Genomic DNA, 72,089 nt, shown 5'->3' on the forward strand with positions numbered 1-72,089 from the left:
ATGTATCTGTTTCGAGAAATGTTTGGAAATGTATATGTTTGCGAAAAGATGAATACTTCGTGAATCTAGGTAAGGGGTGTAGAACTACGCGGTTAGGTGTCGAGCCTTCCAGTTTACTGGTAAAAATGATTGTGGTAGTGCATTAGGGCCTACTTGCAGACACTCACCTAGAGATTCACAGAGCTTGTATTCATGTAACAGATATGGTTTAAAATGGAAATGGTTTTATATCTGTTGTTGAATTTCAGCGTTGCTTGCTTTATAAAAGGAGAGATAAATTGTTTTATCATGAGCATGGCATGAGCATGCTCCTCTTTAGTCTTGTCATAGTTCATATGTTGTGTAGTATATCTTTACTGGGTTGTGGCTCACTCCATAAGGGAAACCATTTCAGGTACAAGTGCTATGCCTCCGCCAAGGCATTGACTTGGAAGGACTCGGAGCTGAGGCTTCATTTTTGTTTTATTGTTGTTTGTTGAATGTAAGCCCAGGGCTGCATTTGCGTTGAGTTGAAACTCCATTTTGTGTAACCAAGAATGTTCTTGGATAAATTTGTAAGCTTGTAGGGCACTTATTATCTGTTTGGCTTCCATTTCATACTTGTAATAAAATATATGCTTGGGATTGGAACTGGGACATTGGGATGTGAATAACATGTATTTGGCATTTGTGATTTAATGAAAATAGATGTATAGAATAGTCAGCTATACATCTGTGTTTGTTTATTAGGTGAATTTTGTAGCATAAATAGATATATCCTGCCCAATTTTCGAGACGTTACATGAGCCCAAGCCCTCACATTTTAATATAATTATATTTTGATCTCAAATAATTCTTTATACATATAAAAGTATAACTCTTTATTTTAATCTTTTTCTACCAAAATATCTCCAATATATATATATACATGATTTTGTTCACAAAGTAAATTGAAAAATCCCTTAAATTTCCCCCCACATGGCTGGCCATATGCTGCCGGATTCATTGATGTGTACTTTTGAGAACATCTTCCTTGAATTAAGGAAGAAAATTTGACTAAATCCTAGAATTGGAGTCCGGATCCTCTCCAATTTTCCTCTCCTGCCTTCCTACCGGGCAACAGTTAGATTGGACCACAACATTCCATTCAAAATGTGCACCAATTTTCCTCTCCTGCCTTCCTACCGGGCAACAGTTAGATTGGACCACAACATTCCATTCAAAATGTGCAGCTAAGATTAGTTTAAAAAAATAAAATAAAAACAAATTAACTCATTGACAACACGTCCCACCATTCGCTCACACTCACTCACACACACACACACCCTCTCTCTCTTATTTCTAATAAAAAATTAAAAAAACTATTTTAATCTTTTTCATTTTTTATTATTTCAAAATATTAATTCATTTTCAAAAATTACGGACAAAAATAATATAAATTTTCTATTTTGCCATTCTCTTAAATTCATTAATAATATTAAAAGTACAATTATGACAAGTGATATTCTCCAAAAAATATACTATCAAAGAGTAATTTTTAAAATTCTCAAAAACAATCTTCATTCTAAAACGAATCATATAAAAATAATGACTTTCAATTTAATTTTATTAACCAAATGAGTTTATAATTTTTTTTAAAGGAAATAAAAAAACACACAAATTCAATCTGTGCATAGGTGCAAATAAAATATATTTTTATTTTCTTTAAAACACAAATTTAATCTATGTATAGGTGCAAACCAAATACACTTTTTCTTTATTTAAAATTTTTATTAAATATATTTAATATTAATCTTATTTCAAAGGTATATTTTCAATGATACTTATTTTATATTAAAATATATATATATATATATATATATTTTATGAAAATAAAATGAAAAAGATTAAAACAGTTTTTTGAATTTTTTATTAGAAATGATAAAATTAAAATTTTATATTAAAAATTATATATATACTCTCTTTGTCCCAAAATAATAGTCTTTTTTGAAAAATTTTAACTTTTTTTTGATAGTACAATTATTGCACTTTAAAAAAATTGATTTTTCAAAATTATCCTTTGATAGTATATTTTTTAGAGAATATTAATTGTCATAATTGTAATTTTTATATTATTAATGAATTTAAAAGAAGGGCAAAATAGAAAATTTATATTATTTTTGTCCTTAATTTTTGAAAATGGACTAATATTTTGAGATAATAAAAAATAGAATAAGGGACTAAATTTTGGGACGAAGGAAGTATATCTTATGAAAATAAAATGAAAAAAAAAAATTAAATTTTCTTTTAATTTTTTATTAGAAATAAGAGAGAGAGAGAGAGAGAGAGTGAGTGGTGAGACGTGTTGTCAGTGAGTTAATTTTTTTATTTTTTTATTTTAAACTAATCTCGGCTGCACATTTTGAATGGGATGTTGTGGCCCAATCTGGACCGTTGCCTAGTGGGGTGGCAGAAGAGGAACGCCGGAGAGGATTCGGACTCCTAGAATCATAGAACCTTGTATGTACTAGAACCAATCTAGTTCCAATCATGTTGACCTACGACCAAATCATGTCCAAAATCCTACTTAGACCTTCTAATCATATTACATTCCATTCCATTACAATTCAACTAAATACAAGCTCATTCCATTCAATTCCATCCAAGGGACCTTTTACGACATTTCACCATTTTTTTCCTATAAATACACCACCCCATCTTGCATGTTCTTCAAACTTTAACACACACACACCACACTCTCATATAAGGCTGAGGAGAGGGAGAGAGGAGGGAAAGTGAGAACTTTGGAGGAGGAGGAAGAAAAGTGAGCAATTCTTGCACAACCACTTCCTCAGGTAAACAAGTAAGTCACAACAACCCATTCCTTTCTTTTCTCTTCCAAATACATGATATTAGATGTTTAGAATATTCCTTTTTTAGATGTGCATGTATGCTGTTCTTGTGTTCAAATAAAAGAAGTTGAGTTTTGATTTATTCTTTGCTTGTATTAGCTCTTTGGTGGAGCAAAGCCATCTGTTTCTACCTGTATCTTACATTATTTTTAAAGGCACACCATCAATCTAAAAGTCTGGGTTATTAGTATATTATTTAGTATGCTTTTCATCACAATAGAAGTATAAAATTACACATGGTTATTTCGTTTTCTTACAACTCTTTCTCTTTCAAGTTTTGTGTACCAAAGATTGATATTTTTAGCCAACTTTTAAAAATTCTATAAAAATAGGAAAAAAAATCCTTTTGAGCTCATTTTATATCAACGCCTTCCTTAAAGTATTATATTTTAATAAAAAATGGTTTTATTGAAAATGAGTGAATGTTTTGAGAGAAAACCCGATTTTCATAACAGCCGACGAATCTGGATAGCACTGGAGTATTTCTTAAATAATTAAAAAACTAGGAAAGCTATCCCACTTTCGAAAAATGATCTAGAAACTAGATAAAATTCTTTACAAACTCTAGGAAGGTCAAGTTTGGGAAAAACCTAAAAAATATCTCTTATGAAAATTCTAGAAATCCCCTAGATGTTGATTTGTTATGTATCAATTTTAAGCAGTAAACAACAATCCCAATCAAACAATCAAGACAAATTGACACAACAATTTTACGTGAAAAAACCACAATTGGACACCTCCAATTGTAATAAAAAAAAACACGGGTAACAGCCACAAAACAATCCACTAAGAAGATATAAAGGAATTACACAGGTATACTCTCAATTACCTAGTGAATCCACGCCCGAATTGAACCAACGTCTATGTGTTTCTTCCAACCCCGTCTTCACCTCGGAATTGTCTTGACAATGAGCCACTCCAGAATCCATCAAAGCTTCAGGCTCGTATTCTTCAGAATCTACCGAAGAACAACTCTCGCTTTTGTATAGAATTAAACAAACAATTCTTTGATGTAAACTTCTAAAATCATGAGTTGAATACTCAATCAAAACATCAAAGAAAACTAGCAAAATATCTCCAGAGATAAACCTTAATATCCAAAAAGAAGATCTGGAGAAGTAATCCTAAAATTTGACAGAAACCTGTACTTATAGAAATCTGGAACTGCAAAGCTCGCTTGAGCGAAGACTCTCTTGCTCGAGCGAGGAACCAAAAACGCGTATTTTCCATAAGTGGCTTCGCTTGAGCCAAACAACCTGCGCTCGAGCGTAAAATCATCCTTTTCAGGTTTTTTGCTAGACGCAACCTTCGCTTGAGCGAGCAAGGGCGGACATGCAACTTCGAATGCAAAATTGCATTTTGCTTCGTGGGCGCTGCCCCTCGACCCCGCCTAGGCGCTACCCCTTGGACCCCCGCGAGCTGACTGGGTAGCTCGATTCTCGTCATAATCAGCGAAGTGGCAATCTTGAAAGCATTAATATCACAAACTTCTCTGCAAGGCACAATTCGGGTTGGATTCACATCTAAACACTCATAGCCTCACTGAAATAAAAAGTGCGAAATTAAGTACAACTGAAAGGAGTTTTGTTCAAACGGGATTGCCAAGAAAAAACCTAACATCTTAGATTGTGATATCTTTAAAGTACACCGAATTTCAAATTTTTTTTTTTTTGGTTAATGATTCATGTTCTTTATTTCTTGAATGAGCCTTTTTGTTACTTGTTTGAGCCTTAGTATCACATTTATATATGGTTATGAATATATTTTCTTTACAATGGAGCTTTGATGATGCTCATACTTGTGTAGGAATTATTGTCTCCATAGCTTGTTCTAACAGTAACTCAAAACATTTAACTCAACGGAAAACTTTATTGGGGTGGAAATTGGTTTTCAATCACTTGAGTAACTTCATAAGATAATGTTTGTGTTACATTTGAATTGGTTGGCAGGACATGTTCCCTATTGAAAGTAAAGTCTTACACAGGTGGTTATTTCGGAGCCCTTGAATGGATCGGTTGTATTTGGATCCTAGGTGGTTTCGGTGTGATAAGGCTAGAGGAGGTTATGGGTAAGACCCTTATTTTTACCATCTCACATTTGCCGCTATATGGTATGTAACCGTTGCGGGCATCTGGGGTAATGTTTGCAAAGCAGTAAAAGAGCGGGCATACCGAATAATTCAAGTTCAATTTTTGCGATTAGGAGGATAAAATCTCGTTAGGGGATTTCTAGATTACTAATATCTAACTTTATAACTCATTGCTTGTTTACTTGAATGTCATACATCATTGCTTGTTGTAAATGTGATTGTGTATTGGATTGGGAAAAAAAGACGGAGTGTGTGTACAGTTACTGAGTATTCAAAACTCATAGTGTTTCACGTCAGGTATTGAAGATTATTTTCCAATCAAAGACGAAGAGCTGAAACATTTGAAAATGTATGGCTATCCTAAAAGAATTAGAAACTACTTTTGTTAAATCTCATTATATAATCTTGCTTTGGAATTATAATGTTTAAACTCTTGATGTAATTCAGATAAGACCTTGTAATTATTATTTTACTTATATCTTTTTTAACTTATCATTGTTTTCCGTCAACTTATGTAAACCTTCTGTTAATACCTTATTAAGATATGCCAAAAAAGTAGTTTTGCTATTTAAGGAGATTGGATTTAGAAGGGAGGTTATTTTGAGTAATCTGATATTTTCTGGGATCTTACATAATTATTGGCCAAAGGATTCATGAGTGACATTTCCCGAACTTCAACATTAGATTAGATTTTAGGGCATTACACTTGTAACCTTAGAAAAACTTTGTATTTATTTGTTAATATATTTTCTTGATGTTCCCAATTTTTTGGGTGTCACAACTTAGTATCAGAGCATAGATTCAACTTTTACTCACGTGTTTTGACCTACGGTTAGGGACAACCTTGCCCCACTATAATATATTATTATAACACTACCTATTCTATTAACTAAAAGTCATTGAAAAACTTAAATTTTCTTGACCAATTTTAAGACATTTCTTCGGATTCCGGGCATAACAACATCAACTCGTGAGAACATACTTCGTATTCTGAATCGTCGCGTGTTTTGACTCCAAATGATTTAGCAATCACCTACAATGGGAAGTGGTTTACCTCTGAATGGTACATCATTTGCGCATTAGATACAATATAAAATAGGGGTATTGTTATTTCTTGATGTTCTCAGTTTTTGGGACGTCACAAACTATTTCACAAAGGGTGGACTTTTCACCAATAAAAAATATCCATTGGACTTAACGCTTCACACAATTATTAGATTGGACTTTTCAACAATTTTCTCTAAATATAAACATTAAGAAGCCAAGTCAATGGAGTTATTTGTCTGATACCATGGAGATTTATTAAGAAATCCATTTTTAAGTACTTGTATCTTAATTAGTTCATAACAAATTTTATATTTCAATAAGCCTTATTATTTGGACATTTAATTCACTAAATCCTAATTCTCATATTTAAGGGTTTTTTTGGACAATTTTACCCTTACAAATATTTTTTGAATGATTAGCAACTTGGTGATGTGAACATTTATATTATTTTTACAGTATAAATATTCACATTGACATGTGAATGTTTATATTGATGGTGTGAATGTTCACATCACAAAACATTCACACTGTTAATGTAAATATTATTATTAAAGGTATTTTGGTAACTATCTCACCTTTAGAATTTATTGGGACATAAGAAAATAATTTGGACTAAATAAAGCATAAGTAGATGAAGACAGATTTATAAATAAATATCTCTTATATTTATAATTTTTTTTGTTGATTAAATTATACTAATTTGATGTTTGAAAAAAAATATAATAAATTTTATTGTTTAAGTATAAATATCACTTAAAATAAATAAATAAATAAGGTTAAAGAAATCATAACTAAATTAATATAATTTATTCAATTAAAAAAACTATAAATATTAGGGAAATTCTAATATATACACGTTTCAAGGTGTTATACCATATGCACCTCTAGTTATGATATTTTCTTCTTTAATTATGACCAATTTTTTTCTTCAGTTATGACTTATGAGATTTTTGCATGTCTCATATTGTGTTTAATTATGACATTTTTTTTTTCTTTTTAAGTTATAATTCAAAAAATACAAAATTATATTATTTTTTCTTTGTTTATAAGATATATATCTACCATAATATTTCCCTAGATATAAACATTAAGAAAGTCAATCATGTTATCCTTCGCATACCATGTATATTGACAACCTAATTGGTCTTGGTCTTCATCTTCATCTTTGTTCTTTCTCGTCATTGTCACACTCTTCCTTCGTGAATAGGCACGTTGTGTGAGTAAATTAAATCATTTTTATACATAGAGAATTAAATTAATATTTAAATATTAGAGATTAAAGTAACACATTTTTTTTCATTAGAAATCAAATTAACATAATTTAAACGTTGAGATTGAAATAACACAAAACTCATATTTTATAGATAAAAAATGTAATTAAATCAAAACAATAAACATAAATGTTGGTGAACAAGCCAAGTCAATTCAACAATACTAACACTCTGTTTGTTTGGATGGAAAATATTTTTTTAAAAATATTTTCCATATTTTTGGGTATTTGGTACAATAAAAAAATGAAAGTTAACAGAAAATGTTTTTCATGATCAATGGAAAACTAGCCTAATTTGGACAGAAAATGTTTCTACTTTTAAAAGGCAAAAAAGTTTTTTGAACTAAAATTTTACAAATATCACCACACTACCAACACTTTCACCTCTACCACCACACCACCATCATCATGGCCACCGCCACCATCATCGCCGCCATTGCCCCACCAACACCACCTCCTCCATCTCCACCTCCACCTCCACCTCCACCTTCACCTTCGTTCCACCACTACCACCATCACCAAACATAGAAAAATATTTTCTTGAAAAAGTATTTTTTAGAAACTTTTTTTTATAGAAAATATTTTTTACCCAAACAAACGGAACGTAAGAGCTCATAAAATGTACTCAAAAAATTATCCACAACAGTGCATCTATGGACTATAATGATTCATATCCCACCAACTTTGAATCTACGCCATCTACTTTATTTTTGAAATAAAATTCAAAGCACAATTGCACGATCATGTTAGTTTTCTCCTTCTTAACTTGTATATCAAAAATGCCATAGACAATTAAATTTACACAGAATTTTTTCTCAAAAGTTTCTGTGTAGTATAAATTTAAAATGGAGAAATACCAAATAAGCAGTATTTTAAAAAAATAATTATCAAGTCATGATAAATTTTATAAATATTAATAATTAAACTCATAAAAAAATTTATTTGTGTAATTATTATTTTTAAAAAAAAAATTACACTAGTGTGTAATTGTTCCATTTAAAATTAATGAGATATGAGCCAAACTCACAATAAATATAAACTGTTGATTAATTTTTTGGTTAATTTTCTAAATAAATTTTTTTCTTGAATTTATAGTATTGCGTGGTGTTGGTGTAAATACCACCAGAAAAAAATAAGGGCAAAAGTAAGTATTGAGCCAAAAACAATCACAATGAGAAAATGTCAAATTTAACGGGGTAATTTATTTTCACACACCAAATTTTCTTATTCCACATACTAAATGAATTTTTTAAGAATCACAATTTTATTCTTTAACAAAATTACCATCTCACCCATTACCATCTCACCCATACATTTCACAATTTCTCCATACACATCTCACCCACTATCATCTCACCAGCCACTTCATCTCACAAATTACCAGTAAACTCGGTTATTGAACCATGGAGCTTGTTTTGAAACAGATTGAAAAGGGTCAAGTTCTTGAGTTGGGCAAATGACGTCGGTATTTTGTTGGAAAACATGTCGTTTCACAGATCCATAGATTTCAAGCCACATATGAAACTTTTTTCTTGCACGGGATTATTCAATAGGTGATTCAGATGCTTTCACAACCATGGCTGTAGAAGAACTATAATAACTATGACAATAACTATTTCAGTAAGTACAAAAAACTTTTTTCTTTTTTTAACTCGCAAATCATTGCATTTCTAGCAAACCCATCTCTGGATCTAATATGTCTTTGTAGCCATTCTTCAATTAACAAATTCATCCAAATTCCGTAAGATACCTACATTCCAAAAAAATTTCTTCATAAAAACTTGATTATCAATTCGAGCAAAGAGCAAGACAATACCTGTTTCCTTGATAACTATTTCATTGATGTTGCATGCAAAGAAATTCCAGCTATTCCATCTGCCTCAAACATACACAATCAAATCAAATAATCTTCAACTCTAACGTAAGTAGTAACCTGCTAAAGAAATCCAAAATCCAAAACTAAAGCCCATATGCAAAACCCAATTCCTAAGTATCGTACAATCAACAAATAGATACATGCATACAAAAATATTAAGCGCACACACACACACAGAGAGTTAAACACACACATCTGAATCACTTGAAGAAACAAAGTGTCCAAGTTCTGAAGGGAGGGCTATTTTGGGAATTTGTGTGGGCTAATATGAGGGTGTGCACACATTTTTATTTAAATGGGTATATTTGGAATGTGTGGTGTGTGGACTGAGATAAATACCTAAGAATCAAATTACTAAGTGTGTGGAGTGAGAAAAGATGTATACAGAAATAATGTGGTGTGTAAAAATAGAAATTTCTCAATTTAACGTGAGTTGCCTAAGTGAACCTATGTACACGAATATTTCCTTTTTACCAATATATAAAATCATGTAATTACACATTATTCACTATTACTAAAATAATAGTGGTTACACAAAATGTATCTAAGTAAATGATTTATACAAAGCGAAGGCTCCACAAAAACTCCAAGGAATTAGTCAAATTTATAGGAAACGAGAGCAACTCTAAGGCACTCGGACCCCACACCATGAATTTACTACATGAAGTGAAATGCAGCTAGCCCGTTACAATGCTCTGGTTGAGTTGACGTTGATCCTTGTATTGTGTACTTGATGTCAATAAAGTTTTTATTTTTGCTTTAGATAAAAAAAAAAAAAATCCGTTTATTTGGTTCCAATTTTCAATAAACAGCTTTCAAAAAATTTTATTTTTTTATTTTTCATATTTTAATATTTTCAATGAATTTTTTAATATTTTAAATAATTCTTTTTTTAATTTTTAGACACACCTAACAAAAACACACTTAAAAAGTATAATATTTATGAAAAAAATCTTTAAAAAATATACGAAATACCAAAAAATGCAAAAAAATACAAAAAATACAAAAAATTAGTACATTTTCATATTTTTGTGTATTTACTAATTTTTTAAAATATTTTTTTATAAATATTTTACTATTTAAATATATCTAAGTAAAGTGCATCTAAAAAAGTATAAAAATTATTTAAATTTTAAAAAATATTTACTAAAAATAAAAAAATATAAAAAATAAAAAATTCAATTTTAAAAAAATTAAATTCAAAAAATTAAAGCCAAACACACTAAATGCTTTGGTTGACTCTCTCTCTCTCTCTCTCACTCGGAGACTTCTTCCTTGATCATACACTGCCTTGTCTTGGGCTCCACAAAAACTCCAAGGAAAGCGTCAAATTTGTAGAAAATCATACTCCAAAGAAAGAGTCAAATTTGTAGAAAATGAGAGCTACTCTAACTGTTATTTTGAGATGATGGTTAAAAGTTATTTTTAAACTTTTAACTCATTTTGTATCATATTATCTCTTATATATTTTTTATGTTTTTTTATTATAAAAAAAGTTAAAAAATTAGCTTTTAATCATATTTCTAAAACAACCCTAAGGCACTCTGACCTTACACAATGAATCATATTTTTATCGTCGTGAGAATAGTGGCTAAAAGGTCGTCCTGAAAAGTCAAAATAAGATTTTTAGTGACAAAATTTTAAAAATATCACTAATAAATATACTTTCAAGGACAAAATAATTTAGTCCCAATAAAATAAAAATTTATCACTAATATCCAATTTTCGTTGCTAAAAATATAATAATAACACTTTTTGTGATAAAAATATTTAGTCTCTAAAAAATAATTTTATCTCTAAATTTTAGCCTCTGAACATTATTATTATTTTTTTGGTTGGTAGTGATCCTAAAGGCCACTAATCTTCTTCCTTGATCATACATTGCCTTGTCTTGGGCTCCACAAAAACTCCAACGGAAGAGTCAAATTTGTAGAAAACGAGAGCAACTCGAATTGCTATTTTGGAAAGATAGTTAAAAGCTATAGTTTACATGTTTTTTTTTTTTTAAAAAAAAAGGACTAAAGAATCAATTTTTAATTATCTTTGTTAGGTTTTATTATTGACAATCTCGTTTGACAATGATTTCTTTAAGTAGTTGATTTTATTCCAAAACTAGGATTACTTTTGGATTTCTATAAATAATTGGATTTCTTCCAAAACTAGGATTACTTTTGGATTTTCTATAAATAGTTGGTTTTCTCCCAAAACTATTGAATTCCTCTAGATCTTCTTTTTGGTTCTTAAGATTTATATCTGGGGATATTTTGTTAGTTTTCTTTGATATTTTATTGAGTATTCAACACATGGTTTAAAGAGAGTACATCAAAGGTTTTGTTTGTTATACACATGAGAGAGCGAGAAAGTTGTTCTTCGGTGGATTCTGAAGAATTCGAGCCTAAAGCTTCGGTGGATTCTGGAATGGCTCATCGTAAAGACAATTCCGAGGTGAAGACGGGGTTGGAAGAGGCACATAAAGGTTGGTTCAATTAGGCGTGGATTCGCTAGGTAATTGAGAGTATATCTATGTAATTCCTTTAAATCTTCTTAGTGGATTGTTTTGTGGCTGTTGCTCGTGGTTTTTTAATCACAGTTGGAGGTGTCCAATTGTGGTTTTTCCACGTTAAAATCGTTGTGTTGATTTGTCTTGATTGTTTGATTGGGATTGTTATATACTGTTTAAAATTGTTACATAATCACAAATCAATATCTAGAGGATTTCTAGATTTTTCAATTGGTATCAGAGCAGGTCGTTCTATTTTTTTAAAAAAAAATTCTTTTAGAACGAGATCTTATTTGATTTGTGATAATGGATTCAATTCGTGAGGGAAATTCTATGGTTCGATCACCCCTACTTGACGAATCCTCGGAGAGTGATGTTGAAGAGCTTGAGCAAGCTTATGAAAAGTTGTATAAGGAGTCTCTTAACTTATTCAAATTAAATAACAAACCCACAAAGAAACTCAAAGCATGTGAAAGTGAAAATGTCAAACTTAAGGAGGAGATTTCCGAGGCTAGGATTGATGCCATCAAGATAGCTAATGATCGACAAGCTCTTTGTGCAAAACTCTTGACTTGTGAGACAGAGAGGAACGAGCTACAACAGATCTATGTTTTTCACATAATGCATCACTTTCTTTCATGAGGAATCTTCTACAGACTGCGCACATTGTGTTTTCTTGTAATGGTGCTTCTTTGATAGTCTTGTGTGTTTTAAGGTACTAATCTAAAATTTCTAGATTGCTCCACCATATTATTTTTGTCGTTTTCTTCTTGTTCATTGTTTTCAGTGTTTGTGGTTGCTTTTAGTGAGGGGGAGTTTGGTTCATCTTGACTTGGGTTGGTTTATGATCTTGCTTTTGTTGTTAGTTTATGATCTTGCTTTTGTTGTTGGTTTATGATCTTGCTTTTGTTGTTTCAGAGTTGTTTTTCATGAGTCTTAGTTTTCATTTATTCATGTTTTCCATCTCATGTTTCAAGATAATCTTGTCCTATGTTTATTGTTTTTTCTTATACTTTTGTGGGACTAATAGTTGTTTTGGAGATTGTGGCACTAATAGCTGTTTTGCAGATCATGACCTTGAGAAAGAAGTTGGTTTTTGTTGACTGTAATGGGTTGGAGTGTTTAGGATTTTATTTGTTAGATGTGTTTTGTCACGACATTGCCAAAGGGGGAGATTGTTAGGTTTTATTATTGGTAATCCCGTTTGACAAGGATTTCTTTAAGAAGTTGATTTTCTTCCAAAACTAGGATTACTTTTGGATTTCTATAAATAATTGGATTTCTTCCAAAACTAGGATTACTTTTGGATTTTTTATAAATAGTTGGTTTTCTCCCAAAACTATTGAATTCCTCTAGATCTTCTTTTTGGTTCTTAAGGTTTATATCTGGGGATATTTTGCTAGTTTTCTTTGATGTTTTATTGAGTATTCAACTCATGGTTTAAAGAGAGTACATCAAAGGTTTTGTTTGTTATACACAAGAGAGAGAGAGAGAGAGAGAAAGTTGTTCTTCGGTGGATTCTGAAGAATTCGAGCCTGAAGCTTCGGCGGATTCTGGAATGGCTCATCGTAAAGACAATTCCGAGGTGAAGACGGGGTTGGAAGAGGCACATAAAGGTTGGTTCAATTAGGCGTGGATTCGCTAGGTAATTGAGAGTATACCTGTGTAATTCCTTTAAATCTTCTTAGTAGATTGTTTTGTGGCTGCTGCCCGTGATTTTTTAATCATAGTTGGAGGTGTCCAATTGTGGTTTTTCCACGTTAAAATCGTTGTGTTGATTTGTCTTGATTGTTTGATTGGGATTGTTATATACTGTTTAAAATTGTTACATAATCACAAATCAATATCTAGAGGATTTCTAAATTTTTCAATCTTCTCAAAACAACCCTAAGGCACTCTAACCCTACCCAATGAATTTACTACATGATATGAAATGCAACTAACCCATTAGAATGCACCAGCTGAGTTGATGTTCATCTTTATATTTTGTACTTAGATTATCATCAATAAAATTTCTTATTTTTTGATTAAAAAAAGAAGAAGAAAACAATGCTCTATTTCACTCTCTGTCTCTTTCCGAGATATACATAGGTAAGAGCATCCTCAGCAAACCCCCTAAATCATTTCCTTACCTATTTTAGGGGGTTGGAGCTCCCTTATACCACCACATCAGTTCCTTTATAAGCCACTCTAAACTAATATTTATTACAGTGACTTCCTATTTGTAGAAAGTCACTGTAACTCCCTCATAACTGATAGTGGTCATCCACTCAGATATCCTAAATGAGTGATTTGGGAAAAACTTGCTTCGTCGGTCGTTCATTGGGACGTCTGTTCGGCCGACCTCCCAGACGTCCGACCGGTTGACCGACTAGTCGACTGCCCCCTTAGTCACTGCTTTACTCTATCCATTCTCAAACCTTGAATGTCTTCTGCAAAAGTGCTTTTGTATACATACAAAGGTGAAGTGCTTAAATCTCCATAAACAACGCCCAAGCTTTGATAAGCCAGATAACTGAAGCTTATATATAATATGTATTATATATATATACACACAAGAAGGGATAGAGAGATAGAGAGAGAGAGAACCTGGGTATATATATATGTATATATATATAAAATTGTCAAAGACTTGATAATTCTATCCAGAGTGAGTGTGAAGAAAAGAACAATTAATATCATTGTGATAATCGTTCCATCCATTAGCTCGCGCTTGTTTGGTAAGTTCCATAAAGGTTTGTTTGTTTTTTTTTCATTATAGGGCTATCTCAAAAGAAAAGTGGAAATGGAAAGCCCATTTTTGCATTAATTTAGAGAGAAAATGAAGAGGACCTAGATGGGTGAACACCATCCCCAATTCAAAAAATTCAAAAAGAAGATGAAAAGTGAAAGAATAGGAAAGGAATATTTTAATAATATTTCAGAGAAAGAATAGGAAGTTTCTTGGAAGAAGTAAATAAAAAAATGATTACTAAAATAGGAAATAGATTTTTTAATAATATTTTAAAGTAAAATTTAAGTAAACTAATAAGAATGCTCAAGTGAAAACTATCATGGTTTATGAAAAATCTAGAAATCCCCTAGATGTTGATTTGTGATTATGTATCAATTTTAAGCAGAATATAACAATCCCAATCAAACAATCAAACAATCAAGACAAAGAGACACAACAATTTAACGTGGAAAAAACCACAATTGGACACCTCCAACTGTGATCAAAAAATCACGGGCAACAGCCACAAGACAATCCACTAAGAAGAATTAAAGGAATTACACAGGTATACTCTCAATTACCTAGCGAATCCACAACGCCTAATTGAACCAACCTTTATGTGCCTCTTCCAACCCCATCTTCACCACGGAATTGTCTTTCTGATGAGCCACTCCGGATTCCACCAAAGCTTCAGGCTCGAATTCTTCAGAATCCACAACTGAAGAATAACTCTCTCTTTTGTGAATAACAAACAAACCTTTGATGTACTCTCTTTAGATCATGAGTTGAATACTCAATAAAAACATCAAAGAAAACTCCCAAAGTATCCCCAGATATAAACCCTAGAAACCAAAAAGAAGATCTGGAGCAGTTCTCCTAAAATCTGACCCAACACGCGAATTTATAGAATCTGTCCCGCGATCTCCGCTCGAGCTCAACACAGCCCGCTCGAGCGGACTGACCAAAAACTGCGTGCGAACAAACTGAGATGCGCTCGAGCGTAGGAGAATACGCTCGAGCGTAAAATCACACCTTCCAGTATTTTTACAGGCGACTGCAGAGATGCTGAGAGCTTCCAATCCCCGCTCGAGCGTCACTTTCCCCGCTCGAGCGGGAAGGCCAAAAATGGAAAAACTAGAAAAATATAACATGATCGGACAGGCAACTTTTAATGCATTTTTGCATTTTGCTTCGGGGGCGTTGCCCCTCGACCCCGCCGTGGCGCTGCCCCGGACCCGCCAAGGGGCGCTGCCCCCTGGACCCCCGCGAGCTGACCGGGCAGCTCGATCCCCGTCTTAATCAGCGAAGTGGCAATCTTGAACGCTTTATCATCACAAACTTCTCTGAAAAGCACAATTCGGGTTGGATTCGCATCTAAACACTCATAGTCTTACTGAAATAAAAAGAGCGAAAAAAAATACAACTGAAAGGAGTTTTGTCAAACGGGATTGCCAAGAAATAAAACCTAACAGTTTATTTACTTCAAAACAATGATGCATGACCTTACAATCATGGTTTTGAAAACCGAACCGGACTGGCTGGTTTGACTGGTTGAACCATTGATAGGTCGGGGTTTTGGTCCAGATATACTCTTTAAACCGTTTAAATCCAAAAATCAGCCTATTTAGAGTGAATCAGGAAAATCAACGGTTGAACTTCCAAATCGATCGACTTGGGAACGGTTGGCTAGGTGGATGAAATTGAAAATTTTGAACCCTTTTTGTTGATATTTTCTAACGTTTTTGTTATTCTTTATTTCTTTTCTTTCTTTCTTTTTTGTTTATATATATATATAGATAATATAAAATTTTAATTGAAAATTCTCTTTCAAGGGTTTTCTCTTATGAGAAATCTCATTAAGAGTTTGAAATTATGAAAGTTTCTACCTATTTATAAGGAAAAAATTCTTCCAAAAAAACTTAAGAAATTTATGTGAGATTTAATTAAATTTATTGGAGGGAGACTTGAAATTTTGATATCCCTCCAAAATTTTTGCTCTTCTTTCAATCAAATTATTTGAATTAAAACCATATAGAAGGAATATTGAATATTTGATTTCCTCTTCTAAAATTAAAATTAATAATATTTTAAAATATATTATTATATTTTTGGTAAAAAAAATGTTAGGAGAAATATTTTAGAAAATTTAATATTTTTAATTTATAATTTTATTACTTATATTTTTATTTAAATATAATTTTAATATATTTATTACGTCACGATTCGATTTTAATTCAATCCGACAGTTGAATCGATGACCTATCCACCCGATCTCATTTCTAGTTCACTTACCGGTCCGATTTTTAAAACGTCGTTTACAATCATATTATTTTAATATTAAAATACACTAACACCCAACACTTTCGTTACTCATATATTGACAACCGACTTCATCCCCATCTCCATCTTCCTCTTCCTTCTTGGTCTTCATCTTGGTCTTCCTGTTTTAACACAGACGATTGAAGGAAGAGAAAAGGTTAAAGATGGAGGAGCATCACAGCATAAGTATGCTTGAGATAGCTCGAATCTATTACGAGACGAGCACTCCGTCAACGAACCTCAAGCAACTGGCACGAGACTTTTTCAATTCAATCGATTACGACAAAGACGGAGAAGTGAGTCTGTGTGAATTCTTGAACTACATGAAGGAGAAAGGGCTCATAAACATGGGAAATCGATACGTTTTCAACGCGCTCGACGTGAACGGTAATGGAAGGCTGGATTTCATGGAGGTGATGGCTCTGTACTACATCATTAAGAGTGGAAGACCTTTCTGTGGAGGATGTGGTAACTTCATACCAGGGATGTTCTTCAGTTGTTCGATATGTTTCGACAATGAGGACGACACCTTCAGCGTTTGCCCCATGTGTTTTAGCAATGGAAATAAAAGTTACATCCATCAGCACAAGCCTATCCATTTCTTGGATAACTTTGCTTTGCTTGAAGCTAAGAGAAAGATGGCTATGGCCACTAGAAAGGCACCTCCCCCAAAAGATCATAAGGTAACCCCCCTTCTTCCTCTCAAGTAAATTACACTGTTGTACCTGAGAGAATTTCATTTTAGTTCTCGTATTTTCAATTTGAACAATTTAAATCTCATATTTTCATTTTTGATAGAATTTTGAACGGAAAATACCACATGTAAAATTACACGGACCAAAGTGAAACTCAAAAGCAATTATATCGATAATTCGAATTAATTTTTTTTAATTCCACTTTGTTCTATAAAATTTTGCAGTGTTGTTATAACATCTAAAATGTTAACACAACATGACAAAGGGCAAATTTACAACAAAATAGAGAGTATAACGTTCAAATTAAAATTATAGGGACTGAATTTACACTTTACTTAAATTACATGGACTAATAGTGTAATTTATCTCTTATTTTTTATTAATTTTTTTTTTATTTTTTTTTTCCAATTTATATCTTGGGTAAATTACACTAACCTCCCATGAGGTTTGGGGAAAATATTTTACAATTTTGATATAATTACATCAACTTCCCTCCAGGTTTTAATTCGCATAATTCTTAGCCCCCTTTTCATGACTAATTGGCTATTCATTTTGACGTAAAAGTAGTATTGTTACCACTTTTATATTGAAATATATACTTTTCCTTGATTATTTTTGTATTTTCATAACATGTAGATTATTTTCAATCAGTTTAACCCTACTCAAAAGCAAGTCGAGTAATTACGTGAAAATTTTAAGACTAGTTCTTTTTTTTTTTTTTTTTTCAAATTTCATGAAAGGTTAGAGTAAATCTATCATTATATTAAAAAAAATGTCTATTTGAATATCATAGAATTTGTTTCTCTGTGTTTTGTGTTTTTTGTTTAGTTTATGTTTGGTTTTACTTTACAAATTGACTTGATTTTCAGAATTTATTTTTAGAATTTTTTTTTAAAAAAATTAAAAGTTAAATTGTTGAAAAAATGAAAAAAAATATTTGTTATTTTTATATAATCTTATTCTTTGGGAAGCTAGAAATAATTCTTAAAACTTTAAAAATATTGTTTTAATATTTATTTTCATCAGACTAATTTCTATTTTTTCAAAAAAAAAAATTCTGAAAATGTTTTAAAAATGAAAACCAAACATGGCCTTTTTATGATTTTTTTTTTTTTGGTTTTCAAAAACGAATTAAAACTAATTTTATAAAAAAAAAACTAATAAATTTCATATGAGTTTCTCTTTTTGAGGTCAAATTGTCTTGTTAATACATATTTTGAATTTAAAAAAAAAAAACTAAATACTAGATTGAAAAACTTTTCATACGATTTTCTCTTTTTTGTGCCAACTTAAATATAATGAGATTTTGCAATTTACAATTTCTTTTATGGGGTTTTTGAAACACCGCTATATGACATTTTTCCTGGAGTGCTTGTTGATGCATTTGTTTTATACTATTTGCATTACATCAATAAATTTTACTTTGCTAATAAAAAATAATAATTAAAAAAAAAAAAACGTTTTGGTAAAATGAAGGTTTTCCTCTGTAGGTCGTCTATTCGTCTTCAGTTTGTTTTTGCTTTCGTATTATATGGATTTGATATCCCCAACTTCAAGTGCATCCTTTTGCTTAAAAAATAAAAAAATAAAGAGTAAATTACAAATATATTTCTTAAGATTTAAAAATTACAATTACAAATATCCATTTGCAGAAATTTTGATTTAATAAAATTAATAGAAAAAATAAAATTTGTAACTATTCGTTTATACAATAATAAAATTACTGAAATTATTAATTAAAATATATTTATGATATAATTAAAAACTGTTAATTGACATCAGGGTTTATTAATAAAATGGGTAATTTGTTATGCGATTAGAAATTTGAAGGGGTGTGATTAAATTTTTAGAACAATAAGAAGCAATTTATATTTTAAGAAAATCTCAATAGATGTATTTGTAATTTACCCATAAATAAATAAATAAATAAAATTATATTTCATATATGCCATATGCCCCCAAAAATTTTCTTTCTTGGCTTTATATAATTTTAGCTTTGCTACCCAAGAGATTGGCTTGGTAATCAACACTTGGAATTTAGGAGTGTACTCTCTTCAAGGTTTCAGATTCGAAACCTCTTAAGTGCAAACAATTTGAGACCAGTCCATACAGAACTTTTGCTCTGACTTTAATTAGGACTCCTGCAAGTGGACGGTGTGGATGGTTAGATTAGTCTCTTAGATTTAGTCAATTCAATAAGCCAAATACCGAGTTATCAAACAATAATAATAATAATTTTAGCTTTGCTGTCATGGAGTTGGGATTTAATTTCCCTTTCATTCTTTTTCTTTTGTTAAGTTGTTTGCATCTTTGTCTCTACCTTTGCACTCTTTGTCTCACGATCGAATCTTCTAGAGTGTTTTCGTGAAGTGAATTGGTGGAGTGGTTTCACTGTGGCGTGACACCTGTCCCATTTTTTTTAAAAAAGAAAAAAAGAAAAAAAAATATTTCTTTAGTTTCAGAAAATGACTCTGTGTGTGTGTGTGTGTGTCACACACAGAGAGAGAGAGAGAGAGAGAGAGAGAGAGAGAGAGAGAGAAGGAAAAGGAAAAGAAAAGAGAGGAGGTTGAGCAAGAAACTCACCGACGAAGGAGTTCGCAGCCTTGCCGTTCCACCGCTGATGAACCCACCGAACGCTCTCTCAATATCGGAATGAAAAACTACCTTGATAGTTTAAAAAAATAAGGCTTTCGAAGAATATGAGATGGGTCACCAAATCAAAGAAGGCAAAAAAGATTTATACTGAAATTAGTTGAAACTTGCTGATATAGTATATATTTTAGAATATATTGTAAAGTTGTGATAGAACATAATTCGTGTGATAGAGCATAATCAGTGGGTTATTGTGTCCTTATTTTCTATTTCCTATTTTAGCTTGTAATTGATATATAAATAGGCTTCCTGCTTATGAGATAAATACAAAGAGAAAATCTTCTTTTCCTTCCCAACTCTCTTGGCATGGTATCAAAGTAGAAAATTTGGGACTAAATTTTGCTTCACAGCCTCATGTCCATAGCTTCATTCTATTTTTCTTCCTTTGGGACTTTCCACTACTATGAGTGACACTATAGTCAACAAAGATACCTTCCAAGACTCTCTCTTGTTTGAATCCATGACTAATACCACCTTGAAGGGTTCTAATTACCTTTAATGGTCTTGTGATGTCGTTATTTTTTTTAAAGGCACGTGGGAAAGCCTCTTATCTTACTGCCATGAAACCCTCTGATCTAACCAAAGTTGGTTTATGGGAGTAAGAAGATGCACAAATCCTGACATGGTTGTGGAATATAGTTTGGCACCAGAAGTTTTCACTAATGTTTATTGTTTAGAATCCTCTAAAGATATTCGGGATACTCTTAAGGAGTTATATTCCTCTGAGCAGAATCTTTCTCGAGTCTACCAACTCTATCAAGACATTTTTTTTCTCTTCAGCAAGGTGATTGTTTAGTTGAAAAATACTTCTTTGTCCTTAAGGCTATGTGAGACGAACTCAATATCTATCAGTCATTTACCACTGATTTGAAGACTCAGCAGTAGCACTTCCAAGTTGCTAAATTTCTCTCCAAGCTTAATCCGGAACATGCTGCTACTAGTTCTTAGATTCTTTCTTGGAAAGACATCCCTATTGTCAATGTGACATTTGCTCGGGTTCGACGTGCCTCTATTCGTCCTCTTGGCTCTATGAAAGATGATCATTTTGCTCTGGCTAGCCCTATTGAACACTTTGATACTCTTATTGGCCCTCACCGTGGTTATGATGCTAGTCGTAGTGGTCATAGTACTAACAGTGGTTGTGGTGGTCATTACAGTGGCCATGGCGGGCATGGCACCAAGATTTGTACTCATTGTGGTCGAAATAACCACATCGTTGAGTTCTGCTAGAAACTTCATGTTAAGCCTACTTGGGTTAATCAGGCTTCTATCTATGATGTACACCTTACTGCCACTTCTGATGACCAAGTTGTTATGACTAAATCCAAGTACGATTCTTTGCTTCAGAGTGTCCATGCCTCCTCGTCCACTGCCAATCTAGTGGCCTCAAGTAATACATGTCTTCTCTCATCATTTACTGTTCCTTAGGTCATCGATTCAGGGGTCGCTAATCATATGACTGGTAATTTCTCACTTCTTTCCAATTTCTCTCATGTTAACTCTCCCTCCTTTGTTACTATTTCTAATGGTACTAAAACGCCAGTTACTGGAATTGGTGTTGTTTAGACTCCTGCTCTTACTTTTTTTTATCTATGTTATATCTGCCTCACTTTCCTTTCAATTTATTATTTGTGCGTAAGCTTACCCATTCTCTCCAGTGCTCAGTAATCTTTTACCCCACTCATTGTATTTTTCAGGATCTAAAGATGAAGAGGATGATTGGTGAGGGATTTGAGAAGGATGGAATCGTCTATTTTTAGCCATCTTCAAACTCGATTCCTGCAGCTCTCCAATCTACTGCTTGGGCACCCATCTTCTCACAATTTACCTAAGTTTAATTGTGATACTTGCGAACTTAGTAAACATTGTCGTGCTTCGTTTAAGCTTCGAACGGATGCACCTTGTCCACCTCTTTTTCAACTTGTTCACTTGGATGTTTGGGGACCTTCTAGAGCTACTGGCTTATTTGGTGCACATTATTTTGTCACTTTTATTGATGATCATTTTCGTTTGACTTGGTTATATCTTCTTATAGAACGAACTCAATTATTCACTATTTTTTTTAATTCTTCTATGTTGAAATAACCAATCAATTTAATGCTAAACTTCTTGGCCTACGGACTGATAATGCTCTCGAATATCGTCTCGGCACCTTTCAACAATTCCTTCATTCGAGAGGTATCATCCATCAAACATCTTGTGTTAATACTTTTCAACAAAATAGAATCGTTGAAAGAAAGAATGGGCATGTTCTTGCTATTGCTCACACTCTCATGATTTAAATAAATGTACCTAAACACATTTGGGGTGGTTTGTTTTGATTGCAACATATCTTTTAAATAGAATGCCCTCTGGCATTCTGCAAGGAAAATCACCTTTTCAGATAATGTTTCTTGATAAAAATATTCTTTCACTACTCCCACAAGTGTTTGGCTGCATCTGTTTTGTTCACAATCTTAGTCCCAATTGGGACAAATGTGATCCTCGTGTACACAAATGCATTTTTGTTAGTTATTCTTGTGCTAAAAAAGGGTATAGGTGTTACAGTTCTACTTTACACAAATAATTCGTTGGTGCTGATGTCACTTTCTTTGAAGATAGTCCATACTATTCTTCTGTGGATAGTTAGTTAGAGGAACCTTTTTCTATTGCACATGTTATCCCCACTATTGTTCCTGTTCTTCCCCTTATCTCTCAAGTTTATGTTCCTCGTCGGCCACGGAGTGTCTCTCCACGTCGCCCATAGAGTGTCTCGATTGCTTTTGTCTATGAGAATGTAGAGTCTACTCCATCAGTTTCCCCATTGGCCTCAACATCTACAGATCCACATCTTTCTCATCTTAAGTATGATATTGATCTTTCTATTGCTCTTCGCAAAGGTAAGCGTACATGTACTGAACATCCTATATCAAACTTCGTCTCTTTTGATCATTTGTCTCATTCTTTAAAGGCTTTTTCTCTATGTGTATCATTTATTACTGTTCCTAAGTCTTACAGGGGGGCTCTTTGTCATCCTAGCTGGAAAACAGCAATCGTTGAAGAAATATGGGTTTTGAAGTTGAATCATAGTTGGGATCTTATTCCTACACCTATTGATGCACAGATGGTCGGTTGTTGCTGGGTGTTTGCTGTCAAGCAAAATCCTGATGGTACTATTCAAAGTCTGAAAGCCCATCTAATTGCCAAAGGATTCACCCAAACCTATGGCATTGATTACACCGAAACTTCTCCAATTTCCAAGTTGAACTCTTTTCGTATTATTAACACTCTGGCAGCCTCTCTTAGTTGCCCCCTTCATCAACTTGATGTCAAAAATGCATTTTTTTCATGGAAATTTTATCGAGACTGTTTACATAGCTTAGCCGCTCGAGTTTGAGTCCAAGGGGGAGTGTGTTTGTCATCTCAAAGAATCTATTTATGGCCACAAATAGTATCTACGGGTGTGGTTTGAAAAATTTAATAAGGAGGTTGTCTTACATGGCATGGCCTACAAAAGCAGACCACTTTGTCTTTTTTAAATGGACAAGCATTGGCATTGTTATATTAGTTGTGTATGTTGGTGATATTGTCATCATATGGAGTCACAAAGAAGGTATCCAGAATCTTATTCATCATCTCAGCTCGAGTTTTCTTACCAAGGATTTGAGTCAACTTCGTTATTTCTTTTATATTAAGGTAGTTAGGTCAAAAGCGGGTATCAGTCTATCTCAAAGGAAATATACTCTTGATATTTTGAAAGAAACAAGTTATCTTGGTTCCAAACCTGTTTCTACTCCCGTGAATATGAACACGAAATTATTACCTGACATAGCTAATCGTATTGATGATCTAGAGATGTATAGAAGGCTTGTCAGTAAACTTATTTACCTAACTATTACTCGTCATGATATCTCATATGCTGTATTAATATGAGCCAATTCATGACTACTCCTCGAATTCCTCATCTAGATGTTGTCATTCACATCTTGAAATATCTAAAAAATGCTCCAGGGCGTGGACTTCTTTATCGGCCTTCTGGACATCTTCATATTGAGGGATATATTGATGCTAATTGGGCAGGGTCACCATCTGATAGAAAATCTACTACTGGTTTCTGTACTTTCATTGGAGGAAACCTTGTGACTTGGAAAAGTAAGAAACAGTCTATAGTTTCTCGATCTAGTGCTAAAGAGAAATATCGGGCAATGACTCATATTACTTGTGAAATCATTTGGTTGAGGACTCTTTTACGAGAGTTTGGTTTTTACTGCAGAAGCCCCAACTTCTCTCTACTGTGACAATCAAGTTGCCATTTGTATTGCTAGCAATCTTGTCTTTCACGAGAGAACTAGACATATTGAAGTTAATTGTCACTTCATGCATTCATAGTATAGTCCAAAGAAATCTCCACTCATTTTGGTCCTTCAAGGTGTCAACTTGCAGATGTCTTTATCAAAGCACTTTCCAAAGGAGCCATTTCCTCTATATGTGACAAGTTGGGAATGATTGACATCTACTCTCCAGCTTGAGAGGGAGTGTTGATATAGTATATATTTTTGTATATATTGTATAGCTGTGATAGAACACAACTAGTATAATAGAGCATAATTAGTGGGATATTGTATCCTTATTTTTTGTTTCCTATTTTAGTTTGTAATTGATATACAAATAGGCTTCGTGCTTATGAGATGAATATAGTAAGAAAATCTTTTTTCCTTCCCAACTCTCTTGACAAAATCCAATTCAAAAAGCAATACAAAATGAAAACCAGATCTTGATTTTGATCAAAAAGTAATAAAAAAAAAATAAAATTGATGACCCAATTTGTTTTGGTTTGATTTCAAACCAAAACAAAACATAAAACAAAAAGCAATTAATTTTAGAGTAACCCATTCCAAGTCTTTGAAATTGAGAGAGATGGTTGAATAGAAGTTTGAAATCTCTGTAATTTTAGGAGCTATTGAAATTGATAGAAGTTTAGAGGATGAACCTGTAGAATCTGTTGCAGTTTTTTGAACAACAGCTTCTTAAATTCGAATGCAACCACTCATTGTCGGCGGTGCGAAGTAAGGCGGTGACACAGCGGGGTTAGGGCGGCGACTCCTCAGCGAGAGTTCCTCTCTCTCTCTCTCTCTCTCTCTCAAAACAATTATTTTATATTTTTTTTGAATCCCCTCACCAAAACGACGTCGACGTCGTTTTGTTGAGGAATTGATCACAACCCATGGTTACTCAAGTGGGACAAGTGTCGTGCCACTATGAAACCACTCCACCAGATCACTTCAAGAAACACTTTATAGAGGATACGAACGCGTCTGCCTCCACCTTTGTAAAACCTTGGAAGAGGTTCTATTTCATTTGAATTTCAAAATCTATTTTTTGGGGGAAAAAAAACTAAAAAAAAATTTGGTGAAAAAAATAAAAAGACTCATCATTTTTGGGGGAATTTTTTTTTAATTCAAAAATATATATTTTTTATATTTATATTTTGTCGAATTAGTTTCTATATTTAAAAAAAATTTATGAAAACTGATTTTGAAAATAAATCCAAAGTAGTTTCATTTTTTTGAGGAGTGGTTAAATAGCCAAAATGTTACTGTAAGTTATCATATCACTTTTTATTTTTGTAACATCTTTTTTTAAAAAAGTTAAAAAATCAATTAAAATAACCAATTCCAAAACAATCTCAAATAATCGAAACAAATATGTCATAAGTATTAGAACTTTCCATGAATCTTTTTAAATTTAAAATAAATATTTATCGATGGGATATTTCACAATCATTAATTATAAAATGAAATTTTTTATTACATAATAAAAGGGAGAGCATTTTAATCCTAAGTCTACATACTTAAGAAAAGCTATTAATTTATATATTTTTCTTACTATATTAAATTTTGATGAATCTTATAAATTACAAGTTTCCCCTGAAGTATGACTCAATTCTTAAATAAATAAGCCCAAAAATCAATCAGCTCAATACAAGTTTCCCTTAAAGGGTACAAATGTAATTTACTTCAATATATATATATATATATTCATATTTCCATGGATTCAATTTAGGTTAGTGCTGCTTTTCTTTGTTCAAGAAAATAATAATAATAATAATAATAATAATAATAATAATAATAATAATAAATCAGTAGGTTAGTGCTGGGTCAAGTTGGGTTAGCTATGGATGATAGTTAGCAATTGGACAAGATCGAAAAAAAAAAAATTAAAATTAAATTAAATAAATAAATAATAAAATTAATAATTGAAAGACCAAATTATAATTTTTTTTTTTAAAAAAAATGGGTAAAAGTGCTAAAGAGAGGACTGGGCCATGCATTAGGGTAAAAATGTAATTCAGTGCTATTTTATTTTTGGCCAAAACTCCGCCATTTTTTTTAATAAAATAAGATTGAATTTTCAATTAAAAAAAATTGATATCGGCCATGTTTAGTTTGTATTTTTGAAATAACTTTGAAAAATAATTTTGTGGAAAGAGTTTATAAAATTTTAAACAACAATGATTCATCCCACTAAAAATATCACCACTAATAGCACTAATGCATTAAAAAAAAGAAAAAAATACAACTCCAAGACCAAAACATCACATTATTAATGACGGGACCCACTGCCACCTAATTAGTGCTTAGTGCTCCCAAGCATTTTTCAATTTTAAATTTTATTTAGTTGTATATTTTGAAAATAGCTTTTGAGTTTTAAATTTAGGATGATTTCATTTATTTTATTTATTTATTTATTTATTTATTTATTTTAGAGTTGAATAGATGAGTATAAGAGAAAAAGTGATTGATTGATATATATGATGTGAGAGAAAGGATAGATGAGAGAGAAAAAGTAATAACAATATGTAATAGAGAAAAAAGTGAATTTTGATTTTTTTTTTTTCCAAAATTTTCAAACAAACAAGTTTTTAAATTTTTTTCTCAAAAATTGTCTCAAGAAACAAATCAAAATTATTTTACATTCCCAAAATTTTAAACTTTACAAAATAATTAGAAGGTAAAAATTGAACACCTTATTGAAAATGATTTTTGGGTGCATTTGGTTTTAAAATCACCAAATCTAATACATAGTAAAATCCATGGACATGGAAAAACACATCATTAAATTGAAATCTATACTTTGGCACGATCCTCTATTTTATTTTGTTTGTGTCAATATAAATGTAATTATAATTTGAAAGGTTTTAAGTTGGAGATTGCAATATTTACATGTGGTCCGAGTTAAGTTTAAGCATAAATTTTACCATAAAAGAGTTAAATTCAGTGGACACGTTAATATTTTTCTACATTAAATTTTGAATATTTTTGTTGAAACTTAAATTTACTATTCAAGTACCACATACAACTTAAGTTACACTTTTTTGGATGATGACTCCATCTAAGTCTCTTTTAGTCCAATATTCATAGTGAATGTTTGTTTCATTACAGGTGAGGTCTTTTGTAAAAAGCGCTATTCGACATCCCAGAGCTACATTTGCATCCTCAACTACATCTGCATTTGCGTCTACGTCTACGTCCACATTTGCATCCGCATCCAATGCAATTGTTCCATATAAATCTGAACAGGTGAGCCCATTGTTTTTAATTTTTAAGTTTTAATTTTTAAATTTTTTTTTAAAGTTACCTGAAGGAATTTAAAATGTAAACCGTTATTGTAAGTATAACCAAGTATGTGTAGCTTGCTTTTCGTGTTCCTTGGAGGGGTTAGTCTCCGTGAATACGATAACCCTACAGTTCGGACTCCGTGATTCTGAATCTGGTTTCACAAGTGCAGTGTGAAACGTAAAAACACAAAAGAGTCCAGATACGGCAAATCCTTTGAAAATCAATTTATAATTAAAAATGTCAAAAATGGTTGCATTGTCAAATTTCAAAGTCACGACCTAAATATTTTTTAAAAATTTAAGAAACCCATGACTCATGCCAAAGGCCACTTGTCCGTCATCACTAAAGTGCCTCGGCTCGGGAACTTAAGTATGAGAGGGGAAAGTCATGAATTAAGCACCCCACTTATCCAATCAAAGATCGGCCTCTAATAATTATGATGTGATTTTTATTTACATTATATGCTTTTGTTCCGATTTATTAATGCTAACTTTGCTATGTGAAGTCAAGCAAATATAGACTATGTTGCTCAATTTGGAATGCTTTGATTTCATGCGAATTTCGAAAGAGTTTGAAATATGCAACTCGAAGAAAATGAGTGAGTTCGTATATACAATTATCATAATCATTTCAATTTAAGTAAAATAGTCTTCATCCACAGACATTTAAAGAATTTTTTTCAAATAAGCACATAGCCTCATTGTAGTATGCTTGATATGGCAACACTCACATACATGCAATATACTAAAGCGAAAATGCTCACCTAGTACTCAACCGAAGCAAGCCAAAATATGAGAAAATAGTTAGAAAAATGCATGTTCTAATACGCAAGTAACTAATGCAACACATACAAGATACAACTACTTGGTTCAGTTTTTTAAAATGACAGACGGATCAATTCAAAGCATGCGCTTAGCACACATATTCAAGTAAGTAAGAAATGAAAACAATGTTAGAATGATGAACCGAACTTGATGCAAGCAAAAATGGATATAAGTCATGGCAATGGCATGAAACCAAGATATGATGCTATATGTAACCATCGTAAGCAACTAAATAAAAGGGAGCAAGAGTAGGGGTTGGAAGACATACACAATATTACAAGTTTGCCCTCATACAAGAGGGTTTGAATGTCCTACTTAAACTACTTATTACAACACCAAATTAACTAATTAAACTAGCTATTTACAAATAACTAACTTTAACTAGCTATTACAACTTTGAACAAATTTAATTAATTTAAACATACTACTGTTAAAGAATTAAATTAAAGGACCACGGGAAATGAAGTGTCGCAAGCACACAAATTCCTCCCGAAAACCTCTTTATGTTTCGCTGCCAGAATCTGTTCTGTTTGCAGTCAGAAAATTAATCTGTTTTTGCCCTAGCTTCTACTTTGTTCTATCATGAAAATGACACTGCTTGTGTAAAATTAGGTGGCTAGTCGGCCTTGGAAAGTGGTCGGCCAGATGGAATGGTGGCCGGCCATCTACTATTTTGAGGTTTTGCCCTGCTGCCACAGAAATAAAACAAAGCAGAAATAGAGTGTTTTCAGGGAATGTTTATCCTTTTTGCCTCTCCCTATCATGAAACTGATCAAGGGAGGAATAGACTCGATTCATAAACCATCAATTGTTGCAAGGTTGTTGCATGATGATCTATGAACCGATAGGACAAAGGCTCAATGAATGGAAATAAAAGACTAACAACACCTCCTCCCTATCAAGGAGTTACCTCAAGGGAAGTGGTTGACATTACTTTTTGACCCATTAAACGTCACAATAGAGTATGCAATGAGTCAAGACGCAATAGGTTCAATTAACGTCCAATTGAACCTGATTTGGTTTTATTACATCTTTTACCAATTCTAGTTGCATTTTATTAGCCCTTTTCATTACCTTGCCATTCTTTATTCATTTTTGTCCACAAATGATAGTTACGTCCACTAAGTGAAGAGAAGTATCAAACAAGAAGTTGTTCTTAGCATGAGAGAGATGTAACGCCTTGGTAATGAACCTCCGAAGAGATTAAACCATTAAGCATGAAAGGTCTCTTTCTCATGCCTTAAACAACAATCAATTGTTTGAAACAACTCTTAAACAAAGAGAAAGAAAACCAAGAAATGAGGGAGGTTGCAGAGATGATTATTACAAGTATGAGTATATGTATGAAAACTATGAAATAAAAACTAAAAAATCTAGAAATCCCTTAGATATTGATTCGTGATTATGTAACAATTTTAAGCAGTATATAACAATCCCAATCAAACAATCAAGACAAATCAACACAACGATTTTAACGTGGAAAAAACCACAATTGGACACCTCCAACTATGATAAAAAAACCACGGGCAACAGCCGCAAAACAATCCACTAAGAAGATTTAAAGGAATTACACAGGTATGCTCTCAATTACCTAGCGAATCCACGCCTAATTGAACCAACCTCTATGTGCCTCTTCCAACTCGTCTTCACCTCCGAATTGTCTTTACAATGAGTCACCCCGGAATCCACCAAAGCTTCAGGCTCGAATTCTTCAGAATCCACTGAAGAACAACTCTCTCTTTTGTAGAACAAACAAAACCTTTGATGTATACTCTTTAAAACATGAGTTGAATACTCAATCAAAACATCAAAGAAAACTCACTAAGTATCCCCAGATATAAACCCTAGAACCCAAAAAGAAGATCTGGAGTAGTAATCCTAAAATCTGACCCAACACGTGAATTTATAGAATCTGTCCCGCGATCTCCGCTCGAGCGCCCAACAACCCGCTCGAGCGGCTTCAGCAAAATATGCGCGAAATATAACAGAGGTCCACTCGAGCGCTAGAGAACCCGCTCGAGTGCGAAATCACACAGCTCAGTACTTTTACAGGTGACCAAAACTTCTGAAACCAGGGATTCTCCACTCGAGCGGGGGAATGTCCGCTCGAGCGGACAGGCAACTTGGAATGCATTTTTTGCATTTTACTTCGGGGGCGCTGCCCCTCGACATAATCAGCGAAGTGGCAATCTTAAAAGCTTTATTGTAACGCCCTAAAAATTAACCCATTATATATCATTGACATGCATTATTTAAAGAAGACAATTTATTAATTCATTCATCAGAGTATTACTAAATAAAGCATTACATGTAACATCGAATAAAATGCCCTACAGGCTTACATCTTTCCAAGCCAACACTTGGATTCAAAAATATGAGTTCTAATCTCAATACAAGAAATGCCCTAGGCTTGAATGTTTACATGTACTAATAAATAAAAACTATTAACTAAAGGTAGTCTTCTTTAATCCAGAAGCCAAACCCTCCCAAGCTAAGTCCTTGGAGGTAGTTTATCACCTGAACCAGAAAATGATGTTCCCATAAAGGGTGAGCCACAGCCCAGTAGAAATATACTAAACCACATATAAGCAATGAATAAAGCAATAGCATTCAACAGATGGTTAACCAAAATAATCAATTACTTCATTTTACAGTCTCATGACACTATTGCCAAAGATACGTTTTACTTTCCAATTTTATCAACATGGCTCAGAACCTGGCCAAACTTATAACAGTGAATCACATATATCATATTCACATCCTTTCAATATCAACAAACAAATGAGACTCAAGCTCAAATCAAACACTTCATACTTCCAGATTGATACACATTTTAGTGCTGTATCAATAAAACACTTCTATATAAATAAGCACACATAAAAGTGATGCTAATGGAGTCCATCCCCTATCTCCTCCCAAACAAAATCCGGTTTAGAGGTCCATCCCATATCTTCCCCTAAACCGTGGAGTACATCCCCTATCTCCTCCCACACACAAAACAATGTATGCAAATGCTATGCTCAATCAATACACGTATTTTCTGTATCAATGTAATAGTCAAAATTAATGACTTAACCAATGTGATTAGTTTCAGTTATTCCTAATCCACATGCAATGTCTACAACAATCACGACTATCCTCCACCGATAGCCCAAAACAGTTATTTCTAAACTGAAAATAACTATGTCAACAATTCAATAGACAAATGATTCCAATTACCCAATTACGCTATTTAACCAATGAATTCCCCAATTCCATGAATTTAACCATCTTTTCCCAATTCCATGAATTACTTATACAAATTAATTCAATAATACATCTAGGGTTTTTCCCAAAATTTACCAAAGTAACCCCAACATATCAAATTACCAAAACTTAGAACAAAACCTATAAAATGGAGTAGGAAATCCCTACCTTGAAGAAAATAACCCGAATGGAGAATATAGAGATGAATGCCCAAATTCCAATGTGCTCCAAATCACCAAATGTTCAGATTAGAATGAAGCCCAAGCCGCCCTCTATCTTTCTTACAAAGAACTTAAGATGAATTCACACTAGAAGTAGATGAACACCTAAAGAGAAGATGAGTTTTGAGGGAGAGAAGTCGGACCTAGGGTTTAGAACCAAAAAGAATAAGAAAAGACTGATCAAAACCCGCTGCTGCGTATATAAACTGGACAGGCTCGCTCGAGCGAAGACTTGGTCGCTCGAGCGACCAGACACAGAGAAACTACGCTCGAGCCAAGGAAGCCTTGCTCGAGCCAACAACTCAAAAGCTCGCTCGAGCGAAGAACTCAAACCCTCAGGTCTGCAACAAGACTCACGCTCGAGCGAAGGAACTATTGCTCGAGCGAAGGACGAACTAACTCGCTCGAGCGAAGAAAATCTCGCTCGAGCCAAGAATGCACAGCTACAGGTCCAAATCAAACGCAACCTCTCGCTCGAGCGAACAACTCCTCGCTCGAGCGAAGAACCAAAAACCTGGACAGCAACACTTAGTTTCTAAACCCAACCAACCTGAAACAAACCTGCCCAACACATCCTATAATTCCAAATGAGAAAATAAGGGACAACAACAACAATTATACAATGACAGAATCTACGGAACCTAAGTCCGGATACAATAATCAAGTGGGAAAAGACCGGGGTCGCTATAACCTCCCCCCCTTCAAAGAATTTCGTCCTCGAAATTAAGCATAAGTTTTTGAAAACAGATTTTTTTTTTTTTTTTTTAACAATTCATTAGTAAACATCTTGACCCAAAACTGGTCATTTCATCTCTTTATCAAGAGGCATCTCATATTAAATATATAACACAACATATGTCTCAACCTGTATCATTATTATGCATTATTCCTTTCAATGTTAACAATCCCCATATCATATTCAATTGCATGATATATATAACACACTCAGCAATGTAATCAACATATGCAATGCTATACTAAACTTCTATAATGAAGCAAGTTTCAAGATACACCCATTTACCAAAACATACTCAACGTTTTACAACTTAAGACATATGTAAAGCTCTTAAGTTCAACAACATTACAAAATCTAAATACAAGATTACAAATGAATAAATATGTCCGGGTATTTTTCGCGGACTTCCAATTCATGCTCCCAAGTGGCTTCCTCCACTCTATGATGTTTCCACAAAACTTTTACCAAAGGGATGGTCTTGCCTCGTAAAACTTGATCCCGCCTATCCAATACCCGAACCGGTCTCTCCTCATATGAGACATCCTCATCAACCACTAAATCGGTCCAATCCAACACATGTGATGGATCCGGCTCATACTTCCGAAGCATACTCACATGAAACACGTCCTGTACTCCGGACAACTGCGGCGACAAAGCTAAACGATAAGCAGCCTCGCCAATCCTCTCAAGGATCTCGAATGGACCAATGAACCGAGGGGACAACTTCCCACTCTTCCCAAACCTCATCAAACCCCGTCTAGGTGATATCTTCAGAAAGACATGATCACCTGCCTCAAACACCAAAGGTCTCCTCCTACGGTCGGCATACGATTTCTGACGACTCTGTGCTGTAATAAGCCTCTTACGGATAAGCTCAACTTTCTCCGTCGTTTCTCTCACCAACTCTGGACCCAACAGAGGTGCATCACCCACCTCAGCCCAACACACAGGAGATCTACACGGTCGGCCATACACGGCCTCAAATGGTGCCATACCGATACTAGATTGGAAACTGTTGTTGTAGGCAAACTCCACCAACGGCAAGTGCCTCTCCCACGACCCACTAAAGTCTAGAACACAACCCCGAAGCATATCCTCAAGTATCTGAATAGTACGCTCGGACTGTCCATCAGTCTGAGGATGATAAGCCGTGCTAAAGGTCAACTTAGTGCCTAAGGCACTCTGCAAACTCTGCCACAACCTGGCAGTAAAACGAGGATCTCTGTCTGAGACGATCGTCACTGGGACCCCGTGCAATCTCACTATGTCCCGAATATACAAGTCGGCAAGATGATCTACCGAATCTCTCACGCGCATAGGAATAAAGTGCGCCGACTTAGTTAACCGGTCTACAACCACCCAAATAGCATCACTACCCCGTTGAGTCCTCGGAAGACCTACAACGAAGTCCATAGTGACATGCTCCCACTTCCACTCGGCAAGACTCTGGCACAAACAGACGGTCTCGGTATCTCACACTGAGGTCGGGATACACTGTTAAACCTTTCTCAACCTTTCCACCGGAAATCTTCTCACGGAGAGATTCTACCCCAAGGTCACCTCTCTGAGCCTCTAACACTCGAGTCACAAGCGTAGGCTGAACAACAATAGAAATCAAGGCCGCAGCCTCAACGGATTCGCCCAGAAATAAATCAAACTCCCCAAGTGCACCCAACATCTCCCATTCTCGAATGGCTATACTAGCTATGTCACCAACAGGTTTCCTGCTAAAGGCATCGGCCACCACATTGGCCTTTCCCGGATGATAATGCAACTCAAAGTCATAATCCTCTATGAACTCCATCCACCTCCTCTGCCTCAAGTTCAAGTCTTTCTGTGTAAACAAATACTTCAAACTCTTATGATCCGAGAACACCTCGAACCTCTCACCATAAAGATAATGCCTCCAAATCTTCAAGGCAAATATCACAGCTGCTAACTCTAGATCATGTGTAGGGTAATTCTGCTAGTGAATTTTCAACTGACGTGAGCCATAGGCAACTACTTTCCCCTCTTGCATTAACACACAACCCAGACCCTCTCGTGAGGCGTCACAATAGACTATATAACCCAACCCTCTCTCTGGAATAATCAATACTGGAGCGGTAGTCAGTCTAACTTTCAACTCCTGAAACGACTTTTCACAAGTCTCACTCCATACAAATTTGACTCCCTTCCGAGTCAGTCTAGTCAACGGTGATGCTAATCTGGAGAAATCTTTCACAAACCGACGGTAATACCCAGCTAATCCCAGAAAACTGCGGATCTCAAATACACTCTTAGGCTGTGCCCAATCCTGCACTGCCTCTACCTTGGATGTATCAACAAACACTCCTTCACCGGATACTACATGGCCTAAGAATTTGACTTCTTTCAGCCAGAACTCACACTTCCCAAACTTGGCATACAGCCTATGGGCTCTAAGTAACTCAAGCACCACCCTCAAGTGTGACTCATGCTCCTCCTCAGAAGGCGAATAGATAAGGATGTCGTCCACAAAAACGACTACGAACCGATCCAAGAATTCCCGGAAGATCCGGTTCATCAAGTCCATAAAGGCTGCCGGTGCATTGGTGAGTCCAAATGGCATCACCAGAAACTCATAATGGCCATACCGCGTACGGAATGCCGTCTTCGGAATATCCTCCTCTCTGACCCTCAACTGGTGGTAACCTGATCTCAAGTCTATCTTAGAGAAACAACGGGAACCCTTCAACTGGTTAAACAGATCATCTATACGAGGCATAGGGTACTTATTCTTAACCGTAGCCCGATTCAATTTTCGGTAATCTATACACAGTCTCAAAGCGCCTCTTTTCTTTTTAACAAAGAGAGCTGGTGCTCCCCACGGCGAAACACTAGGACGTATAAAGCCCTTATCTAGCAACTCCTGGAGTTGGATCTTCAACTCAACTAACTCAGCTGGGGCAAAACGGTAAGGTGCCATAGAAATCGGCGCCGTGCCGGGCACCAGTTCAATAGAGAACTCAATCTCTCGATGCGGTGGCAAACCAACAAGATCCTCGGGAAAAACGTCCGAGTACTCACAAACCACCCTTGGCAACACAATCTGAGTCTCAACATCCTCACTAATCGACAGGTTAGCAAGTAGACCACTAAGCTCACTCCGTCCTCGTGGAACATACCCCGGTGGCAACACATCACCAACCCGGTCCCCCAGAAAATGAAAATACTCTCCGCTCACGGTACAACAAGTGACCCTCTGGCGGTAGCAATCAATAACTGCCCGGTATGACGATAACCAGTCCATACCCAAAATAACATCGAAACCCCTCATAGGCATAACTACGAAGGGAAATGGGATTCTATGATAATCAACCTCTATATCACAACCCCTAACGCCTTGTTTCAAAATCAATTCACCCCCAAGAGGTGACACTACACAAATAGGAGATGCTAGCTGTGCTAACTCCAACTCCAAAACAGATGCAAATGCAGCAGACACAAAGGAATGAGATGCACCCGTATCAATCAAAACATTAGCAACCGAGTTGCAAAACAAGAAGGTACCTCTCACAACTGATGGTGCTGGCACAAGATCCTGCGCGGTAACAGCATACACGCGCCCAGACGACCTCTGATCAACTTGCTCAACCCTAGGAGCATAAGATTGCTACACCGACTGAGACGATGAAGCCCCTCCCTGATTGGCCTTCGAGGCCTGACCCGACTAAGCTGGCTGCTGACCCTGAATCGGCCTCAAACCAGATGCACCAGATGTGCCACCCAACTGCGGGCAATACCTCTTCATATGCCCTGGCTGACCACACTGATAACACGAGAGTGGCTGACCTCTACCCTGACTCTGGCTCTGAGATCGAGCCGAAGAAGATGCTGCTCTCTGAACTCCTCCCCTCTGAGGACAAACTGGAGACTTGTGGCCCAGCTGACCACACTTGAAACAGGTAATGTCCCCCTGACTGCCTTTCCCCGAACTAACACTCGGTACAGGAAAAGTCGATCTAGAAAAGCTACCCTGAGACTGCTGGGGATTAAAACCCTTCTGTCTCCTACCATCATTCTGACCATCCTGACTCCTCTTGGAGCCCTTCTGCCCTTCCTCCTCCTCCTGCATCATGATTTCCATGTGGGCTGCAGCATCAACCATACGCCCATAATCCCGAATCATAGTTCCCCCAACTCTCAGCTTGAGGCCACGCCTCAACTTCTTCTCAAACTCAATACAACGACGTTCCTCAGACGCCACCAACTCAGGTGCAAACCTGGACAAACTAGTAAATGCAGCCTCAAACTCGGCCACTGAAGAACTCGACTGCTTAAGCTGACAAAACTGGTCTCGCAGCTTCTCCCTGACAGCTGGAGATAAGAACTTCTCCTGGAAAGCATTCACAAAAGCCTCCCACGTACCTCCTATACGCCCCTTAGTAAACTTCCACCACTGACCTGCATCCCCCTTCAACTGGAAAGATGCCAAGGTCACTCTCAACCCCTCGTCTTCGATGCCAAGCATCTCAAACGTCTTCGTTGTCTGTTCGAGCCATTCATCTGCCTTAAGCGGCTCTTTTGGATCACCCACAAATTCATCCGGATTAGACCGGAAGAACTCCCTCTTCAGAAAGGAAGGTCCTGCATCAGCAGCAACAACCTGAGCTTGATTCTCAGCTCTGAGAATGCCTACTGACTCCCTGAATACGCCTGCTATCTCTCGAGCTAAAGCGCCCATAGCCTGCTGGCCTACTGGCTCAGCCACATTAGCCTGGCCAATTCCCTCCTGAACTGCCGGAATCTCCTCTGGCACAGGCACCTCTTGCCTACCCGGCCTACCACGCCTACCGCGTCCTCGTCCTCGTCCTGACATCCTAATAAAGGAAACAGAGACATTAGCACATTAATAAATGTGCCGAAGCTAAACACTCGCGTCCCAATGCAATGGACAACAATAATACATTCCACGTAAGCACATAATCACATAAGCACCTACGAATTTCATTCCCGGATAATGATAGTCCCAATGCGTTACTATAGTTCCGGTTGGAAGCAGCAGTGATCAAGTGCCTTTCCAACAAGACTACTAGAAACTCAAGGGTCCAATCAACATCCCAGAAACTACATTCCATACCCACATAATCACATAAACATGTTATCACATAAGCATATAACATTACACTAAGTCTCTATCAAACGAGACGAACCCAATGTGATGCTAATCACGTCCCACGTACCCAAAGTATTCAAACCCGGTACGCTTTGATACCAAGTTGTAACGCCCTAAAAATTAACCCATTATATATCATTGACATGCATTATTTAAAGAAGACAATTTATTAATTCATTCATCAGAGTATTACTAAATAAAGCATTACATGTAACATCGAATAAAATGCCCTACAGGCTTACATCTTTCCAAGCCAACACTTGGATTCAAAAATATGAGTTCTAATCTCAATACAAGAAATGCCCTAGGCTTGAATGTTTACATGTACTAATAAATAAAAACTATTAACTAAAGGTAGTCTTCTTCAATCCAGAAGCCAAACCCTCCCAAGCTAAGTCCTTGGAGGTAGTTTATCACCTGAACCAGAAAATGATGTTCCCATAAAGGGTGAGCCACAGCCCAGTAGAAATATACTAAACCACATATAAGCAATGAATAAAGCAATAGCATTCAACAGATGGTTAACCAAAATAATCAATTACTTCATTTTACAGTCTCATGACACTATTGCCAAAGATACGTTTTACTTTCCAATTTTATCAACATGGCTCAGAACCTGGCCAAACTTATAACAGTGAATCACATATATCATATTCACATCCTTTCAATATCAACAAACAAATGAGACTCAAGCTCAAATCAAACACTTCATACTTCCAGATTGATACACATTTTAGTGCTGTATCAATAAAACACTTCTATATAAATAAGCACACATAAAAGTGATGCTAATGGAGTCCATCCCCTATCTCCTCCCAAACAAAATCCGGTTTAGAGGTCCATCCCATATCTTCCCCTAAACCGTGGAGTACATCCCCTATCTCCTCCCACACATAAAACAATGTATGCAAATGCTATGCTCAATCAATACATGTATTTTCTGTATCAATGTAATAGTCAAAATTAATGACTTAACCAATGTGATTAGTTTCAGTTATTCCTAATCCACATGCAATGTCTACAACAATCACGACTATCCTCCACCGATAGCCCAAAACAGTTATTTCTAAACTGAAAATAACTATGTCAACAATTCAATAGACAAATGATTCCAATTACCCAATTACGCTATTTAACCAATGAATTCCCCAATTCCATGAATTTAACCATCTTTTCCCAATTCCATGAATTACTTATACAAATTAATTCAATAATACATCTAGGGTTTTTCCCAAAATTTACCAAAGTAACCCCAACATATCAAATTACCAAAACTTAGAACAAAACCTATAAAATGGAGTAGGAAATCCCTACCTTGAAGAAAATAACCCGAATGGAGAATATAGAGATGAATGCCCAAATTCCAATGTGCTCCAAATCACCAAATGTTCAGATTAGAATGAAGCCCAAGCCGCCCTCTATCTTTCTTACAAAGAACTTAAGATGAATTCACACTAGAAGTAGATGAACACCTAAAGAGAAGATGAGTTTTGAGGGAGAGAAGTCGGACCTAGGGTTTAGAACCAAAAAGAATAAGAAAAGACTGATCAAAACCCGCTGCTGCGTATATAAACTGGACAGGCTCGCTCGAGCGAAGACTTGGTCGCTCGAGCGACCAGACACAGAGAAACTACGCTCGAGCCAAGGAAGCCTTGCTCGAGCCAACAACTCAAAAGCTCGCTCGAGCGAAAGAAAGCTCGATCGAGCGAAGAACTCAAACCCTCAGGTCTGCAACAAGACTCACGCTCGAGCGAAGGAACTATTGCTCGAGCGAAGGACGAACTAACTCGCTCGAGCGAAGAAAATCTCGCTCGAGCCAAGAATGCACAGCTACAGGTCCAAATCAAACGCAACCTCTCGCTCGAGCGAACAACTCCTCGCTCGAGCGAAGAACCAAAAACCTGGACAGCAACACTTGGTTTCTAAACCCAACCAACCTGAAACAAACCTGCCCAACACATCCTATAATTCCAAATGAGAAAATAAGGGACAACAACAACAATTATACAATGACAGAATCTACGGAACCTAAGTCCGGATACAATAATCAAGTGGGAAAAGACCGGGGTCGCTATATTTATCATCACAAACTTCTCTGAAAGACACAATTCGGGTTGGATTCGCATCTAAACACTCATAGCCTCACTGAAATAAAAGTGTGAAAATAAATACAACTGAAAGGAGTTTTTTCAAACGGGGTTGCTAAGAAAAAAAACCTAACAAAAACTATCAACTCAAATAGATTGGTGCCTAAGGCCTAAACCACCAAACCTATGAGAACTTACAACAACACATGCATAATATGCGAAGCATAAACTAAATAAACACACTAAAACAATCCTAAAATTAATAAAAATAGTGCTTAAATTAACTTGGAAAACTAGAAAAATGAGCAAAAATGGAAGAGAATTAAAGCTAGTAAGCAAGCCAAAGGAAGGGTGGCTAACCCCTCCACTTCTGGACCTTAAAATCACATGTTTTAGCCTCTAAAAACTCTAAAAATTAGTGGCTAAAAGTTGAGAAACAAATGGGAAACACAACGATACAAGCTAAAGAATAAGGTTGAAGGAAGGGTGGTTAACTTCTCTACCTTTGGTCGCTTTTAAATCACAAGTTTTAGCCCACAAAACAGTCCAAAGATAGTGTAAAAACAGCAAGAAAAGGGAAGGAAGAAGTAGTGTAAAGATGGCAAAAGTTATACCTCTTAAAGAAGAGTTACTCTTTGGTTCACAAACCACAAAGTGATCACTCTCAAGAGCTAAAAATTTGGCTCAATAATCTCAGCAAGTAGCCTCAAATTTTTAGTTTAGAAAGTGTATGTATATTGCAAGATAGAGAGAGATAGTATTTGGCAAGTTTTGGAGTCTTAGCAAAATTTTCTAATGTAAAATCAAGAGGGGTGGGCTTTTATTTATAGAAAAACAGTTTCTCCTGTCGAAAATATCTATATAAAGATAGCTACTGCAAGGCATACACGGGGCGGGGGGGGGGGGGGGGGACAGCTGGCTATAAATATCTGTCTGCCGGGACACTTGGCCCCCCGGCCACTCTAATTGGCTGGATTTTTCATCAACTGGTCGGCCGGCCACTTAATTGGTCGGCCAACTACTTGCAGAAAAAAAAAATCTATTTTCAAGCTCGACTTCAAATAGGGCATATCTCCATCATTCAGACTCGATTTTAGGTGCTTCTTGAGTCTAAATTGAAGCCCCAGAAATTTTCTTTCCAATGGTGGTTGCATCATATCTAAATTCTAAGTGTACAAATAGATATGCCCAATTTAGTGAATGTTGCTCATTTCTTTCTTAACGGTTTGATGCTCAACCTTTTTCTAAACTAGTTTCATTCCAACCCCTCCTATTTTCTTCAACTCCAAACCTATAAATAAGATGTTTTTAAATATTTTTCAAAGAGTTCACCTCCCTTTCATTTATTTCCACTTTGTCCTTGCTCGATTTACCAAAAAGTGTAATATTTTAAACGAAATGCGAGCCTCAGAACATCGTACAAACATTTGAATTTTTTTTATTTAAAAAAGAGGGTTTTAAGGTCTAAAATAGTTTTGGTGAAAATGGGGTGTAAGATTGGGATTAGAAGCTCAAAAATCGAGGCCTTTTGCTGAAGAATTTGAATGATTGTACAACATAACTTTTCATTATCGAGTGTTCAAAGTGAGACGCCCAAGTCTTAAGGACGATAAAAAATGGGATATCTACAGTATGGAATAATGTTCTTGAGGTTGATCAACCCTAACTAGGGTCGAGATAATGTATTTATGTGTTTTAGAGATTTAGGAAAGTTAGACAAAAGTCAAATAGAAACAAATATACAATACTACCCTTAAATGTATAACTTGATTAACAAATTGTAAGTTTGCTTCTTGAGCCACCAAGATACAGTATTAGCTCCAAGGAAAACACAATAACCTATATTAGAACGATAAGTATTTGGGCAACTAGCCCAATTCGCATCGATATAACATGTTAAAAAGAATTAGAAGTAGAAGTAGGAAGAACTCGCATGCCAACAATTATGGTGCTTTTGAGATAGCGTAAAAATTCACTTGGTTTCTTGAAGATGACAAGTATGAGGTCAATGCATAAGTTGGCAGACTTGTTGATCCACATTGTTTATACTAGTCCTTAGGCCCTCATGGATCTCTCTATTTTTTTTGAAGATTGTGTTTGGATCTTAAATTTCAAAAGTGAATTGTGAAATGAAGAGAAAAGTAAAGAAAAAAATGAAGTTTTATTGAGAATGATTGTTAAAGAAAAAGATAAACTAATCCCAACTCGTTGACAGGTTTTTATTGGTTCATTTATAGAGCTCATTTGTCTAACACCAATGACAATCGATAATGCAATCGACTTTGACTTGAAAATTCGGTCCATATGATTGATTGATAATTAGATAATGAGTATTGCTATTCAGACATAAAGGTCAAACTCTCAAGTTATTTATCTAATGTGACTAGCTTCTTTCCAGTCCTTTATTGGACTGGACAGATATTGTCCAGCTCAGTGGGTCTATTTTCAGGTCCCATCCGTTCATATTTTAGCATTCATCGAGAACATCATTTTTGCAAAAAAATCAAGTCGATTGGATAACAGAAACTACGTGTTCAGATCAGTTTTGTATATATATAAAAAAAAAGCGACGTTAAGAAAATAAACAGTTCACACAAAATTGATCCAAACACATTTTTTTCATTTTCCAATCAACTTGATTTTTTACAAAAATGATATATTTGGCAAATTTTAAAATAAAAACAATTCAAATTATCAAAATAAAACCCAAAAACTAATCCAATAAGCTGAACTCAACAGTCTAATCTAATGAAGGGCTGGAGTCCACTCCCATCTCTTATCTAATTTTCTTTTTTAATGTTTTCAGAAAGAGTGGATGTGGCGGGTCACATTACTTGAGTCGGGACTCAATATGATTGGCGGTGCGGTTGGCAATGCGGCTGGTGCTATCGGTGGCGCTATGGCTATGGCTGGCAGCTGTAATATTATGTGAGCAACATCCACACCAATTTGTTCTTAATTTCCTCATTTTTATTACTATATGATTGTAAAACTTTATAATTAAAACTCCAAAGGAGATTAAAGTCTTGTTTACGGTTTGTGTGCATGTATGTTAAGTTGTACAATGTATTAACTCTAGTGTTTGTTTAATTATCAGTTTGTGTGCTTTTTTAAGTGTAAACATCTTTTAAATAGGGGTGTTCAAAAAAAATTGGTGAAATTGGAAAATTGGTCAAAGTCATCAATTCAGTATGGTTTTTATGAAAATAGTGGAACGGTTTAAATCGACCTGGTTCTCTATTCCAAAACTGTGATTACGGTTCTGAGCTGAACCATGACGCATTTTTTTATTGTTATTTTTATATGTTTATACATTAAATTAAAATATAAAAAATTTCTTATTAGATTTGAACACTAATCTTTATTGTAAAATTAATAAATTCTAACCAACTTAACCAAACTAATTATTGTTAGTTTATTAGGTAAAGTACCAATAAATCCCAAGTTTAGATCTTGTTAACCATTTAGTCCTGCCTTTTATCTTTCAAACCAGCATGTCCTATTTCAATGTTAATGACATATTTGTACACCATTCCAGCTCATGTTGCCCAACTATTAGGGGAGTATTTGGGTTTTGGTAATGTGGAATTTACAAATCTGTCCTCAAAAATGTGCTGTAGAGTTTTTTTGGTTTCCCTCTTACCTGATCAAAATTGAGGGACGAAGATGGAAGGTCTTGTGTTTCCAATGTTGATTCGATGGTTTCTCTTCATTTGTGCTATATTCGAATTTGGCGAAGTTGAATCCACATTGTGACATTACCAATATAACATTTACATTCATCCGAAACCCTAGAAATACAAAAACCCTTTTTGGGCAGTACATTTCTAGAGTCGATCAGGAGTGGGCACTGAAATGTTAGTCGTCGCAATTTACAAACGTGAAATCTTGCCGGTGAGTTCACAATCGACCTTTCACATTAGCCAACATTCGTGATGATGACCCCATTGTGTTAGGTACGATGTTTCTGATGTTGTTTTCATTGTTTTTGTGCAAATGTAATGGTATGTGATGATGGCATTAGTTTGGGTTTTTCGCCTTTACGGTGGTTATGTATTGTTAGCCACTTGGCTGAAATGTTGTTTTTCTTGAAAAATTGGTGGGGTTAATGTCATATATATATATATATATTTTTTTTTTTTGGGGGGGAGGGGGGGGGGGGGTTTGGTTATACTAGTGTCCGTTGATATATTGGCATCAATTTGGTGTTTGTGCCACCATATGTGGTGCATTGGTATGTTTGTCAAGAATGCAATGTTAGTGTGGTATGTGGCATTGGTTATGTTATTTTGTTGTATTGGGGCACTGAGTCCCTTATTTTTAAGTGTATGTGATTTGTAGGTAGTATGGACTGAATATGACATCGATTTCAGTCAAGGTGTAACATTGTTGGTGTCCATGTTAAAAGATTTCAATGTCATTATAATGCATTGTTTGTGTCATTGTGTTTCAAACCAGTTGGGTCCCCCTATTTGATGAGTCTATTTAGAATATTGTTGAATTGAAATATAAATTACTTCTATGTTGGGTAGTGTGTGATGTTGTCAGTATCCATGGTGGTCCACATTGTTAGGTTTTTATTCTTGGCAATCCCGTTTGACAAAACTTCTTTTAGTTGTATTTATTTTCGCATTTTTATTTCAGTGAGGCTATGAGTGTTTAGATGCGAATCCAACCCGAATCGTGCCTTTGTCAATTTCCATGGATCAAAACCGAGGTTGTAACAGGATCTAGTTTTCCAGATTTTCTAATTTTGGTCTCCCCGCTCGAGCGGGGAAAGTGACACTCGAGTGGGGATTGCAAGCTCACAACATCTCTGTTTTGCTTGAAAAAGTACTGGATGGTATGATTCGACGCTCGAGCGTGGAAACTTTCGCTCGAGCGTGAAGCCTATATGAATCACACAATTTTGAAGCCTTTGCTCGAGCGGGAATTACCACGCTAGAGCGGACCGCGCGAACACAGATTCTTGGATTTCTATAAGGAATTGGTTTTCTTCCAAAACTAGGATTACTTTGGATTTCTATAAGTAGTTGGTTTTTCTCCCAAAACTTGGACAAGTCCTCCAGATCTTCTTTTTGGATTCTAAGGTTTATATCTGGGAATTTTTTGCTAGTTTTCTTTGATGTTTTCATTGAGTATTCAAATCATGGTTTAAGAAGCATACATCAAAGGTTTGTTTGCTTATTCTACACAAAAGAGAAAGTTGTTCTTCGGTGGATTCTGAAGAATTCTAGCCTGAAGCTTTGGTGGATTCCAAAGTGGCTCATCGTCAAGACAATTTCGAGGTGAAGACGGGGTTGGAAGAGGCACATAGAGGTTGGTTCAATTCGGGCGTGGATTCGCTAGGTAATTGAGAGTATACCTGTGTAATTCCTTTATATCTTCTTAGTGGATTGTTTTGTAGCTGTTGCCCGTGATTTTTTTATCACAATTAGAGGTGTCCAATTGTGGTTTTTTCACGTAGAATCGTTGTGTCGATTTGTCTTGATTGTTTGATTGGGATTGTTATATATTGCTTAAAATTGATACATAATCACAAATCAACATCTAGGGGATTTCTAAATTTTTCAATTTGGTATCAGAGTAGGACGCTCTATTTTTTTTTTTGTTTTACAAATCTATTAGAGTGAGATCTTGTTTGATTTGTGATAATAGACTCAATTCGTGAGGGAAATTCTATGGTTCGACCACCCCTACTTGACGGATCCAATAATTCTTTTTGGAAAGCTCGGATGAGATCATTTTTGAAATCAATAGATGAAAAAGTTTGGCAATCTGTCATGAATGGGTGGACTGAACCACCAATTACCGTTGATGGAGTAACATTCCCCAAACCAATTGAAAAGTGGGACACAATTGATTACCAAAATAGTAGCTGGAATAGTAAAGCTATCAATTCTCTCTTTTGCGCTGTCACACCTGAAGAGTTTAGTCGTATTTGCAATTGTGAAGTCGCAAAAGAGGCTTGGGATATCTTACAAACTATTCACGAGGGCACTTCTTTTGTTAAACGCTCAAAACTTCGAAGGCTCACGTCTAGTTTCGAAAAGCTTTCAATGAAAGATAGTGAGACCTTTGATGAATTTTATGCGAAGTTGAGTGACATTGTAAATTCCAGCTTCAATTTAGGTGAAAAAATACCAGAATCCAAAGTTGTGGGAAAAATTTTGAGATCCTTGCCCGATCGGTTCCAACCAAAAGTTACGGCTATTGAGGAGGCTCAAGATGTTGACAACCTCAAGCTGGATCAGTTGGTTGGAAATCTCTAAACTTATGAGGCACATAGGAATTTCAAAAAGAAACAAAAAGATATTGCTTTTAGTAGTGCTCACAGAGTTGGAGAGGATTCTGATGAGGATTATGAGATAGATTCCAAGATTACAGAGGCTTTTATAAAACAATTTAAAAAATCCTTTGTGAAAAAGAATCCTAATCTTTTATAATCTACTCATACTCATAAATCTAAAGGCAAAGATAAAGTTAAAATTAATTCTATAGCCAAGAAGGAGAAAGGAAAGATACAAGGGAACTCTGAAAGAGTCCAATGCTATGAATGCCAAGGATTTGGCCACTTTGCTTCAGAATGCCCCACTCGTTTGAAGAAGAAGAAGAAAGCCCTTGCCATCACTCTCAAGATGTCTCAAGTTGCTTTGGAAGAACTAATGATCAAGAAAGAGGAAGAACTCAAGTGTGCTATGGCTACCATTAGTCTTTGGAACAGAGGATCAAAGACTTTGGACAATATTATTGGGTCTCAACAAATTTGTTCAGACAAGAGTGGCATTGGCTTTGGTGGTAAGAAAGAGCAAAAACAGAGTGCTTCAACATCTCATGATACAAGAACTCAAGGAAAGGGAGAACAAAAAATTCAACATAAGGATGGACTTCTCAAACTTCCTAGAGTTGGTAAGGTAAAAGAAAAGAAGGTACACCCTGTTTTTATTTGTCATCATTGTGGTGTGCATGGTCATATTCGCCCTTATTGTTATAAGTTGCATGGGAGAGTGTATTTGCCAAGACCTAAAAATTGGAAGTTGGAAGCCAAGTTGAGACGAGTTCCCATTGCAGGGGAAAGGAACCACAACGTCAAGACACCACCCAAAAACTGCAATTCTCACAACTTTGTTCGTACTAAAGCAGTTTGGGTGAGAAAACTTGACTTGTGTTAATTTGTTTTGTCATTTTAGTTTTTGGGTTTTTATGTGTGTGTGTTTTTTTTTTGTCATTACATGTGTGCTTGTTCATTTTTTTGTCTTGCTTTTTTTTTGAAAAAAAAAAAAAAATCCCAAAAAGATTTTCTTAGTATGGTTTTGTAAGCTTGAAATTTTTGAGTGGTCCTTAGTGCATATTGGAATTGATGAGAATATCCATTACATGTTAATATATGTGTGCTTTCTGTGGTCATTACTCATTTTGGAGTGCGTGTTTTTTGATTAGTATGTCTCATTCTGTACACACTCTTCGATTAGCAAATTTTGGAGTCTTCCGCCTTAGTGATTATTTTTTTTCTCTATGGACTTCTGTCATTGATCTTTTGCATTTCTAGAGGAATTGACCTATACTAGCATATCATGGGTGATGTTGAGTCTCTTAATCACCTGCCATCTTTTTGCATCTCCATGGCTTTCCCCTCTATTCTTTGTAGTCCAGCCATGAGGAAAAAGGCTACCTCAGAGTCACCAACCAGGCCATCCTTATTATATCCATGCTTCTCTGGTTCGGTTTCCATACTCTTGAACGTGTCAGCCGCCAATGAGTGTGCAAAAGAAAAAGATAAAGAAAAAGAAGAAGAAAAAATATGCAAAAGAAAGAAAAAATGTGCAAAAGAAAGAAAGAAAAAAAAAATAGAAAAGATTCATTGATTGAGGGGGAGCCTCCGCCTTTACTCACCAAATACCCCTTGATTCCTAGTGGTTTGACTTTCCGTAGTTGTGCTTAGATTCTCTTTCCAGAGGTTCAACTTTCAGATCACTACTAGGATTGAATCTAGTGTTTGTCGAACTCCAAGAGTCACACACACACTTTTATCATGGGATCTATGCTTTTCACATAATGCATCACTTTCTTTCATGAGGAATCTTCTACAGACTGTGCACATTGTGTTTACTAGTAATTGTGCTTCTTGGATAATCTTGTGTGTTTTAAGGTACAAATCTGAGATTTCTTGCTTGCTCCACCATATTTTTTTTGTCGTTTTCTTCTTGTTCACTGTTTTTAGTGTTCGTGGTTTTTTTTCGTGATGGGGAGTTTGGTTTATCATTGCAAGAGTTTGTTAGCATGAACACTTTGTTTTGTTTGGTAAGGGAGATTGGCTATAGTTGTTTTGCATGTTGCTATGCACTGTTTACTTATTATTTTCTTCTTGCATGCTCCTAGTATTTACATCGTCATATCATTGCTTGTGTGGTTTATGATCTTGCTTTTGTTATTTGAGAGTTGGTTTTCATAAGTCTTAGTTTTCATCTATTCATGTTTTCCATCTCATGTTTCAAGATAATCGTGTCATATGTCTATTGCTTTTTCATATACTCTTGTGGGACTAATAGTTGTTTTGGAGATTGTGGCACTAATAACTGTTGTGCAGATCATGACCTTGAGAAAGAAGTTGGCTTTTGTTGGATGTAATGGGTTGGGGTGAGTAGGATTTTATTTGTTAGGTGTGTTTTGTCACGGCATTGCCAAAGGGGGAGATTGTTAGGTTTTTATTCTTGGTAATCCCGTTTGACAAAACTCCTTTCAGTTGTATTTGTTTTTGCATTTTTATTTCAGTGAGGCTATGAGTGTTTAGATGCAAATCCAACCCGAATCATGCTTTTGTCAATTTCCATGGATCAAAATCGAGGTTGTAATAGGTTCTAGTTTTCCAGATTTTCCAATTTTGGTCTCCCCGCTCGAGCGGGAAAAGTGACGCTCGAGCGTGGATTGCAAGCTCACAGCATCTCTGTTTCGCCTGAAAAAGTATTGGATGGTATGATTCGACGCTCGAGCGTGGAACCTTCCGCTCGAGCGTGAAGCCTATATGAATCACACAATTTTGAAGCCTCCGCTCGAGCGGGAATTACCATGCTCGAGCGGACCGCGCGAACACAGATTCTTGGATTTCTATAAGGAATTGGTTTTCTTCCAAAACTACGATTACTTTGGATTTCTATAAGTAGTTGGTTTTTCTCCCAAAACTTGGACAAGTCCTCCAGATCTTGTTTTTGGATTCTAAGGTTTATATCTGGAGATTTTTTGCTAGTTTTCTTTAATATTTTCATTGAGTATTCAAATCATGGTTTAAGAAGCATACATCAAAGGTTTGTTTATTTATTCTACAAAAAAGAGAAAGTTGTTCTTCGGTGGATTCTGAAGAATTCGAGCCTGAAGCTTTGGTGGATTCCGGAGTGGCTCATCGTCAAGAAAATTCCGAGGTGAAGACGGGGTTGGAAAAGGCACATAGAGGTTGGTTCAATTCGGGCGTGGATTCGCTAGGTAATTGAGAGTATACCTGTGTAATTCCTTTATATCTTCTTAGTGGATTGTTTTGTGGCTGTTGGCCGCGATTTTTTTTATCACAATTGGAGGTGTCCAATTGTGGTTTTTTCACGTAAAATCGTTGTGTTGATTTGTCTTGATTGTTTGATTGGGATTGTTATATATTGCTTAAAATTGATACATAATCACAAATCAATATCTAGGGAATTTCTAGATTTTTCACACGTTACCCTAAAATGATACATTGGGTGACATGATAACATGAGGGGTCTGTTATAGTGGAGTTTGTGGTTGTTTCAAAACGGTGGTTAATGTTACTCGGTATTGTGTTTTTTTTTTCTTTTTAATTAATTAGATTCCCTAATGTATGATGAACAGTCCAATTTTGTCTTCTTTGATTTTGTAAATAGGCTCTATTTTTTGAGATGGTCTGTATTGTCTTCAAAAAGATGAATGCAACGAATTTTCACACCCTGAATTCCGTATTTAGAAGGTGGTTATGTTGTAGTGATTTTGTTAGATGTATATGTTTCATATGTAATTTATGCTATTTTTGTGAAAGTTGTGAAGTTATGAGCAGTTTAATCGTTATAATTGTATTGGACATGGTAAATATGTAATGGAATAGGCACCACAGTACATGTTAAAGTTACATTTGTGAATAATTATTTGTTGTTAACAGTTTCAAATTCTTCGTAATATTAAATTTGTAATCAGGATTTTGTTTTAAACTAGGTCGTGAAGTTGGTTTTCAAACAAACAATGGATGCTGATGTGGTAATTGTAATAATTTTTCGTAGTTGTGTTAATACACCACCAACATCCAATTAAATGTGCTAGTCAATGTTTGTGACATAAATGTGCTCATAATGTTGCCGTGGTCTGTGGCAAATGTTCATTGTAGATTTGTGTAATGGATACGTGGTATGTTAATGACTATTTATGTAACACACTAACGTTACGCCAGTAAATACATGTATGTATTGATTCAATAGAAACAATGGGTGGTCGACCACTATAATAGCTTTGTGAAACCAAGGTTGGTAGGCGACAATGTTTGGATCTAAAATTTTGATAGCATTTTTTTTCGGTTGTGGACTGTCCACAATAGGGCCTAGATTCGTAAGCATATTTGTTGTTTTGTTTTTTAATCAATTTCATTACATTGCAATGAGAGTAACATGGTCCATACCTGTTTCTTTGTAGGTAGAACTATGCGATTTTTGTATGTTTCATCATCCGCCAATACATACACGGAGTTGAGGTTGACAACATGATGGACGGACTGACGCCATCTGTTCTGCGCGGGGCGATGTTGAAAATGTTCCTGAATGACCCAACCTGGGGCCTGCATGCGAGGACAGTGTAAAATGATTGTCAGCACCTAATCCCCCCACCCCTCACAAATTTGACTTTTTTTTTTGGTGAAATTTATATTCATTTCTTGACGTGGCTGAATGTTGTGGTTGTTAGTGGTTTACGACTAGTTATGTATAGTTTAATTAGGTGAATAATGGTTTGGTTTGTGTTGGACAATTTAATGTGTTATTAAACATTAACGTTATAATGCAACAAGAAAGGAAATTATTATCGGTTTTTGACCATTGTCATTATGTTGGAATGCTTGATTGTTGTTTAATCTCGTATGACATATATGTGGTTGATAAATTATTTATCGTTGTAACGGGAAGATGGCGGTGTTTTATTGTTTTTGTCAGTATGTTGTAACTAGATTATGCAAATCTGAGAGGGATTTGAAAGGAACTCACTAGGCATGCTTTTGTGGTTGTTCTATTACGTTGTGATACAAAGGAATTCCGTACATGCTAGTAGGTGCATTTATGCATCTAAGCTCAAGAAATGATTTAGTGTGAATGTTGTACTTGCCTAACCCCTTTTCCTCTATATGTGGGCATGATTACATTGCAACCAAACATGATAGAATTAAACGAGAAGTCATTGTTTGCTATCCACCGCCCGACATTGATTTCATTAAAATGATGCGACAGAACATCCAATTCTCATAACAAACGTTAACTCGTTGTTCCCAAAACCTATCCCCTCCACATGGATTTGAACAAAATGATGTCATACACATGTTAGTATGCTTTTAATGTAACGGCCATTGGCCAGAACGTTTGGTAACATAACCCAACAGCACATCAAAAAAAAATTAAGTGCTGTCATTTTTAACATCCCAAATGACATGTTGACATGCACTCATAATGTTCCACAAACTGGTTTTCCAAAATACATACATATGGCACCCAAAAAGATTTGTTTTCTTTTTTGTTCACATAACAGATGACACAAATGGCATAATTGTTAGGTTTTATTCTTGGCAATCCTATTTGACAAAACTCCTTTCAGTTATATTTATTTTTGCACTTTTATTTCAGTGAGGCTATGAGTGTTTAGATGCGAATCCAACCCGAATTGTGCCTTTCAGAGAAGTTTGTGATGATAATGCTTTCAAGATTGCCACTTCGCTGATTATGACGGAGATCGAGCTGCCCGGTCAGCTCGCGGGGGTCGAGGGGGCAGCGCCCTTTGGCGGGTCCGGGGCAGCGCCACGGTGGGGTCGAGGGGCAGCGCCCCCGAAGCAAAATGCAAAAATGCATTCCAAGTTGCCTGTCCGCTCGAGCGGACATTACCCCGCTCGAGCGGAGAATTCCTGGTTCCAGCAGTTTTGGTCGCCTGTAAAAGTACTGAGACGTGTGATTTCACGCTCGAGAAGGCTCTCTAGCGCTCGATCGGACCTCTGTTATATTTCGCGCATATTTTGCTGAAGCCGCTCGAGCGGGCTGTTGGGCGCTCGAGCGGAGATCGCGGGACAGATTCTATAAATTCGCGTGTTGGGTCAGATTTTAGGATGACTACTCCAAATCTTCTTTTTGGGTTCTAGGTTTTATATTTGGGGATACTTGGTGAGTTTTCTTTGATGTTTTATTGAGTATTCAACTCATGGTTTAAAGAGAGTACATCAAAGGTTTTGTTTGCAATACAAAAGAGAGAGTTGTTCTTCGGTGGATTCTGAAGAATTCGAGCCTGAAGCTTTGGTGGATTCCAGGGTGGCTCATCGTAAAGACAATTCTGAGGTGAAGACGGGTTGAAAGAGGCACATAGAGGTTGGTTCAATTAGGCGTGGATTCGCTAGGTAATTGAGAGTATACCTGTGTAATTCCTTTAAATCTTCTTAGTGGATTGTTTTGTGGCTGTTGTCCGTGGTTTTTTTTATCACAGTTGGAGGTGTCCAATTGTGGTTTTTTCCACGTAAAATCGTTGTGTCTCTTTGTCTTGATTGTTTGATTGGGATTGTTATATTCTGCTTAAAATTGATACATAATCACAAATCAACATCTAGGGGATTTTTAGATTTTTTCAATAATGAACTATTAAGCACATTGATAAATTCAAAAAATTCAAACCGCTCGTATCACATATTCAACGACGAATACCCCACACACTAAGCAAACATATTAAAAATATATAAAAATGTCAAAAACTTCTACTATAAAATCCCGTAACCTGTATTCAGTAACGTATACCCCACAAATTGAGCAAACATATTAAAAATACGTATAAATGTCATAAACTTCTACTAGACTTAACTCGAGCGATGTTGTTGCATGGAGCAAATAGTGTGAATGTGAGTGGTACATTAAAATATGTGATGATTGGTGGTAGGAGCTCCGATTGTGCTGAATATGCCCATTAACCAGATGTGTCCATGCGTTACATCGGTTCCTGTCATGTTTTCGTATTATGGTTCCCCATTTTGCTACAACATCCACAAAGAATGCAGAGCACCACCTCACCCTTTGATAGAATCCTCTTCCATGTTGACCTCTCGAGTGGCCGCTTAAGAATAGGCAGCGCAATGAGGTAATCTGCCGCTATGAACTTGGGTTTTCCAACAGTAGGAATTGGGTGAATAGCCCTAGAATATGCTGCACTAAACTCCTTAACATGGTAAAATGGTTCAATGTAGTCGTATATATTTCTGCCACTATTCCGAAATACAATAACCACGTCGAGACATGAGAACCCATTATATTGCCACTGAAAATATGAACATGTACATGCACCAACGTCAACCAAAACAGATGGGTGCGAACGAACCTCAAACACATTTTCGTCGACTTGACTAACAATCCACAATCTACTCATTTTAAACGCCGAGTTCAACTTCTTTTCCATCTTCGGGCAAAGCTCCCCAAACCATGACGTTACACTACCAGAATTACCACCACAAAATTACACACATTTGTTCCATGAAATGACACAGCACAAACCAAATGCATACATCAAACTAACATCATGAAAACAAATGATAACGTAGCATTAACAATGATGAGCAATTGCACACCGACACGCCCCTAAAATGAAACTTCAACCAAACAAAATGACCAACAATAGATACCATATAAAACTCACCTTCAACAAGCCGCACCCATAAGCAGCACACAACCTACACTTCCTTTCAGCAAAATAATCGATTCCACATTAATCCCAGCAACACCGATGGTGTAACATCAAACACCCATAAATCACTTTGGTAGTCCCCCCCAAAAAATATAAACCTAAAAACGTTCTTTACCCACACACAACCAACCAACATTAGCAACAAAATAAAAACATAATCAAATTGAAGGGCAAACAAGTAACGCCAAAACTCCTATATCAAAATAAATACGACATACCAAAAATAAAAAGGACCAAACGGTTTGAAAGAAAACTTCTAAGACTAAATGGAACAACATTTCCCAAAATGAGATGCATGAGTAATTTTCTTTACTAACATAAAGTCTATATATCATATTTATTGTTATATAAAATTTCTATAACCGTAAAATCGAATCAAACTAAACCAGTTTCTATGGTTCAGTTATGGTCTGCTTACACAAGTTTAACGGTCGGTTAAGTAGGAACCGATAGTAAGGACTAGCTCGGTTCGTGATTTACTCTAAAACTGGACTAATATCCAATTTGTATACATTCCTACTTTCAAATTGATTTCTTTTCATAATTTTTTTTTTTGATGAGTTAATTACACTTGGTACTTTTTCACTTTTCCTATTGTCAGACTTTGGTTTTGTCACTTTTATTTGTGACAACAAACTCTTTACATTTTAAGTAAATTGTAATATCACTATTTCATCCATCTACAATTAATAGGGCTAACGGATCTTGTCATACGAGCTAAACGTGATTTTTTTTTTTTGGGTCTCATTAGTATTCTTCATTTTTATCAAAATCTTATTAATAGTAGATATACGAAAGGGCAATATTATAACTTGACTTAAAATCTAAGAAGTTTATTCCACAATTGAAAAGAAATAGACCAAAGTGAGATTGCGGTAGAAGTGTAGGGGTTCTAAGGTAATTGAATCAAAATTTTTTTTTCTCTATCTATAGTAATTTTTTTTTAAAAAAATATTTTATTTATGGGCCATATTAATAACATCTAAATGAGTTATCAATAAATAGAAAAAAATGCCACCAAAAAATAAATAAAATAAAGAAAGAAAGACAACCACCATGCAGCTTTTACACGTTTCAAAATACTTTTACTATTTTCACACTTTATTAATGCATTTCAATACTCTTTTTTTTTGAATAAAATGAATTTTGGGGAAATTATTGTCCAAAAAAAATTTCAAAATTTAATTACAAAGTCAGGGAAAATTATATAAATTTATTTTTTAATATATATAAAATTTATTGTTAATTTGAAAATAACTCACAGCAGGAAATTCGACTTTTAGTGGCGTTAAAAAACGCCGCTAAAAGTGCCAAAAACGCTGCCAATTCTTTTTGTGACGCTTAGAACCAAACGCCGAGGACGCGGCCGTCGCTATAGCTTTATGGCGTTTTAAAAACATTGTGATATTAGTATCGGCAAATGTCCTCCAAAACCCACGCTGACGTCACTAACAATATTTAGCGACATTTTAAAAAAACGCCATCATATCTTTTTCACAATATTTAGCGACATTTAAAAAAACGCCATCATATCTTTTTCTAAAAATACAATCGTTAGTTTGTAGGGTTTAAGAGGCGTTTGTAGAAACGCCGTCATATCCCTTTTTTTTTTTTTTTGAAATTGTGCTAATTTTATTTCTTTGGAGTCGGCTTATTCAGTATCCTAAATAGCAATCGAAGACGGAAGTTGGCATGCATAATTGATATGAAATGACATTCAACATATATGCTAACTTTAAAAACAAGAAAAAAAATTCTTCAGCTGCAAACGCCTGTCAACTGACATTCATGAGCCAGCAATTTGTTCTTGCAATCAGAAACAATATTAACTAAATTAAATCAGAGACATAATTAAATTATAATATCAAATACAGAGAGTAGAGATAAACTATTTCAAAACCTTAATAATTGATATATAAAAAAAAAAGGTTCATGACTGAGTTAAATTGCAGGAATATTATTAGTGTCCACCATAGACACTAAACATTCAGAAGGATCCATACAATATAGCAAGTGATAATCACTTGATTGCACAGTTGTCAGGAAATCATACAAATATCTTCAGAATAAATTACTCTTTCACTGTCTTCAAAACACGATCCTTATTAGAGAAGGTTCCCCTTCGAGCTGACCATGGCACCTCAGCCTTAATTAGAGCAGGAGCAGGTCCTACCTGGTTCATTGACAAAGCATGGCTTGATATTAACTCCAAACAGGAACTATTTACAGACAGACAAAAATTTACATAGTAATCGGATAACTTCTTAACAACACACGGCCACACTAAGTAAAAAGGCAGTGGCAAATTTCAGCACAGTTTGCATATACAGCTTAGATCATGCAATATGTTTATACTTTCATTTTTAAGGAACTGTGAAAATTCACTAGGCTAGTCTACAGAACACAACTATCTCTGTGTAATAGATTTATAACAGAGAAGCTCATCCCTTTTCTCATTCCTAGTCATTCTACATTTTCTACCCACCTTTCAGAGGTGTCATATACAATGAGGTTGCATTTTCTTAACAACAGAAGGATGCCACTTCTCATACTACAGCCCCATAAGAAAACAACACTACGAAGAAAAAAAAAACATGATATAGATGAAGGAAGTGCGCTAGTGTCCCCCTTCTCTCCTTCCATTTTCTTCCCAAATCATGCTACATTCTTGTATAAGATGAAGGAACAAAACAGTAAAAGAAAAACTAGTATAAAAACCTTAAGCCATGATTAACCCGTGAGCATCCCTCAGACCGTCTTCACAAAATTGATTGATCGACTGACAAAGGACAAGTATGTAATATGAAAAATCACTAAACTAACAAATTATAGTAATTAACAACTATTAGATGCATGTATTACTTACTAGCATGAAATGTATTCAAGTGCATAATAAAATCTGAGAGGCTCTTAAATAATTTCTTACAAAAGGCCGAAGAAAATGAACTAAAGAAACAATGGATCTAATCAGTACTTGGAAAGAGGCCACAGACACAGCTACAATTTACTCAACTATTTAATTGCAGCAACTGACAACAAAGGGCAGCACATAGGGCTTCAATTCCCAATTCTTTCATAAAAATAATGATTATTACAGAGATTGGTTGTCATGCAAGAAGTCAAGTAAAATTTCCTTCACCACATGTAGTTGGAAATATATTATAAAGGGAATACCAATATTAAAAATGATCAAAACATATTGGCAAGTAAACCATGACATATTGACCAATTTCTTGTGAATTTAAGGCCACCACTATAATCACTGAAGCTACTACATTAGGTTTCAAAATGCATTTAACCGGACCCTAGTGCATAAATACAATATAAAATTGGACAAAATACCTGAATATCCCTGCCCCAATCAACAGGATCACTAATAACAAACGCTACTTTAACTCTATCTGAAAAGACGACGTATCTTGGGACCAAATCCATGGAGATGTTACAATGATATATTAGAAAAATTGGAGTAACAAGTTAAATAGGTATACCAAGAAAAATTGGTACATTATATCAGAGAAAATAACAAGTTCAAACAAAAGTATTAACTGCCAAATTGTTTAATAATTTGAGGAATCTGCTTAAAAATCATGGTAACCGTATTCCGCCTAATCAAATATCATCACGATCCTTATTATTATTTTTTTAAATAACCACTATTGTGTTAAAAGAAAGCTAAATAAGTAACCATAGGATGTTTAACATTGTAACAACCATGTGCATATGGTTTCCCATTTTGTCAAAATTGGATTTCATTCTTCAGCCAAGAGGTAAAATGAGTTAAAAGGGGAATTTGTAGTGCAGAATATCCATGAAGAACCCTTTCAAACATAGATGTTTAAAGAAATAGACAAAAAAGGGAAATAGAAAGGAAACAGGGAGAAGTACTACCCCTTGCAGCTTGAATTGATTGATGTTCAGATCTTGCAGAAATCAATATTTTGTCCCGCACTTTCTTCTTCTTGTAAACTCCAACATATATGCAAACTGCCAATAACAGCACCCCAGCAACTCTTGCTATGACTCCAGCTGATAATCCTGCTTATATAAATAGCAAAACATTTTTAAATATTAGTAAATACCCATATTTATCATCTCACATTTACATTTGAGCCAGGAAATTAAAAGTCAACTTTGAACCAATAGCAAAGAAAGCGAGACACCTGTGCAGCAAAAGGAAAAATAATAAATTGTTATTAGATGTTAAAAATTTATAAAAGGTGGCAAAAATGGCAACAAGTAACATGAATCTAGTATATCTAAACATCATAGTTACAAAAGTTACCTGGAGTTCAGGGATGGATATTTTCCATTTTTATCTGCAAAGAATTGGGACATCTATGGACAAAGTCAACCGCTTCAGATTTCAGAGATGCCTCAGAAGATCAGCTTCAGGTCATGTAGATCTAAATCTTTTGATTGGAGATCAAGTCCATCATCTCATTCGAATCAATCTCGCATAAATTTGAATCATGGATAAGATTTCAGCAACTACAAAGGACAGAGTATGTCTGATCATGGTGGATTCAGAAATCTTCTGGGTCATAACAGATACCTGCCTCAAGCTTGGTCTCTTAATATGTTCAGAAATTTAATCAGCAATTGAAGATTGACCAACAAATAAAGATGTGATTTCCCAAAGACAACAATTTAAAACCAGGAATTAAAAGTCATGATGTGCTGTTGTGTTGAAGAGAAGCCAGTTTCAAGAATAAAAATTCAAGTTAAGGTAAGAGTAATTAAACAAAGACAACTAGTTGAGTTTGCTTCCATGAATTTTATTTTCCTGGAGTTTCAATAAGCAATGCAACATCATACATAAGATTCAGAATTCAGATTCTTTTTGTTCTGCTTAGTAGTTCTCACATCTTAAATGGCCACTTAAAGAAAAGATTAAAAGCAAAGATTTTATTAAAGATTACAAATTTTCTATAAATAGCAAGTACTATCTATTATTTATTATCACACAATTTCTTTTGGGAAAAATATCTAGTTTTTCTCCATAAATTAGAAGAAAAATTCCTCCAAGGTTTTTCATTATTTATTTTTTATATAATCAACAATGATGTAATTTATGAAGGAAAAGGCTACACAAGTCAAACACTTTTCAGTGCTGCCAATCATATTTTGAATGATGCCATTCACAATAACGCGTATGATCATGGGCTACCTTTGACATGCATCAGAATCACAAAAAATTGGTATATTACAATAAAAGTAGGTGTTGCCCCTGCTTTAAATGGATCATCATGTCAGGAAAATGATATACTCTCACCATAAAGGTTTTGGTTGCCCCTACTATTAATGGAACAAAGCCAATTCCTCAGTTATTTGTTTCATTACAGCCATTACTAGTGAAAACACTAAATATTTGTCTGACATTATGTAACATATGACACAAGAGAACCAAATTTGGGGAATCAAAATAATCATAAAGTGCTCTGAGGTTAAACATCTAGAAGATCTTAGTTTTAAATGACTCAAAACATGCTGACTATAATCAACTAACCCTCCAGTGGTTGCAGTAGCAGGCTGACCAGTAACATCATTCTTCTTGACATCAGCTAACACAACATTGATATCGTCATCCTCAAAAGCAAAATACATAGGATACTGTAACCAAATATAGCATCATCAAGATAGTTTCCATGATAAAATCACATTGAAATACAGAAAGTGAAAAGAAATTTGGGGATGTGAAACACCTTGATTAATGAGTAGGCCAATAAATTATAGGACATGACAGAAAGTCAAATGTCCTGGCCATTAAATGGTGTCTAAGAATCCTATAGAGCAATATAATATATATGTATCCCGAGTCCATTTGGGAGCCTGTAACAAACACTGCAGGTTACTTTGTTTAGAGTGTTTTGATAAAGTTTTTGCATACTACACAAACATAGCTTCAACAAGCTGAAAAAAATATGATTATTCAGAAGTATGTGGGAGGGATACTTTTAACTTCTACTTTCTGATTATCAGTTTTCAGCACAAAGAAGCTGCAACAAACAGGGCCTGATATCACTCACAGTATTAAAGCATTTGGTCAGAATGAAAGGAAACAAGTGTACTACTCAGATAATAAACAGGTTGGTAATTGAATCAGTCCATTTGATTTACATTGAATTTTAACTAACAAAAAAAAGGAGAGTGATATTCTAAGCATAAAAAAAAATTTAGTCATCCAGGGCCCTTATTCTAGAATACCGTTGGGGCAACAATTACGTGCATATTCACTTAAATGCAATTAGGAGGAGAATGGACAAATTCACTGTTATGTAACCAGGAAGAGAATATACATATTCAACTACAATTAAAAGAATAAACGCCACATCAATCCTAATGAAACGGGCAAAAGTTGGGAAGTTAAAGATGCATTCTGACCTTAAGCAGCTTGTGAACGAATTGAATAGCATCACTTGGTCCAAAAACCTGACAGTTGCTAACAACATCAACTTTATAATAGAACTCTGAAAGTGTGTTGACAAAATAGTTTTAAAATGAAGGCAAAAGAGATAGTGGACAGATGATATACCCCCCACAGGCCATCACAGCCAAGAATGATGAAGTGGTCTCGCTCTGTAAGCTTCGATGGAGCTTCGAAATCGATTCGATCTGGAGCTTCGATGGAGCTTCGAAATTGCTTCGATGGAGCTTCGAATATCTGAATCTTCGATGGAAATCACTGAATCTTCAACGGAGCTTCGAAATCGGTTGGATCTGGAGCTTCGAATATCTGAATCTTCGCTGGAAATCACTGAATCTTCAACGGAGCTTCGAAATCGGTTGGATCTGGAGCTTCGATGGAGCTTCAAAATTGCTTCGATGGAGCTTCGAATATCTGAATCTTCGCTGGAAATCACTGAATCTTCAACGGAGCTTCGAAATCGGTTGGATCTGGAGCTTCGATGGAGCTTCAAAATTGCTTCGATGGAGCTTCGAATATCTGAATCTTCGCTGGAAATCACTGAATCTTCAACGGAGCTTCGAAATCGGTTCGATCTAGAGCTTCGATGGAGCTTTGAAATTGCTTCGATGGAGCTTAGAGAGGGTTGAGAGAGAGACAGAGAGAGAGGGGGCTCAGATAAAATGATGTATGCGTATGGGTTGAGAGAGGGCCAGATACAAAATAAGGATTGAGAAGGGGCGTGCGGTACACCACATTCGGAGGCGTTTTTCAACGCCTCCTATTATAAAACGGCGTCGTTTTGGTTAAAAGAATATGTGGCGTTTATAAAACGCCATTAAATGTTAATAACAGTGACGTTTAAAGAAACGTCGTTAAAAAAACGCCACTGTAACCCTTTTTTCCTGTAGTGACTTTTTAAACACCCACTGGGGTTCCCCATGAACTTTCCATATTCCTTCCATAAAATGGAGATCTAAAGGCAAATTTCTCATTGATTGTCCTTTGAATTCCTAGGAATTCTAGCTATAAGGTATTGAAATCTTCTGTATGAGTTGCCTTATTCCCATATTGATATCGTTATTATTCTCATATAAAGTTGTACATACGCCAGGGCCAACCACTTCGGTTTTAGTTGTGATGTTGGATAAATTTTTACTTTTCTCACTTTAATTGCTTGCAGGGAGTAGTAGTTGGTGATCCATCAAAACAAACGAATAGTATTTTCACTGTCTTTTCTTTTTATTGTTATTTAGGTTTGAGTTTCAAGGATAAAAGGAAATACACTACATTAGTATGCTTCATGTTGGTAACCCACAATATATATTTTTTATTCTAATATCTATTAATCTTTCTTTTAAATTGCAAGTGTATTTTGATTTGATTGGGGTCAATGCATTTAGCCAGTTAGTTTGTAAGGGTTAAATAAAAGTGTGAGGAAATGTTGCAGTTGATCTTTGTATTTTTGTTTGTTTGCCAAAGATAGGATGTTAGCAAGTGATAGTAAGGGTTAAATCTAGTTTATGTAGGATTTTCCCAAGTATGGAAAACTGGTAGGCTAAATAAATAGCTCTTTTATTACCTTGTTTCCTAAGAAAGACAATTCAATTAGTCTTGAGGAATTCAGACCTACAAGTTTAATTGGGTCAGTGTATAAGATTCTTTCAAAGGTTTTAACTAATAGATTAAAGATGGTGATGCCTAGAATAATAAGTAAGGAGCAGTTAGCTTTTGCGGGTGGTAGGAATATTCTTGATGGGGTTTTAATTGCAAATGAAATTGTTGATTGGTGGAAGAAAATTAAAAGAAATGGTATCATTCTTAAACTTGATTCGAAAAGGCTTATGACTCTGTTAACTGGCTTTTCTTGCTCTCCATGATGAAACACTTTGGATTTGGAGCAGAATGGCTGAATTGGATATAGGAATGTATTTCAAGTACAAGAGTTTCAGTTCTTGTGAATGGTTCCCCTTCATCTGAGTTCAATCCAACAAAAGGCCTTAGGTAGGGAGACCTTCTCTTCTATTTTCTTTTTCATATGCTAGTAGAGGGCCTTAACATTCTGTTGACCAAGGCAAGGGAGTTAAGTTTGTTCAATGGTGTTGCTCTTGGGTCTAATGAAATCACTGTGTCTCATCTTTAGTTTGCAGATGATTTCATCATTTTTTGTGAGGCCGATTGGGAGGAAGTGGTAAATATAAAGAGGATTCTCGGATGTTTTGAAGTGATCTCTGGGCTCAAGATTAATTACCACAATAGTGTGATTAGTGGCATTGGGGTGCAAAATGAATTGATGGCTGAATTTGCTGATAGGTTGAATTGCAGGTGTCAAAAGTTACCTTTTAAGTGTCTTGGTTTGCCACTTGGGGCCAATCCAGGTAGATTGAAGACTTGGAAACCTATTGTGGATAGATTTAAAGTTAAGCAAGCTAGTTGGAAAAAAAGGTTCTTGTCACTTGTTGGGAGGCTAACTCTTATCAAGGCAGTACTGTCTAATCTTCCAGTTTATTATCTCTCACTTTTTAAAATGCCTGAAGGGGTAGCTACAGAGTTAGATAAGATTCAAACAACATTTCTATGAGGTGGGTCAGTGATCAAGAGCAAGATACATATGGTCAAATTGTTTGAAGTTACTAGGAGTGTGATTAAAGGTGGGTTGGGCATCAAGAGTCTCAGAGATGTTAATGCTTGCCTACTACTTAAGTGGTGGTGGAGGTTTGGTGGAGATGAAAAATTGTTGTGGAAGAAAGTATTATGTGGGAAGTATAACATTCAAGGAAGCATGTGGTACCCAACTATAGAAGCCTCCTAGATGCATTCACAGATTTGGAAGGATATGCTTTCTGTGGCAGCCTTTAATCCTGATCTTCATAGTTTCTTTATCTACAACACCCATATATTGGTTGGTAATGGGGCAAGGGCTCTTTTCTAGGAAGATAAGTGGGCTGGAATAGATTTTAAAAGATGAATTCCCTAGACTTTATAGTATCTCATCTGATAAGCAGAAATTAGTTAAGCAAGTTCTTGAATTAAGGAGGAGTATGCCAGCATGAGAGGAATGCTTTAATAGAGTGCTTAGAGTTTGGGAAAAGGAAAAGGTTGTTCGATTGGTTATTTTGGTTAACACTGATTGTGATATTAGAGTTGACTTGGATGACGCTTTTAGTTAGAGGGCTAAAATTTTTGGATATTTCAATATCTCATCAGTTTATAGGTGGTGTGAAGACATTTTGCAACCTAATGATTTTGGTGTTATCACTACGATTATTTGGCAGAATATATCCACTCCTAGAGTAAAATCTTTTGTGTGGCTAGCTTGGAGGCAAAGACTAAAAATTTCTACTTTCTTACATTGGATTGGTGTTATCTCTGTCATTGATAACATCCAATGTGTGTTCTGCAAAGCTGAAGTAGAGTCAGTTAATCATGTTTTGTTGTGGTGTCCTTTTGTCTGGAGGGTATGGGCTAATATTTTACTTTGGTGGGGGTCACAATGGGTAATGCCTGCATCAATGGAAGGAGTGTTACAGTGGTGGGCTGGTTTTTCAGGTAACATATTTGAGAGAAAAGTTTGGAAAGTTTTACCACTTGTTATTTTTTGGTCCATTTGGAAGCATAGGAATGATGTGGTGTTTTCAGGTATTCAACCAAATCTTTCAGGTTTGTGGGATCAAATTAAAACTAGAGTATCCTTGTGGGTTAGAGCCTCTGCCCCAGGATTGCCTTTCTCTGTCAATGATTTCTTGTTCAACTTGCAACAAATCAAGTTTTGTAAAAGAGGAATAGGTTGATTAAGTGCGTTGTTGCTGTTGGTGGTGTTGTTCCTGTTTTGTTTTCTTGCTTTGTTTGGTTTTGTTTGGTTGGTTTCTCACCAACTTTTTGTCATGCTAGTAAATGATTGGGCTCACTTAATGGTGCCAACCTAGTTGGGATCATTTTGCTTTGCTGTGATACTTTTTGCATACAACATTTTATTGATGTATCTTCGTTTTACATTCAATATAATTTCTTTTTGCTGATGAAAAAAAAAAAACAGAAGTTAGATTCTTACTGATGAACTTTTGATATTTCTCTATACTCAAATCCTGAACCTCTCTAAAATGAAGCGGTACAAGTACAAACACTTGAGCTAAACTCGAGCACATACTATAGTAAATTATAGTATTGATTTTCAATAAAGTATATGCTTATTTAATTGATTGTATTTTTGTTATGATTGAAATATCTGAATGTCCATCTTATTAGCTTAGATTGCATAGTTTTTGTTGTTGGCTATGGATAGTCATTGAAGCCTTGCTTAATGATTTGTGTCACATTAAATGTTCTCATTTCCGTGTTGTGAGTTTTCAAAGTTTGTATATTTTTTTCTTGACTGCCTTTGTTCCTTTGATTGAGTTGAAAAACATATCATTCGTATGAATTATTGTCAAGACAAACCTCTATCTTGTTAAGTTTCTCTAATCAGAACCTCCATTTCTCTTTTCGCCTTCAATAGGGATTTTGTTTATTACAAGTGTTGTTTAACATTTTTTAATAGTTGATTTGTTGTGCCTTGGTTATTTATTTATTTATTATTATTTGTGTATGATTTAATAATGAGATTGTACCTGTATGGTGATGATCATCTAGGTATGGTATGCATGAATCTAGTTATTTGAAGAATTTATTTGTTTGAATGAAGTAGTGTTTTTCTTTTCAGGCACTTATAGCTCAATGAAGAGTAATATTCGACAATATTAGTTAGTGATACTATTTACATTAATTTCCCCAACTGATTTATGTTAGTTAAACAATCTGTATTTTAAAATGAGTACAGTAATTTAACAAATTTTCATCAGAGACATTGCTTATACAATGCCATTAATGTTATTGTAGTAACATTGTTTATCTTAATATTGTTGTAATTTCATGTACTTATTGGATTATGCAGCTATTATTAAAAAACGAATGCAATGTATTATTTGAAAAGGCTTAGCTAATATTTTTTTTAACAAAAACATGTAATGTTGTCTTGCTCTCAAAGGGCGCATGCTTCCTTCCTTCCTTCAGTTTTGTGCATGCGAGTGCCAACCGCCAAGCGGTTTAGGCGCACATGTTGAGGGGGTTCGCCTAGTGTCATCATGACGTCACCTCTCCTCTAACTGCTTTCTATTAGGCTTCGAGGCTCATCAAGTCTTTACATGTGCTATTCTATATTGGAAAAATTGGTTTTATAGGCTTATTTTGGGCCAACTTTGAGCTCAAATTCAAGTGGGACTAAGGTGGATTCAAGTGGTGACGTGTTCCTTGTCGCATGGTAAGTCATATGTTGAAATCAGTTAGTAAAAATCATTTATGGATGAATGGAAAGTTGACGTCATTTTCGGCTTCGTGAAGTTGGAAGTTGAAGAGAAAATGTAGGTTGCTCTATTCTGGGTTATCCCACAATGAAACAAGGAGAGAGTTTATATGAGTATATAAATTCTAAGTTGACATACTTGGGATGGCCCCTAAGGGGCACCCAAGTTTTGTGGAGGGGGAGTTATGGACCAAGCATGTTTTGCACTCAAACACCACACGTGCGCACGCCGCCTCCAGGGATAGGCTGTGGGTTAAATCCTACCTTTATTTTTTTTTAACAAAATTCATTTTAATTTTTTTCAAATTCTTGCAGGAAAATTGAAATTTCCAAAATGAATTAATTCAAAAACATATGAGAAAATTTTCAAATTCAAATTTGTTTCGAAATAGTGCCTTTTCCCGATCACCTCTCATTCTCCGGTAGTTCAAATTCACACTGGTTCGGAGGGTTTTTCTGCCCTTCCGGACAAACACTATTATGCCTGAAAATTCTAGAAATCCCCTAGATGTTGATTTGTGATTATGTATCAATTTTAAGCAGTAAACAATAATCCCAATCAAACAATCAAGACAAATCGACACAACGATTTTACGTGGAAAAACCACAATTGGACACCTCCAATTGTGATAAAAAAAATCACGGGCAACAGTTACAAAACAATCCACTACGAAGATATAAAGGAATTACACAGGTAAACTCTTAATTACCTAGTGAATCCACGCTCGAATTGAACCAACCTCTATGTGTCTCTTCCAACCCCGTCTTCACCTTAGAATTGTCTTGACGATGAGCCACTCCGGAATCCGCCAAAGCTTCAGGCTCGAATTCTTCAGAATCCACCAAAGAACAACTCTCTCTTTTGTGTAGAACAAACAAATAATCCTTTGATGTATACTCTTTAAACCATGAGTTGAATAGTCAATCAAAACATCAAAAAAAACTAGCAAAATATCCCCAGATATAAACCCTTAATATCCAAAAAAAAGATCTAGAGAAGTAATCCTAAAATCTGACAGAAACCTGTACTTATAGAAATCTGAATCGCGACATTCGCTCGAGCGAAGAATCTCTTGCTCGAGCGAGGAGCCAAAAACGCGTGTTTTCCATAAGTGGCTTCGCTCAAGCCACGCACCCTTCGCTCGAGCGTACATTCATCTCTTTCAGCTCGATCCCCGTCATAATCAACGAAGTGGCAATCTTGAAATTATTAACATCACAAACTTCTCTGCAAAGCATAATTCGGGTTGGATTCACATCTAAACACTCATAGCCTTACTAAAATAAAAAGTGCGAAAACAAATACAACTTAAAGGAGTTTTGTCAAATGGGGTTGCCAAGAATAAAAACCTAACAGTGCCTATAAATACATGCCTCTCCAGCAAGTTCAATCCATTCTATTGCCTTTTGATTTTCTTCTCTTCTACATTTATTCTTCATATTAGTTTATAGAAATTTAAGAGAGTATCAAAACTCAAGTTATGGTTCGCTGAACAAATTGTTTTTTGTGTTACTACAATATGTGTTTTTGACAATTATATCCTGGGAGATAGACGCCATGAGTTCGTGAGGACCCCGTGCGGCAAAAAATCTGTCTTGAGGACATAGTGTCACACACTGGACTTGATCATCAATTTTCTGTTCCATTTTTCGGTAAAAGAAAATTCTGTAAGTAATTTATTTTGTTTGTTTTAGTTTTTAGTATTGTACACAAAAGATTGTTTTAACATTCCATGTGTGAGATATGAGTTGAGTTGTGCAACTAGATTGTTATGGGTCAAGTCAGATCATACCAGATGCTTTGTGGACAAACTAGCCCATTGGTTTAGGTTGGTAAGCCCAACTTAGTTCTGCTCGGCCCAAGTTTCGCACTTGGGTTGTGTGGTTCGAACCACAAAACATCTGCCCGACCTAAGCTCGCACTTGCGTTTGGTGCTTGGTCTTCTTATGGTGTTCAGCCCGAACTCTTTGTTGTTTTACCTCTGCTTGGTTCATAATCACCTCTACAAGAAATTACACTTTTGCCGAATAAAAAAATTTTGGTCTCAAAAACAATATTTTTGCCGACTAATAAAAAAATTGGTAGCTAAATTTTCTTACTTTTACTGACTAAAGTTGTTTTGCACAAAATTAATTTTCTACGATTAATTTGAAATTTTAATCTCTAAAAATTTATGCGGGATAGTGAAAAATTAGACGGGAGACTAAAATCTATTAGCGACTGATACAAATGTCAAAACAACGTCGTTTTGCTATGTAGTGTAATTTTGGCTGGCCAACAGTGTTATAAGGAAAACAAATTAAAACAAATTCATTTAGTTAAGGGTTTTGTATATTTCTGTCTCTCTATCTGTCTCTGTCTCTTACCTTTTCTTCACCTCGTCACTCGTCTTTCTCATACTCTTCTTGCTCTACAATGTCTCACCCACCAAGGCCCTCGCCCTCTCCATTTTCCAGAGCATCTTCAACTCTCCCTAAAATCAATTTAAGGTATGAACCCCCTCTCTCTCTCTCTCTCTCTCTCTCTCTCTCGCTCTCGCTTTCAATGTTTATGTTCATCAATGATCTCTTCTCTTTGTTTTCCCTAATTTTTCAAAACCCTATCAATCATTAATTTTGCATATTAATATATAAGGTTTAATTTAGTTGCTTATTAGAATCTAACATTTCTACAGTCAAATAGAACTAATGTGATTATGAAATTTGACACTATTGGCTATTGCTGAGCCCAATATGCATTTTCTTGATTTGATCTTGCTGACTTCTGGGTTATTCAATTCTTTTGGTTTCATGTTCTTGCATAAATATAATATGTATATATGTATATGTGTGTGTGTGTGTTTGTGTGTTTGTTGGGAGATTTTCTTGTTTGGATGATCTGAGGACTACGGTTATAGATCTTGGTATTATTTTTATTTATTTATTTATAGTTGTTGGCTTTGTGGCTAGTCTAGTTTTGGGATTTATCATGTTTTCCTTACATAGCAAATATATTGATCATTGTTTTGTTGTGTTTTTTGGCCTGAAATTCTTATATATTTGTGTTTTATGCAAACCCAACTAAAAGATGTATCCATTTCTTGAGTGATCAATCTGTTATTTGCAGTTTGTTTAAATTTTTGTGGGTACATAAATCTTTGATGGATTATGGTGTGTGGAGGCATACAATCCAGATCTTAATGTTCAATTTGTTTTTATTTTCATTTGTTTATAACTAATTTATTTGGGTTGTAATAAAATACAAAATATAGATCTTGTTAAATTGATTTGATCCTTTTTGGTAAATGGATATGCCATATCAAACTGGCTAGTTTGATTGTTTTCATACTTTTTTAATTATTATCTTTTAGTTTATTAGAGACTTTTAGTGTCCTTTATAATGAAATTATACATCCGGTATTCTTTATAGCACCATGGGGATGTAACCAATGAATAACAAATATAAATGGTATTAGTAAACATGTCTATGCAAACATAAATGAAACTATTAAACGTTAATTTTTTATTTATTTATATTTTATTTTATAGTTTTGTCATTTACAAATCTATTGCCTAGAATAGAATCATTTAAGAAAGTGGGATGAACCCCCCTTAGTTTTTTAATAGCTCTGTTTGAAGTTACAAATATTCGCTTTGAATGTCATAGATAATGAAATGGGAGCATTCACACCAGTATGGAGGCATCCAAACACATCCTAGTAGATCACAAAAATTAAGTAAATAGATAAAACATAACATCAATGTGCAATATATCTATCGTGATAGCTCTGTTTCTAACCCTAAGTTTGGATATAATTCTGTGATAGCTCTGTCATATGTGCAATTATATCCGATTCTAAATTAGGGAAATTACACTTTCATGTTGTGATAGCTCTATTTTTTCCATCCACACTCTCGTATGAAATTTTGTTAGTAATTTGCAGAAGGTATGCAAAATTATATCCCATTCTAATCATGCATGGTGAATCATTGTTAGGAAACATTGTAAGGCTTCTAGTTTCTTTTTCATTCATATTCAATAGGAATGTACATGCTTAAAAATAGAGTTTTCCAGCTGCATGACTAGTTCCTTTTAGGACTCATATTTAATATCAATATTCCCGATTAAAAGCGGTGCAGTTACTCCCTTTCTACCCTTGACGTTTTTTATTTTGTTAGGTCTTGTATGGAGGTTATCCCCTTATCAATTGTCTTTGATGGAAAGGTTTGTGCCTTGGTGGTTAGTGTTGTTTGTTGTTTTTTATTGTTTATGGTGTTCTTAAAAATTTGTTTTAGGCAAGCCTGCAGAGGAAGTCATGGATATGTTGTTAGTTGTAGTTTGATACATAGCCTTGTTTATTGTTTCCTAGGTGTGGGATTTGTTGGATTGTTGGTTTTTATGTTGGCATGTTGTAGTAGATTTGTTGAAACGTATGTCAAAATTAATGCTCATCTCCCATTCAAAATACATTTTCAAGTAATCTTCGTGTAACTATTATGGTCTTCTATCAGTCTCTTTCATGTCTATTTTTTATTCAATTGTGTTTGACCATCAATTTGATTTTAAACTTCTTGTTGGGTTTTTACTATTTTAATGATTTGAGGTTAATCTAGGGTTAATAGAATGAGACGCTTTAAATGATAGATATTTTATGAACCATGATACATTTTGTCATTGATGGTTCATGCAAGTATTGAATTGTTAGGGCAATAAATGGTTTCAAATTAGGTTGGGTTTTGATTGTTGGAAATGGTTAATTTTTCCTCAAGTTTGGTCTATTTTTTAGGTGGGCCCCGAGTGTCGATTTACTCGGGTCAAAGTGGTAACGCGTTCTATGCCGCGTTGTGATTCACGTGGTATATTAGGTTGCTCAAAACCATTACCGAGTGAATGGGAAATTGAAGCCAAAGTGTGCTCCACGGAAATGGAGTTTTGGTGGAAATTCCTTAAGGTTGTAAATTGGCTTGTCCCACATTGATTTGGTGGGAAGTTTTGAAAGGGTTTATAAGGCTTAGGGTGAGATACTTGGGGTGTGCCCCAAGGGGTACCCAAGTGTTTTAGAGGGAGAGGTTATGGGCAAAATGGGCTAGACCCATTGGACCCAAAAATCACCACACGCGCGCGCGCCGCCGCCGCCCGTCCGGTCGGGCGGGCTGGGCTGGGCTTGGGCGCGGGTGCGTGGTTGGGTTGGGCTTCTAATCTTTTTGGGCCAAAAACATTTATTAAAATAAAATCCACAATTCAAATTAAATTAGTTTGGATTTTTTGTTTATCCAAACAGGGCCCTTCCCGATTTCAAACAGAAATAAACTGTTTTGGAATTAATGCACACCCAAACAGGGCCCTTCCCGTTTTACTATCTGTTTGAATTCAAAACCCAACAGGTATGATACCTGTTCAATTCAAAACCAAGGGCTACATACCTGTTTATTTCAAATCCAAGAGCCACCTTCACATCTATAAATAGGACCACCCTCATTTGATATTTTGCATTCAGAAATTTCGTATTTCACTTCTGTTTTCTATTCTTCATCTTGCTGCATTTTATTTTCAAAAGAAAGAGTGTAAACACTTAGTGTGTTCGTAAGGCAAACAATTAGTAGTGCTGCTATTGTTTGTGGAAGATCATTTCATCCTGGGAGATAGACGTCCGAATTCTGAAAGCACCGTGGAGAGGACGAATCTGTCTTAAGGACACAGTGTTAAACACTGGACTTGATCAGAAAAATAATTCGAAGAAATTAAATCAAGTAAGTTATTTAATTACTTTCAGTGTTGTTTTTATTTGTTTATTTATTCAGATTTTAATTTTGTTTTTGTAACAAAATAAAATCTGTTATTTATTTATTTATTTTTATTTCGAGTTTGATTTTTGTAATCAAACATATTCTCTCCTTTTCTCTATTTCTTTTATTCTTGTTGTTGTTTTGTACACAACAGAATTAAATCTTTTTAAATACAGTGAAGATTGTCATACAATCTTAAGACAGAATCCTTTTTGGGTATCTTCATTGTATTTAATTTTCTGTGTTTTCAAATTAATATTCTGGTTGGAAAAACAAATAGTGATTTATGCTATTTGACAGATAGTAGTAATATACTGTCTCTTTTCTTTGACAACTACTAGTAGTACGATACTGGTGTCATTAACAATTCAGAATATTATTTGGTATTACAGAAAATTCTTGTGATATTTTATTTTTCAAGTTTTAGTAACAAGGAAAATAAAATTATTTTGTTGTTATAATTATTTTCTGGTTTTAGTAACTAGAAAATTAATTTGTGTTTTAATATTTTCTGATTTTTGTAATCAGAGATTATGGCTACTACAACTGAAACTGCATCTGGCAGTGGTACTCCTATTGTTACACCTACATCGGTCCCTATCCAGAACCATGTTCATGTACCAATCAATCATGGAGAAAAACCGGAAAAATTTAATGGTACCGAGTTTAAGAGATGGCAGCAGAAGATGCTGTTCTATCTTACAACTCTTAATTTGGCCCGGTTTCTCCATGAA

At 35.1% G+C, this 72,089-nt stretch overlaps 1 protein-coding gene and 1 long non-coding RNA gene across 3 annotated transcripts; one reads left to right on the top strand and one right to left on the bottom strand.

Moving 5' to 3' along the window:
- The first annotated feature begins 16,717 nt into the window (after positions 1-16,717).
- Positions 16,718-42,994, top strand: LOC114294511 (uncharacterized). Of its 2 annotated transcripts, XM_082877762.1 has the most exons (3): positions 16,719-17,367; positions 27,453-27,590; positions 42,687-42,994. In XM_082877762.1, exons 1-3 carry the CDS (start codon positions 16,849-16,851, stop codon positions 42,810-42,812), a joined length of 783 nt encoding a protein of 260 aa, XP_082733888.1. In that variant the 5' UTR covers positions 16,719-16,848; the 3' UTR covers positions 42,813-42,994. The 2 variants fall into 2 exon arrangements, with proteins under 2 accessions (XP_082733889.1, XP_082733888.1); XM_082877763.1 differs by lacking the exons at positions 27,453-27,590; positions 42,687-42,994 and adding an exon at positions 24,022-24,733 and having other exon boundaries at positions 16,718-17,367.
- Positions 19,963-25,327, bottom strand: LOC145795041 (uncharacterized). The gene is made up of 2 exons (XR_014335200.1): positions 25,001-25,327; positions 19,963-20,043 (listed from the first exon to the last, which is right to left on the bottom strand). It is a non-coding gene; the product is annotated as an uncharacterized LOC145795041 (long non-coding RNA).
- Positions 42,995-72,089: the final 29,095 nt, after the last annotated feature.

This window comes from Camellia sinensis, chromosome 7 (genome assembly GCF_055761805.1).
Source record: "Camellia sinensis isolate YWXY chromosome 7, ASM5576180v1, whole genome shotgun sequence".
NCBI classification, from domain to species: domain Eukaryota; kingdom Viridiplantae; phylum Streptophyta; class Magnoliopsida; order Ericales; family Theaceae; genus Camellia; species Camellia sinensis.

Coding starts and splice junctions, on each gene's coding strand:
- LOC114294511 (XM_082877762.1), top strand. CDS start 16,849: ATGGAGGAGCATCACAGCATAAGTATGCTTGAGATAGCTCGAATCTAT. Junction 17,368..27,452: donor CTCCCCCAAAAGATCATAAG/GTAACCCCCCTT, acceptor GTTTCATTACAG/GTGAGGTCTTTTGTAAAAAG. Junction 27,591..42,686: donor TTCCATATAAATCTGAACAG/GTGAGCCCATTG, acceptor TAATGTTTTCAG/AAAGAGTGGATGTGGCGGGT.